The sequence below is a fragment of the Dermacentor andersoni genome, chromosome 3, assembly GCF_023375885.2.
Source record: "Dermacentor andersoni chromosome 3, qqDerAnde1_hic_scaffold, whole genome shotgun sequence".
Lineage (NCBI taxonomy): Eukaryota > Metazoa > Arthropoda > Arachnida > Ixodida > Ixodidae > Dermacentor > Dermacentor andersoni.
Window position 1 is genome coordinate 41417148 of NC_092816.1, and position 55425 is coordinate 41472572.

At 42.8% G+C, this 55425-nt stretch overlaps 2 protein-coding genes across 4 annotated transcripts; one reads left to right on the forward strand and one right to left on the reverse strand.

Moving 5' to 3' along the window:
• Positions 1-4144: 4144 nt before the first annotated feature.
• On the reverse strand, positions 4145-20671 carry LOC126517136 (uncharacterized). Of its 2 annotated transcripts, XR_011893358.1 has the most exons (8): positions 20331-20671; positions 19400-19527; positions 18070-18211; positions 15887-16008; positions 14329-14439; positions 10854-11048; positions 8733-10047; positions 4145-8693 (listed from the first exon to the last, which is right to left on the reverse strand). XR_011893358.1 is itself a non-coding variant. In XM_050167047.3 (7 exons), the coding sequence occupies exons 1-7, from the start codon at positions 20437-20439 to the stop codon at positions 9931-9933; spliced, it is 924 nt and encodes a 307-aa protein (XP_050023004.2). In that variant the 5' UTR covers positions 20440-20671; the 3' UTR covers positions 4145-9930. The 2 variants fall into 2 exon arrangements, 1 of the variants encoding a protein (XP_050023004.2); XM_050167047.3 differs by having other exon boundaries at positions 4145-10047.
• Positions 20672-20911: 240 nt separating this feature from the next.
• LOC126517152 (serine/threonine-protein phosphatase PGAM5, mitochondrial-like) lies at positions 20912-49943 on the forward strand. 2 transcript variants are annotated; one of them, XM_050167049.3, is made up of 5 exons: positions 20912-21201; positions 22038-22216; positions 41306-41520; positions 44411-44541; positions 49567-49943. In XM_050167049.3, the coding sequence occupies exons 1-5, from the start codon at positions 21050-21052 to the stop codon at positions 49715-49717; spliced, it is 828 nt and encodes a 275-aa protein (XP_050023006.2). In that variant the 5' UTR covers positions 20912-21049; the 3' UTR covers positions 49718-49943. The 2 variants fall into 2 exon arrangements, with proteins under 2 accessions (XP_050023006.2, XP_050023005.2); XM_050167048.3 differs by having other exon boundaries at positions 20913-21201; positions 41306-41523.
• Positions 49944-55425: the final 5482 nt, after the last annotated feature.

The following is a 55425-nucleotide window of genomic DNA, read 5'->3' on the forward strand; positions in this document are numbered from 1 at the left end:
GCGGCAGCACACCCTGGTAAATGCTACGCTCATTTATATGCGGAATGTTTGGGAGCACTGCAATCACCATGCTCAAGCGAGCATATCATACTTTTTGTATTTCGTGGGCAACTGCACTAGGCGGAAAAGAACTAACACTTAATAGCTAGAAATTAGAAACTGTTTAATTGGATGTTTTGCTAACTGCTTCACAGCTTTCTAATTGGAACTTTTTGCACAACCTCATTGCTTCAGTAGTTGGTCAGTTAATCTTGGCTAATTATGCAATTAAGAAGAATACAAAAAATAGTGTGACTTACTCCATACAAAAGTCAGCAACTTGCATTTGGTCACGTCGTCTTGGAGCGCATCGGCATATTTTTAAACTCTGGCTAAAGTTAGCTGGGAAACCCTGCATATGACTTCTACATTTACCTTAATTTTACCCCCTAAAACTTTTCTCACGATGAGTGGTAAAATATGGTGAGTGGTAAATGTGGATGAGTGGTAAATTTCATGGTAAAATACAAAATTTTTGCACTTATTCACAGAAACGTTTGGCAGTAGTATGAGGACTAAACAATACTGCAGTCTAGATTCTGCCGGTACCGTTTGCTTATTGAACTGCTTCTCAAAATTAAGCAGTCTTTCATGGGTAATCTTAAGCGGCAGATTAACTTGATGTAAAGCTAATTGAGGCTTCAAGTTGTTTGCCGCTCACAGAAAAGCATGGACCAATATTTATTCCCCTTTCGAGTGCTACACGCTCTACTCAGTTCTGAAATTTTCAGGTGCTTGTTGCTTGGGGAACTGATGTCGGGGATCTGCTGGGCGAAACCGACACAGATGCTCGGAGCAACCTTTTGGCCGGAATGTGCCTTTTAGACTCGAGAAGCTAAAGCTTCATTCGTTAGTGGTATGGGACACACTGAAGATATCAGCATTCACCGAAGAAGACAAAAATCAAGTGAATTCATATGAGGCTTGCATATAGTGTATTCCTTATTAGGCAGTATGCAAGCTGGTCTTTTATGGACTGACCAAGTGAATAGTTCTCAGCTTATATAATTAAATACCAGTGTAGTTCAAGACATCGTGATGCAGACTGTAGTTAAATTTTCCTCTTCCAGGCAGCCTAAGCAGCTCTCTAGTGCCTGTTCCAATTGGTGATGTAAAAAATTGCTCATGCTTTCAATTCGATGTTGTAGCGAACAAATAAGTTTCACCAACAATGCCTACCTCGCCATAACAACCGTTTGTTGCTTCCATTGCAGGAGGTATCTGCCATAATGTTGATAAAGGCAGCAGCAGACTACTGAAACATTCCATCGCTTGTAATGGCTTAGCTCTTTTCTTTTAGGTGATTGCTATGTCACACATGACGTGCAGTCGTGTTAACCGCCATGAACAATGCTTTTTCTGGACGGCTGTTTCGAACACTGAAAGTAGCAACAAAATTTTTATACAAAATATGCGCCTAGCTTTTCCTTTTATGCATTAGTACAGTGCCCACATTTGAGTAGAACAACTCACCAGAGCAATACGAAGTATGAGGAAAGCTTCGCGGCCAGTATCCTATTCTAACATACTTAATATAAAGTTGACACCAAACACCAAGATTGCTGTTCCATTTAAAACGGAATGCCTGCCATAACTAAATACCATATAAATATGTTTCGAGCAAAGCATCATGCAACATTTCTCACGCAGAACTTGAAGACATCCTTTTTATGCAAAATTTATGGACAGACACGGCACACCTTAATGCATTGCAAAAGCACTAGACCCCTGTAACTCTACATAACTTACAATATCCTAGCAGCAAATTTTCACGATTCACACAGTTAAAAAAAAATAATAAAGAAAAAGCTGCAGACAGCAGAAAGCAGCCAAACTACCCTTGAGGAAGTATGGCTGATGTGCCTAATACTCCAAGCATGCATGAAGCGAACGAGCGCGCATGGCAGTTGAGTAAACCGGAGAGAGCGGTGTCCTGGCCACGACATCCCTCACGGGAGGGCGCCACTCAATTTCTCAATAGGTTATGCAAGCTGCCAAGATATCGGTCTGAAGCTTCCACTCGCCAGTTTTCTCGTGCTGCTTGATACTCGCAGTCCCTAATAGGATCATCTGAATCTACCATGTTGCAAAGTAGCTCACATTTTCATGTCTGGTTACAACATTATGTATACAAGTGCCTTCGCTTGTATACATAATTAGTCATGTTCAAAATGAGTAGAAACACGCTTTCGAAGTTGAAATGCACAACCTTCAGACCTCTCAAGCCGTGCACATGAAGTTTGAGCCAATGTTGATCTCGTTTAGCAAAGGTTGGGTTAGGCCTAACCCTGTCGAGTTCGTGCACCAGCCACTGGTGGACCTGAACTTAAAACCAAGCAGTTAGGATGAAGTACTCTTCAGTTGTGACCCTATAGTGATTTGATATCTACTACTCTTCAAAGTCGCATGGCAAATACGTAATAAGTGGCAAGCAGCGACATGTACCAAACGTATGTACTACATCACCGTTCCTGTAGGTTGCCGGTCGCATTCGCTACATAGATGGGCTGGTCATTACATGTTTTTATGCTGACAGCACTGTCTACCACTGCACCAAATGGAAGACAAGAGACAGTGCATTCGGTACAGCAGCATAAACCACCGCCTTGCTCAGTTAGCAACGGAGTCAGCGATGGCATCCGTGTTTTTGGGAAAGAATTACACGGCCTGTATGTGAGCCCTGATGCCGAGCACAGTTTTCTGTAACAATACCTAATGGCACGCGCAATCTTTAAGTACGATGAAGTTAAAGAAAAGCGAGACTCAGCAATAACAGCCCATAATATGTGTGTCTAGATCCACAGTTGCCGTTGTTTAAGTGGCTCAGCCGCTCATATTGACTTGTCTAAAGATAGAACAACGCAGCTCATGTGTGCAGATAGTATGTGCGTTTTGCTATGTTTTGACATTATTTCAGATTAGCGATGCATCGTTTCCACAATATCCAAACAACAATCTGTGGCTGTAGATGTCGATGAAAACTAATGCACCGCTTTGGCTCATCTGATTTGGAAGGCTGCACTCGAACACTTCTTGAATATGCAAAATGTCTAATGAATGTGTAGAAGGAATACAGAACAGACATCGGCGACAACAAACTCTAAGGTAACCGCTTCAGCAGACGGAACTCAGCATGCTTTTATCAGCTGCACTGTTAGCACAAGAGTGTGCTCAGGCCTACTCACCCAGTAGTTGGTGGGTGCTACATGGCTCCCAGGAATGATATGCTGCCCCAGTGAAGCCATTAATAATTCATCATGATGCATGAAACGCACAACCAATGCACACTCAATCTGAGCGCAGGTACACAGATCAACTGGCCAAAGCCCCGGCACCCTTCCAAGACGTTCCCAGCAGCATGCGGCAGAGGAACACGAATAAGGCGGTTTACGTATTAATGGTTCATAGTTATTGTGCGTGAGTGTGGCTTAGAGGCATGGGCATGTAGTGACAGTGTTTTCCCAGCCGTTTAAGACGTTCCAGTGTTAAATAACAAGGTGTGTTTCAAGTTCAGAATGTGGCACAGGAGATAACACATGTTGGGTGCACCAAGGTTGATATTTATTTTCACAGTGATAGGTAAATTGATCAAAATATTGGAGGACTAGAAGTTTCCTTTGACGATAACTGTTGTATCCACCCTCATGCTGGCCAGACTACGTCGGAGAGCCAGAGAACCGCGAAGTAAACATCCCTAACACTTCTACATGAAAGCCGTTTATTATTAGTCCACGAAGGGTATGTATACAGGTGCATATGGCGGTTAATCCTGCTGGATGGATGGATGTTATGCACATCCCCTTTGGAACGGGGCGGTGGGTTGCGCCACCAAGCTCTTGTTATTATACTGCCTAATGTCCTACCTAGGTTAAACGATTAAAAAAAAAAAAAAAAAAAAAAAAACACTAAGAACTCCCACAACCAAATTTTCTGATCCCCTATTGTGAACTGTGCTTTTGTACGTCTCCGTTTTTTTTGTCGTTTCCCTACTTTTCTTCCACCAATCCTCCAATCGCCTCTTACTAATCCCTAGTATGCTAAGGCGCACGCCTAGCGCCATCTAGTTTTGCACAAAATAAGTACTAAATACCACAACAAGCAAACGTCTAGCAAATTCAACACATCCAGTTTATTAGCTCCTCTTGACACAGACAGTACGTTTGTTTATATGCGAGGATAAATATGACAAATTCAACAACATAAAACAGATTGCACCAGCACGCCAGCACATTATTCTACTAGTGCTTGCCGACTATTTTCTAGACAATGCATGCAATATCACATTGCTAAACTTGGATAGCTATGCCGTGTTATGCTGCAATGGCGCATTAAGATAAAAGGCACTAGAAAAAGGCAAATGATGGCACAGCATCTTAAAATTGAAGTAGACGCCCTTCATGCTACACAAAATGCACAGTTGCCAGAAAAGTTTATGGACCACAATAGCTGCAAGACACAGCACGCATACAAAGAGATAACAGCATATTGCTGTCACGGACAAAGAAGACGTGAACACAATTGCCTGACTGGAACACACTATTTAATTTCTGCATTTCATCACTTTGCATTGCGCTGTCATGATTTCAAAATGTAGTCTTAGTATGAACCTCCTACTATTTTTGGCAACAGGATAATAACAGTACGAGATCACACTCGTGTTAGCACTTGTAAGAAGTGCTCTATTTTACAGTTTCCTGTTTGTGCGTCATTTGTCCATGGTAGTACATAGTACCTGTGCCTACAGCAGGGCAGCTCACAGTTCAGCGATTTGCATTCCCTTTACATAGGTCCTTTAGCCCATGAACTTGCTGGCAATATTTTGAATGGGAACATTATTGAAATGAAAGCACAGCAGTAAGAGTCAATGGCAGTAATGCTGCGTGCTCCAGCTTGCAAAGAAATTCAGTTGCCAGGTGTGACTGTGAAAGGGAACACTTCAGCAGCACTGAAACAATCATTGCTGTAGGGCTTTGTCTTCACACCTCTTCACTTGCCAACACCAAGTACCTATGCTGTCAAAGAATCTTGATAATTTATGGATTTCAGGAGAGAGATAACAGTCTTGTACAGAAGTAGAGTGTTCCCTTTCATGTTTTCCCTGCTTGCTGAAAGGCTTGACTAATGTCAGAGCTAAAGTTAACACCACACATCGGTTATATTTTACAGCATAGCTTCATACACCAGTTAAAACTACACATCGGACATTTGATGTTCAATGTGGTTTGCTGTAGAAGAGATGTTGCAATATATCTCGGAGCTTGCAGAAGCTGTTGCACAATTTTTCTTAAAGGGACTGACTACCGAGTTTTAAGGACTTAGTTTTTTATGGTGCAATGCAAATGTCAAACTTGGTAATGTTTACACCTGCAGCGATTACTTCCAAAAGCGTGTGGATGTTTTGCCAGCAAAATTTTTCCATCTGAGCAGCCTCTAAAACAGTAAGAGTTTCCTCTAGCAATGCTGAGAAGTGAGAGCGATGGCGATAGCCCGCCTCGTAAATTGTGAAAGCCTACCATCTTTCTGCTTTCACAGGAGTGAGTGTAACTGTGGTTAACCGCCTAAATTTCAACCTTTTCAACCACTTTCGAAAATAAAGAAGCTGGTACAATAAGGTTATGTTGCTGTAAAGACCTTTCTTATATTTGTATAGCAATTTTCCCCACGTATACGCCTACATCATGGCTGGCTAGACCCCGTCGTCGTTCTGTCAATAGATGAGCCAAGCCAACTCATCGAAAATGAAGGCAAAGGCAGCTCCACTTTTCTGCTCACTACAAACAAAGGCCTATCTGCACTTTGTAAATGAGAAAAAAATTTATAACAGAAAAAAGTGTACTGCATTTCAATACTATAAAAAAGACTAGGAACTGCTTACACTAATAGAAGGTCACAGGATAGGCCTCTTATACATCTTCATGTTATTACCACGTGGGGTGCCAAAGGTCATTTTAGCCTCTAAGTTGGACAATCTCTTCATCAGTGTCTGTGGTGAAGTGTGGCAAAGAAAAAACTCTAGAATATGTTGAACAAAGTGAGAAAGCTTGGTTGATAATATAGTGAAGGGAAAGCATGGTTATGTGGTTAGCATCATTTGTGCCTTTTAGTTAAAGCAAACCTTTACAGTGAAGCTGAACACTTGTGCATGACACTCCCCAATCTTTTTTGCTTTGCAAAGACATATTACAGTCAAGGTTTTGAAACTGGCCTGTGAAGTTTGTTAAAGGGGCCCTGAACCACTCCTCGGGCTTGGTGAAATAACGTAGTCTGCAGGTAGCATATGCTGCTGTGAACATCTCAGCCAAATTTTGCTGTCATATGCGGTAAGTGGAGCTTGCAAGCAGAGTGCGAAGTCACCTTTCTCTCAAACGCTCTCTTTTCAACAGAAGGCCCTGTGCTCATTCTTTTCTAGACGCACTATTTTGTCATCCTGTTAGACGGATGCTATAGGCCGGTAGTTGACATCAAGCTGCACTCAGCTCCATGGCGTAGATGCTGTGGCCGCCACAGGGTGCCGCCATGAGTCCACTGTCTAAAGGCACTGTGGCTCGCTGAGGACAACCGCATTTGGCTTATGCTTAGCGTGTCGTAGCCACCAAAAGCAGAAGTCGTGGCGTCTACATTAACATCAAAAATGAAATTTGAACTGTGCGCCACGGTGACATTTATAAGGTGGAGCGTTGTGGGCATGCCCCTCTACGCTTTAGCCTTCGTAGTGCAAGGCATTGAAGAAGGAACAGGAGCACAATGGAGGCTGTGTTTGATTGCCAATAACTCTGCTTCTGCTTAACGCATTGAAGTAATTTTTGTGGCAAAGTATTTGATATAGCCTATTTTCACTTCAAATGCCTTTCGCCACTTCGATAAAATGTGGTTCAGGGCCCCTTTGAGCTAAGGTTGCAGTTCTTGCAGTATACAAGAGTAACAGAAATTTGTAAATGGAAAGATAAGTGACTGAAGAAGTCTTGAGGCAACTTCATGAACTGCTACAGCTCATAATAATAAGGGGCAGTGTCATGACACTGCTGGTACCTACTCTGAATAATTTGCTAGTGGTATGAGAGCATTGAAAAATTAACACAGATGCGAATGCTGCCTTTCTGGCGACAATGTGCTGGCACAGATGATAGGGCTCATGAAGATAGCTGGATAAAATCTAAGTCAGGTCAATTTTCAGATGTCTGTATTGCTGATCCTGAACATAGCACATGCTCTCTTTGTAAAGACAGTCTTCATTTAAAGTTAACATGGCTAACTTATTTTTGTGGTGACAGCCATTTGAGTACACTCAGCATGTGTCGAAAATATATTGTAAGCTAAGAAAAAACATACAAGATTGCCCCTGAGCAGAGTTGGCCATATAGTACTTTCAGTAGTCACGAGTACTGCAATTACTTTGGAATGTGCATGGAATGAAAACATGAGAATAGTTGCGAACTGGGCGAGTTGGTTCACTTTAGAAAGGGCACCTAGAACGAGAGACAAGGAAAAGAAGGTCGGCAGGACAGGAGCGTGAAAGCATACTTGACTAATAAAACTGCTGCAACTTTCTTCTCTTTAAGTTTCTAGATGTTAATTTTTCAAAGCCACCAATAGAAAATCACACAATATGCTCGTCCCTACTTCAAGTGTGGTTGCAAAGAGGTCTTCACCAGCCAGCTTTAAGAAAAACAACTCGGACCCATTTATATTTATATTGTGAGAAGATGGTTAATCCATGCACAACAAACTTAATGAAACTGGTACACTATTCAGTAAGCACTGATGCTTTCTTCCAATCCATTAGTGCTTTACGGTAACTTGTCAGCCGTGGCTTGACAATTAAAAAATTTGCTTCAGGTCAATTGTCAAGTGCTGCCAAACAATGCACTCATAAATTTCAGCCCAGGTTTTCTCTTTTGCTTTTTCTGATGATCAAATTTAAAAAGGTTCTGCAACAGTGGGAAAGAATACAACAGCACAGTAAACACAGGAGGATTCACAGTGTACAGATTACAGTCGAACCACATAATGAAGTCTCATCTAACACAAAATAGCTTTGTTATAACCAACATTCATAACAACATATATTCATTACATGCCCATACCAACAATAAACATTTTAGATTTACTTTGTTATAATTGATAATTTGTTAGGTCTGTGTTCTGTTGCGACTCACATCAACTTGTATATAAAAGAATTCTTATGCAAACAGCCGTGAAGTGTGCAAAAGGTAAGAACAACATCTAGTCCCCACATACACGCAGTATCGAAAATACCAATTTACTGAAGAGTAATAATATCATGAAATTGAGGCACTATCTGTATGCAAGTTTTGTTCTCTCTGAGTCAGCAACACAAAAAGAGACTAGAAAACATAATTCACAGGTTTACATCACTGCTAGGCTTGTTGGTCACCTCGTACACAGTGTTTGGACCACTTCATTTTCCAGTGCAGTCATGGTCTAAGTTCAACAAAGGGTGTGCATGCTACAATATTTTTCATTGCGTACCTCGGAGGAAAGAGAGATTTACCCCCGTATTCTAGCACAAGATAGCTGATCCTTGGCCAAGATGGTACTTGCTGAAAGACATATTTGCCGCAAGAAGAGTACACAAGAGATAAGGAAGACACATTGATGAAACAAAGGCAGCCAGTGCATCATCAACATGCCACCTTTTAAGTGCGAAGGATTTCTTGGCGAAAATTTGCCACCTTAAGTGTACCTATCTAGCCGCCTACATCGTGGTGCTCTCATGGTGGTTTCGTTAACTTGGTATGTACTGAAATTGCCATAGTATGACAAGTGTGCATGACGAACATAAATGATAGGTCACGACGTGCGTGTCATAAAGGTCATGAAACAGCCGCCTACGTCCTGGTATGTACCAAAATTGGCATAGTATAGCAGGAGTATATGACGAACATAAATGATAGGTCACGGCATGAATGTCATGACATGCGTGTCAGGTCATGAAACAGCTGCCTACGTCTTGGTGCTCTCATGATCATTTCGTTAACTTGGTAGGCTCCCCACACACTGCTTTGCATGACATCGATTCCCACAGGGCGTGGGATACACTGTTTTTTGTGTGTGCTCTTTTTGTGGTAGATATGTCTTTCAGTATGCTAGCGTGTTACTCTACACAACACTTTACCTTGACGGAATTAGGTGGATGGTAGCCGAAGCGGTCGCTGTGCTTCATTTGAGTAAAACATTAAATTCTGGGGTTTTACATGCCAAACCCACTGTCTGATTATGAGGCACACCGTAGCGGGGGACTTCAAATTAATTTTGACCACCTGGGGATCTTTAATGTGCCCCCACTGCATGGGACATGGGCCTTTTTGAATTTTGCCCCCACTGAAGTGCAACAGCTGCGGCCGGGATTTAATCCTGCGACCTCGTGCTCAACAGTGCAACACCATAGTTGCTATGCCACCATGGCGGGTCTCTACTGCGCTTCAGTGACATTCCTTGATGATTCCTGAGCAAGAATTTCACAACCAAGTCATCTCGGCCTCCACTAAAATACAAGGAGTGAGAGTGGGTGTCACAGAAACAAATTACATAGGCGTGTCAAAGAAACAGACTGCACAATAGAATTAAGCAGGCTACCGTTACTGAATGAAACAGCAAATGTCACTCAGCCCATTGAGGAAACAACTATGAAGTTTCATTAAAAACAAATAATGTAGCACAAAGGGGAATGTAACTGCACAATACAGTGCCAGGAGCAGTCTCACTGCAAGTTTTCGGTGCTCCTGATACTGTGGGAATCGCAGTTTTGCAGCTATGAGCCAACTGGTGCAATGCAAAACGGAGTTTAATTTCAAATGCATCTAACAGACTGATAAAAAGCTACGCAAGACTTCACCGAGTAACCACTGTCAGAAAGACACAGTAAGTGCATCACAGAACGTCGTAGCTGCAGAGTTCAGACAGCTCCTCGTGATCCATGACATAGCTGTAGGCCAGGGGATCGGTGACGTAACGCTGTTTGACCCACTCCGATATGACTATTCCAGTCTGCAAAGACAAAGGTAGCATAGCATGACATTACGATTAGTTTTCACTAAGCTGACGTATGAAGCAAGTTGAAATGTCTGATTATGTAAAGGTTAATAATTCAACATTTCTGTTTTAAATCTAATGAAACTTCTAGGTACTGGTGCATGAAGTACATCTGTGAGGATGTTGCTTCTGTACAATCATACAGTATATGGCAACACACAGCTTAAGAAGAATGTGCAGCGGACAGCACTGAAGTATGGTCCACTCATAATAGGAACATCTAACCTGTAATAAAGCAAATATGACCGAAACAAAGAGCGATAATCGATGGCAGAATAATAACTGTGAGCTCCGTTAAAAGTGAGTTTCATACAGCTGAACACAAAAGTTGACAGGACAAGAGATTTGCGAAGAAGCTCAAATCCTGCGAAGTGTTAGAATACAGTAGCCTCAAATTTCAAAGTTTCAATCTGTAGTAGATTTTTCTAGCCTACACAGTAATCCACTAAATCGGAAGCCTTAAAAGAGCGAGGGCACTGGTTCCACCTGTGTCCCGTAAATCTTTGTGGATGACTGTACACACAGCTGCCAAGGCTAGCACAACCAACTACTGTAGTACTTAGTAATTGATAGCAGAGAAGCTGCACTAAAGAATACTAATGGCGGGGCAGCAGTTGCCCCGGATGGTATCGGCATGGCAGCACAACTAGAAGTACAGAGGGCCTCTTCTAAATTATGTTTCAGCTATGACACACATCATTTGTGAGGAGCTACCAGTTTCTCATGCCAAGAATGCACTGTGCTGGCTGGTACGCACGAACCTGGAGATTCTTGAGAGAGTCCTCAAGGCTGGGAACGGTGACAAGAATGGCCCCCTTCTTGATGGTACGCCTCAGAAATTGCCACAAGGCCACCTGTTCTGGCTCGGGTGTAAAGAACTCAAACACATTGTTGAGGATCACAACATCGGAGCTGGAGACGAGCTCAGGTACTGTGATGACGTTCGCATTGATGACCTGCATGAGAGGAATGGACATTGAGACCCACGTGTCTACCTACTATCCAAGAAATCGTCACAAAGTATGTGACTATATTATGAGCAAGATGAGTAAGGGGAACTGAGGGGCTTGCTGGCTAGTAACAACTGAGTGAAGCCAACAGACAATGAAGTCACTGAGGAAATCAAGTGTCTTATCTCAATTGAAATGTAGAAGTAATAAGAAAACGGGGAATAAAAGTCGTACAAAATTTGCGGTATTTCATGTCCTGAGACTGCAGAGTGGGTTCATGAGGGACACCGTAGTGAAAGGCTCCAAATTATTTAGGCCATCTGGGGTTCTTTAAAAAGGCTAACTGCAACAAAATTTCATTTTGGATAAATTAGTTATAAATGAGTAGCATATACAATTGAAAAAATTTTGGCAAAGCTCCAGGTTCTTCCATTTCATTCCATCTCCAGGTTGTTCCATCAAGCCCAGTCCCATGCCCTAACGCTCCAGGGCTAGTAATCGTCCAATTTTCTTATTACAGTTGCAACTCGATTTAACGAAGTGATGACCACGCTCGAATTATTTAGTTAAATCTGGAAAATTGTAAAACCGAGAAAGGAATTTTTTGTTTCTTTGAAATCTAAAATTGTAACGTAGTGACACGATAAAGCTACTACTGTGGCATCGTATTTGTCGCTAATCCAGCCCTCTGTTGCATAAACCGTTAAATAACGAAAGCAACCACTGCCGCCCTTACTGAGGCGGTGTTTAGTCCTCAGTTCTGTGCATGGGCGTGAAGTGCAGCCTCGTCAAAATAAAGCTAGGGCCGTGACTAGGGCACCTAGATGTTTCAACGCCTTGGCTTTAAAGCACACGCTCGAATAAAAAATTGTGTCAAAATTTGAAAGAAATCACCGCTTTTTTCACTCATTTATTTTAGGGAAAACATTGTTAAATCAAGTTTGGCCAAGTTAGTTTTGTTAATTCAGTTTGATGACAACACTGAACCCTATGGGTACCTGCCGAGGAATGGAAATTTCTTCATTAAGTTGGGAACTTCATAAAATCGGGCTTCATTAGATCGAGTTTTAACTGTAACAGCATTGAAATTGCACCCAAGCACACATTGCATGCGCTTGGTGGTTAACAGATGTGACGCAAATCAGAACATGTTGTCTCCAAAATATTACACACTGCGGGTGCCACCTAATCATTAAGAGCTCACACTAGGAAGCGACCCCAGTTTGCAGTATTTCAGGTACTATGTTGTTTCTGGCGAGGAGTGAAGGCTGTGTCTTTTTCAGTTTCGTAAATGTCTACTTTAGCAAGTTTCTTATGATGTGTCCACTTGTATTTCAAGACGTGAAACTTTGCACAGAGGCTACTTGACGTCTACACTATCTGAAGCTTTTTACATGGTCCAAAATTTAATCGCAGTTGGCCTTTAATGTGCACTTACATCTAAGTACACAAGTGCACTTTTGCATTATTCCCACACGAGTTGAAATAGTGAGTAGAATGCGCAGAGGTCGGTTCAGCTCCCACTAGTAGCAAGTAGTAATTTCCTCCATTCATTTCCGTTTTCCTCACTACTACTCTTCGGCTAAAAAAAAAGGCACAGTTAAATTCCCCTATACTTTTGTTAGCTTCACTGTAAGCTTCATGTGGTTTGACTACGATAGTCATTTACGAAAGATAACAATCAGACCAACTTAACCCATAACAAAGCCATGTACGACCATGGGTGGACACTCGAGGTACATTCATGCCATAGCTGTTATGCTGTGCCCTGCTATCGACGGCGCATGTACAGCTGCACGCAGAGAAATGGTCAGAAAGTCTCAAAAGACACGATGTGCATTAGGTTGCAAAAACAACAAAGTGAAGTGGGCGCACCGTCATGCACCGTCCAATCGCCTCAGTGGCGGAGAAAGGGCAGCGTTCTGCCTTCCGCTGCTGGCATGAGCGTTGTGTGTCAGCACACTAGTGTTACTAGTGAGCTGCTGTGTGGATGCATGGAACGTAAAGCTAGCATTATCTAGTTTTTATGGGCAGCTGACTAACGCCGATGGTTTCCCATCAGTCTCATTGTGTGCACTGCCGAGGTGCGACACCTGTGATGCCGCTGCTAGTGTTGTGAGATGCCTCATAGCTGCCAGGTTGTGTGCACGCACACTATAAGCACACTAAGGTTACTGCTGAGCTTCTGCGTGTATGCACTTGTCTAACTGGAGCGAGTGTAAATGTAAAGCTAACATTATCCAATTTTCACTGGGTTTCACTAACGCCGACAGTTTCTTGTCAGTCTCATCTTGTGTGCCATCGAGGTGCACCACTTGTGACGCCGCTGTCAGCGTTGTGAGATGCCTCGTAGCTGCCAGGGCACTTTTTTTTCCCAGCAGCAGTTGCCTTGCGTGCCGAGTTGTGCCTTCGTGTAAATCCGAGGAGACCAAGTGCAGTGCTAAACCTTATGCAAGCACCGACTTTGTTACCCCTGTCAATGCTTCACCCTTCAAGGGAAACTGGCTTACTTTTTGTTGTTCCGAAACTTGATTGTTGTTGCAATAAGCCAACCTCTTGATCTTAAAAGATTACAAGATTTAGTTACTTTGAATGAACAAACATAGCCGTGGTGCTGAATCTGGTAGCAAGGCAAAATGAATTTTCAAAGTGAGAGCCTTAGATCTCTGTTTCAAGTTCGGGTTGTGAGGTACAGAAAATATCACGTGACCCAAGGAAGGCCATAAGCGAACCAAAGCATGTACAGCCATGTATAAGAGATGATTAATAATTAGCAAAGTTAATAAATAATGAATTAGTGATTGGATTAAGGAGGATTAGGGTGAATTATGATGTATGAAGTATGATTAAGGTGAATTAGCAAGGACTAGGGCGGATTAAGGAGCATGAAGGTAAATTAGAGTATGCTTTACAAGGCTCTCGCCTTCGCGTCTCTTAAGCGAAAGCTAAGGACACCCGAGATTTATTTCTTAAATTATAAAGTAGTAAAAATGAAAGCTCTCCGACACTTGCACAATCCTCCTTGGGCAGTGCAAGTAGTGTCAACTTTACTTTTGTGACACCCAAACATTCTGTGTGCAATGTCAGTGTACTGGTTGAATAAATGAAGTTACACTCCATTAGGGCGATATGGGCCGCTCTTGAGGTGAAAAGCACCACCGAAATGCTCCATAAATGCACAAAGGGAAATAATGCTCTTGCAATAGAGATCAACACACTACACACATTTACTTTAAACGGAATATGAGTACAACAACCAGAAGGACAAAGTTGAGCTTATGTTCACCTTGATTCTGTCTTCCATGCGAAAATGCTTGACGGCAGCTTCTTGAATTTGGCACAGGTCAGGATTCATCTCAACACCAATAATTGGATTAGCTGGTGTAAATGCATGGGCCTAGAATTACAGAAAAATATTAACTGCGTGCAAATTGCATGTGCAGGTTTAATGCACACACATGCAGACGCAGCACTTGCGCTCAAAAAGAAGAAAGAAAAAGAGAGAAAGAAAGAAAAAGAAAGAAAGGAAGAAGTTGAGACCCTCCGTTAAAAGAGTTCTGATGCATAACTTCAAAGTTGGGGGTGCGCTATCACACACTTCCTGCATGTAAAAGGGTGACACTTAGCAACTCTAAATGTGGATTTGGTGTCATTGACATTATTGTGACATCGTAACACACAGAAAAATTTGCTGACATTATGTAGCAATAAGACCCCCTCCTTCCCCAACAATAAATTATAAAAACAATATAGAAGAATCAAGCTTTAGTTCCCATTTAACTATACAGAAGAGTAAAGAACATCCACAAAGAAACGGCTCGAAAAACCCTCAACCCCTTCACAACATACCGTACGACAGCAAGACAGCGCAGAAAAACATACACACTCAATAAAATAATGAAAAAAAAAAGTTAGAGTAAAGGCGTGACATGTCACTGCACAAAGATACACACTGCAGAAACTTGTACTCAGCAAATATATTATCTTTTAAGGTATACTGTGCGTATTTATCAACAAGAACCAAGCAATGTCAACCACAAGATAAGATTATAAGTTTGGCAAATGCTTTAACATTTCAAAGTAAACAATTCAGAGGATGTCATCACAAAGTATGTAGAATATGTACTTAGATATATCGCTATAAGCATAAGAGAATTAATAAATGCTTCCTGATAAAAAATAATAAATAAACAAGAGTGCTTCACATCTTTCTCCTGGCTACGCTCGAGAACATAGAGAAACTTAGGTTGCATCAAAGCTTAATAAAAAGCGCTTGTCTTCGTCTGTCATTTCTTCTTGTGTCCGTGTTTTGCTGCGCTATCCAGATACCATTCCATGATGACCGACCAATAAGCTCATATTGCCACCCTCATTTTCATAAAAGGTTCAGTGGCACACAATGTGCGAGCCCCCCCCCCCCCCCCCCCCCCCCCCCCCCCCCCCCTCAATTCATAGAACACACAACTGGCTCTTGTAAATTTAGCACGGTCGTCTCTCGTAGATTGACCAATCGTCAACGTTTACCCTGGTGACACCATGTGCAGCGCGCCCTGCTGGTGTCACGTAGTATGAAGGGACTGGGAAACGCCAGCATGGAGTTGGTGAGAGTAAAAGTTTAACAGAAAGGAGCGCAAGTATAAAAAGGCTTTTTGTACTCCTGGTTTCCCCGTGGCTCGTAGTGCTGCCATTTCCTTGAAAGATGATCGGCATGGTACACTGTATGCAATGCGCACTTTCACTTAGAATGAGTAAAAAAAGTATCAGAGGTGCTTTAGAGGCCTTAGGGCAAGCATAGAAGTACATGAAATGAAAGTGGGTTGTCAGAAATGCCACGTGAAACTCACAGCATAGAGCATGACACCCAGCCTGGAGCCCACATCAAGTACGGACTTGTCTTTCAAGTATGGCAAGATCTCTCTGAAAATGAATGCTGCTCTGCGAGCTGAGGCAGAGTGCGAAATGAACGCTGCAAAAGAGAAAAAGAAAGCAAGGGATTTTAGAACTGAGGCTCAAGCTCCGCCATAATTTTTTCAGAGACCTGCCAACCTTAACAGCTGAGAAATACTGCGGTCGAAGCCAAACAATACTAGATATTGCTGAAAAATACTGTAATTGTTTCAATATTGAACTTATATTAACTGCAAGTTTAAGGGACAAAACAACAGAATTTGTTTTCTAGGGATGATGTGAACAGGAAAACTGCTTGAGTCACAGGAAAATGAAGAGTCCATGAAGTTTCTTCTGAAGCATTCGCGAAACGGAGGCTGAAATGTTAGTTGCTGCTATGCAGTGGTTCTATCAGAGAATGGCACTGCTGCTGATAGGTCAGAATAGATGAAGGCATATGAAAATTAGCCTCTGAAATATCGCTGGGCAACTGCATTTGTATGTAAAATGAACATTCCCCTAAACTGTCCACAACTGAAAAACAAATTACTGCTGTCAATACAACCATCGTAAGCAAGATAAAATCATTTTACAATCGTCGCAGAAGTTGTCAGGTATGCTTTCAGGTAAAAGTCTCACCTTGCCCTCTTTTGACATGCAATTGTGGCGGTCTGGTATGCTAAGACAAAACATTGGATGCCAATAAATGCTGGGTGCTTCAGTGATATTTAAAAACAATGTAGTAGAGATAAAAATGTTACTTCTTTTGTAACATGTTATTTGTGTCTACGGATGTAACAAATTATGTGGTAACCACTAAATGACCATTTAATTAACCAGGAGTTGCCAAATAACTTTTAAATTAAACGTATTCAGAGTATATGCCGCAATTGCTGAATTGAACCAAGTTAGCACTTAAGACAGGCCCATTTAGCTGGTATCCTGTTTTTAACACATCTGCTAAGTTGTGGTGAAACGCACTGTAATTCCGGTAGCTTCCACACACTGTAGGACAAAACTGTATCCCAGGTCACTTTCTCCCAGGTTTAATATAGCTTGTCACTTGTAACCCAGGTTACATTCATAATATTGTATCGAAAGAAACTAGGGTCCTTTTGTTTTTGTGTTTTAGATTTGTTTAAAATTAGATGTTATTTCTAAAAAGTTAAATCCAGGAGAAATTGGGATTTTTGTTGGCTGGTAGCCCAAAGTTCCGGATTTCCCTGGTAACTTTCACAAACAATAACGCAGGCAATAGTCTCCTTTTGGATACAAATATTTTATTTAAACAAGCACAATCGCTCACGGGAACATATATGCTGACCTAGAGCTGCTTGCAAGTCATAAGGTGAACTTACTTATGCAAATTTTCATTCGCAGGCATTATTAGCACTTTTTAAACAAACCACAAAAGATAAAAAAGTATAGAAGCATGCTTGGCGACCTATTCCTTCATTCCTTTCACTGCCCTATCTTAACAAAGGAAAAAAAAAAAAGAAGCACACCTAGTGATTCTTATGGAGATGCTTCGCAAGAAGGTTTGATGGCTGTAATTAGAAGCCCTTATTGGCGTACATTATTATTTGCATTTTAGTAATTGTTGTGTCCATCCCAGACTATCAGGGCTTTAAATGTACCTTAATCGGGAAAATGCCCTGCCAACATTACAACTACCCTTTGCAATGCAGAGAAACATTAGTGCTGTGTTCATTAGGTTGAGGTAGCGGGTAGTGGCACTTCTCAGGGCATCGTTCTTAGCTCATCCTTTTAAGAGTGCACTTTGGCATGAACATAGAGGAGAAATAGGTTTAACTCAATTTTCATAAAACTTTTTCAAGGTGCAAAAACAGGGAATTATAGCGTTTTACCTGAAAGCGAAGGACACTGAAAATAACCTGTATTTTATTCTATATTCCATTTTCTAGAAAATGGCACATCAAGACATAAAAGCAGTGTTAAATTGTCGCATCTACTGTTAACAGATTCGTTGGACTTTACTCGCTTCAACAAACACAGCTTTCATATCATGATTAACAATTCCATATTTTTTGTTTAGACTTCACAAAATAATGTGGAAATAAATAAAAGAAAAAGGCTATATATAACGTGACCATGTATCACTCACTGTTATGTCACTTACTGAGGGGTGCTGTCTCATGAGAACCACAAGCTTTACAGTAGTTCCGGCTGAGTTTTCCTTCTTCAACCAACTCATCAATGGCTCGGTCATCATAAAGGAATGCATCAACGTGTACAGTCGTTGCAGGGTCACAGTCTGCATTCTAGAAGATAAAGTCATGTGGTGCCGATTCAGTGGGTAAGAAAATGAGTCTTTCAGTGGGATAACTTGCAAGTGAACTTGTGAAGTGCATGTCCAAGTGAATTACCAGTACCGTGGTGTTTTCTTTCGAGAGATATATTATGCCAACCTACACTGATAGCTTACACTTGTGTTGCCAATAGATCGAGCTTACCATGAGAAAAAGTTTGTAAGACAGAAAAAAAAAAATTATAGGTAGTTGCGGACACATTGAAATGTTAATTTTGAGAGCATGTTGATTTGAAAGCGCAACAACAACAGAGGCAAACACACAAGTAGACAGGATTAGTCCTGTATACTTGTGCTTCTGCCTCTGTTATTCATGTTGTGCTTTCAAGTCAGTGGGCTCTCAAAATAAACATGAAGCAACTAGCTTCATTCACTGCCACAGGCCACCTCCTCATGATGGCATTAATATGCCAATATATGCTTGGTGCCAGTCAAGTGTCTGCCGATAAAGGTTATATTCCATACAAAAGAAGCAAATTACTCCGGTACCCTTCGTGGACCTTTCCTGCATAAAAGAGTCCAGATACTCGAAAAATCATGTGCGCTGATGTCATATGTGCCACTGATGTCACATGAGCAACAGTTTGCATAAAAAATCTGAAATGAAAGTATCTGCCTCGATGATATGAGCGAAGAATAGAATCGAAGCACCATTACAGAACACAGCGGCACATGGCTTTTTTAGAACTTCTTACCAATTGCACTCAGAATTTGTGCCTTTATCTGCATTTTTTTTATTATCGCACTCTTTTTTGTTTAGCTTTTCTTGCCTCATGCATAGTTTTCTTTGTCTGGCCTTTTTTGCTTGCAGTATGACTTTCTGTCAATTTGTACAAATCAGAGCATTTTACAATAAACCTCAGCTGGAAATCTGTGCTTCTCCTTGTCTGGTGTCATCTTGTTTTCTCACGCCGCGCTATGTGCCCATGCAAAAAACAAAAAAATGATGGAATGCCAACCTAGCCATATCTGCCACCCTTCTAAATTGCACAAATCTTGCACTATTCTCACATTGCATGGGGTTTGCCATAGTGGAATAAATGCTGCTGCATTTAACAGGCGAGGCTACAAGCATAAAGAACATTACTGTACATATACAGATACACAAAATAAAAATAAATATGTAATTCAAATACCTTACCTCTCCCTTTTTTGGCACAATTATGCTTTCAGAAGGAAGAACTGCATTTCCTGGTACAACGGTCCTGAGGTACTCAGAGATTTGGCTCAGCTTGTGATGAGCTTCGGCCACCTGGTGGCCTGCACAGTCTAAATTTTGAGAGGAAGTTAGTCCCCGATACACAAGTCAAGCTGCAAACACTCAACAGTGACTTCTAACTGTAGCAAAACCAAAGGAAGGCGAGAGGGTGCACGCAAGGCTACCTATAAACCTTACGAATGTAATAGGCACAGCCAGCTTAGTGGAGGAAATGGAGAGGCTTGCCAAGTTCTGCTTTCAACGCAACATTTGCTCGCCAAATTTTATGAAAGATTGATTTATGACGGCAGGACGTATATCCGCGCTCTTCTTAGAGACATCGCCATTAACGTAATTTATTCTTCACGGGGTTTAACGTCCCAAAGCAACTCTGGAGCTCTGAGAGACGCCAAAATGGAGGGATCTGGATTAATTTTGACCACCTGTGGTTCTTTAACAATCACTGAAATCTAGGTTCACGACCGTTTTTTTTTTCCTTTTTTTTTTCGAATTTCGCCTCCGTTGAAATGCATCCGCCGAGGCCTGAAATCGAATCAGCGACCTCGTGCTCAGCAGCAGAAGGCCAAAGCAACTACATCATCATTCACGAAGTGACTAATGCTGACAAGACACATTCGCTCTTCTGCACATGGGATTGTACGGCTGTCGTTCACATTATGCACACGAATGTACAGCGGGACAGACGCGCACAATTAGAACTACTTGCTCTGAATTATTCACAGTGGGTTAACAAACAGTTACGAGCCCAATAAACGTGGCGCGCTCATTTGGCACTAGTAAAACTGAACTCTGCTAGCGCCTCATTTCTCGACATTAGAAAGTCAGATATTTGCCAGTCTATTTGACGACTTACTTGCCGTCAGGTATCTCCTCTGTATCCAAAGTATGAACTCTGCCGAGTTTGCAGGATCGATTTGGTCGAGGAGCTGATCAAATTTATCTTGCGCCTGCTCGAGATTCATATTGCTAGTCAGCAGAACTGCCCCACCCACGACACCACCGATTTACTTAATCGCAATGCGTGCAAGTCACCGGAGTCACGTTCGCTTGTGTTTCCTGTGTTCGGCTATTTATGTCGATTAGCGATGTGTAGCACCATATCGTCATAGGCCAACAGGATGTTTTGTCAGACAGATATCCTGCGCAGTTCTGTGACCCGCAGCCTTTCACTATAAATTACCGCTATCTCCTTACTGCCTGCCTGTCGCGTGCACCTAGGACCAGGTCACGTGAATGATTTTTGTGCGACCATTGTACGCTCTAAGAGAAACCTCCTCCGTAGTGCCTAGGCAGTCATTCATAAAGTCATTCAAGGAGCAAAAGCCCCCAGATTTTCTCTCACGCGCCCGCTCTCACTCGCGCCTGCGCACAAACGATTGGCGATCCCTCAAATGAATGTCTCGTTTTCTTCTCGTTTAATGTAATCACGTGGTACAACCGGTGGCTTCGGTGGTTTTTAGTGCTGTACAGGCGCTGCTGGCTAGTGTACACTGTACTGCTAGCATATGTATTTTTTTTGTCGGTGTGCTGTAGATTCGGGCTGCGCTGCTTCGATGCTCTGTATCCAGTGAAATGTTCCGGCGTGTTGTCACAGGCGTGAGCATTTTCGGTGGCGGTGTGGCAGCTTTTGTGGTTTGCAGCGAGCAAGCGAAGAAGCATACTGTGCAAGCCTCTTGGACTACGAACTTCGAGCCGACCGTTCAGTGGGACAGCAACTGGGACAGGTAAGCGCGGACTTGTTGAGGCACGCGGTTCATTTTAATCATGATTTCAATACTTCACGCTTCGTCCCACCACGTGTCCGTCTAGTTTGCATCTGCTCGAAGATCGTAGCGTTACAAATACTATTACGAGTGAAATGGATCTCAACCTGCGTAGTGTTCGTTTACTATCCTGGTGCATATTGCTGTTTCCGCAGCAAACCTCCCGTGCTAGTGCGATTGCATGAATTTGTGCGGTTAGTTGAAAAATGCAGTGCTTATCTGTAGTATATTTGATTCAAGATTCTTTTGTCGTTGTTCCCGCTCATTTCAACGATCAAGATTTGTCGAAACAAACAACCCGCCAGGGCTGTTGGACAATCGACAATTACTCATGTTGGGACAAGCTGTCATCTCTGCTGCACTGTCACACCTTTTTGAAAATTTTATTTCCGTCGAGCATTGTTCGAACGTGTAGCTGCGTTTTTTTGTCTCAGTGTATGGGGCTGTCGCGTACGTGCACTGTTTTACTATAAATTTGCTAATGAGAAAGAAGCAACTTCATTTCATTAAGTTCCGTGTAATGTTTAGTAATTGATGAAATAGTTTTACAAGACCAAGTTTTGCTGCATAATAGTGCTGTCGTACGTCAGTGAACACTGTTGTGCTCACGCCGAATGCTGACAAATGTTTGTCACCGCGTTAATCATAATAAAATTAAGAAATTCAGTTAGAGTAAAGTAATATTCATTAGGCATGTGCTGTATCATAGAGAATAGGATGTTTTGTTTTTAAAAGAATAATAAACTGAAAAGCATTTTGAAGTGCCTTAATACGACCTTTTTTTTTTTTGGCTGCAGGAGGGAGCCCGAGTGTTGCACAAAACCTCCCAAGAATACATCAGAAAAAGAACAGAATCGTTATAATGAAGAACTACATAATGCAAAGCCCACAGCAACACGGTACCTTTACATAATTCGACATGGCCAATACAATATGAAAGGGGAGTCAGATAAAGACTTCACTCTGACGGAATTGGGTAAGCATGTTTGTCACGGTATTTCTGCATGCTGTCATAGGCATGAAAGGAGGAGAGAGGCATTGTGTATAACATTTCACGAATTTGCATTTATTGTTGACATATTAATTATGTGAATTAATGGCACATCATTAGCATAAATAGGTGATATTGCTTAGCTGACATATAAGGATGGGTAAGCTAAAAACTGCAGAGAAATGTCACATTGCACAGCCACTGTCAAGTTTTTGGGTCATGTTGATGATAAACATTTTAATTGTTGTTTATACTGTCCTTGACTAGCCTATAAGTAATATTTTCAGAACATAAGTAAACAGTAAAATTTGCATTTAGTTCACAAATGCACCAAAGGACACATTTTGGTGAATACATGTTACTTTGTCTAGGACCTAGCAAAATGTAAAATCAGAACTTGCATGTTCATATAGATAACTATGCACCATGAGCTGTGCTCTTCAAGCAGAAAGCTGAAATATGCAGTTCTGTGACCACCGTTTTCTGCGACAAGAACAAGATTTGCTTAGCTGTAGTTCTAATCAGGAGGCACTTGACAGTGAGTTGCGAGAAATTTCAAAGGCTAGCAGTGTTATATCTTCTCAAAGTATTCGAGGACAGACTTCAAACCTTTGACATCGATCATAGGCACACATTATTAACAGAAAAGGATCTATAAAGCTCTTTCCAGTATTACACGGATAAAGAAAGATTAATAAAGATCAATTCCTACAAGCCTCTTGAGAGGGGTGCTTATAGCGTCAGCTACAATTACCTAAGTTATTCAGCACATCAGTCAAAACAAAACATTTATGCACTCTCCTTCCCAATCTAATTACGTTACCCACCGCACTATCTTAGTGGCTATGGCATTGCACTATTGAGGTCGAGGTCGCGGGTCTAATCCTGGCCAATGCGGCCACATTTCAATGGGGGTGAAATGTAAGATTGCTTGTATACTTAGACATAGGTGTACGTTAAAGAACCCCAGGAGGTCAAGATTAATCCACTGCAATGTCCCTTATAATCAGGTCCTGGTTTCAGCACATAAAACAACAGAATTTGTTTACTACTGGTTAGTTTAGTCTGTCCATATCCTGCACCACTGCTAATCACTTTCTTCAGTGCAACCTTCAGTGCAACCTTCAGTGCAACACAGGCGCAGCAGATGGTGAGCATTTGCTGCAGACACTAGGGCAAAGCACTTTGGGCAGTTTGCAGGGTCTTCAGTTGCTGGGACCCAGGCACACATTATGAAAGATGTAAGCCCAATCTGCTGTTATAATAATAGTAATCAATCAAGCAATGAGTCAATAAATAAATCAATAATGTATTTAATGTGCCTGGGGACGACACTGAAATATAAGTGCTAGTGGACAGAAAAAAAAAAGGTAAAAGTGTAAAACAACTACTACTAAAAGTTATGGGATAGAAAAATTTAATGAAAAACCAAAAACAAAAAGCTCATAGCTGCCAACTCTCCTGATTTGTCTGGGAGACTTCCGAATCATGACCAATTCTCCGATTGTATGGACACGGGCATAAATCTCCTGAAAAGCTGCCCCAGCCCTGCCTGGGAAAAAAAAGAAACTGTCCTGCTGCACAGCCGTATCATAATTGCCATTAGACACTACATAGTCAGATGCTGTCTAGTTTAAAGCCAAGCCACTGATGGTTGTAGGCAGTGCAGGCCTAACTCAATTCGCTTCATGTCGAGCTGTGCGATGAGGATTACATGTGAGGATTACGTGTCTGATATGCATTTCATAATGGCTGGTTTCCTTAGGTCAGCTTCTCTGCAGTCAAAAATTGTGGTGAATTATATCGAGTGGAAAGGTCCCGCTGTCACGAGCATAGAACCTGTTGCTTAATTGTACACCTGCTCACGCGCCATCTCCGGTCACAGTACGAGCACTGAGGCATCTAATAACTGCACTGGAAGTCATGGAAGTCACTCAGCGCAGTTTCTGTCATTTTTGGGTCCCATAATAAAAAAAGATTATTTTCTTGTCTCCCCCCCTCCTGTCCAGGCAAATATCCTGAATTTCGCGATCCTCAGGTTGGCAGGTATGAAGAACTGGATAAACAGCTACATGATGAACAACAATACAGGAGTAACACAATATTGAGATGCAGAACATGTATAGAAAGATAGGGAAACTACGGGAAGTCAAGTGAGGGTTGCAGCGAGAAAGGGGTGAGGGGTGCGAGAGGCCATGTACCCTGGTAGTGTTCTGCGGAACCTGCAGTGGAACAGAAGCTAGTTGAACCGAACATGTGGTAATTTCACGAATGATTTTGTACAAAATGAGGACGTCGGTACGAATGCATCTGCAGCTAAGTGATTGAAGTGTAGGATGATTATTCAGATTTGAAAGGTTGTTGGTGCATGAGGTCAGAAAACAATGTTTATGTATACTCGTGAACGTCTTGTGCCTGTGCTCACTTAAGATGCTATTTGAAATGCTTGGGCCATTCCACACCACTGAGGCATGCAAACAATTTGAGGAACAGAAGTGAGCTACAGAAATAACTTGTAAGTCTGCAGATAGAATTGTGCGCACGCAGGCCTCGTGATGCTACATGCTTAGACAAGGGGCAGGGAAGCTTAATGTACAGTCAAAAAGCACACAGAGATCGCTTATTTCAACAATCCTTGTCAACACTACATGATCGATAGAACAAGGAAGTCATGATAATAATAAAAATAATAAAGTCGCTTCTGTGAAATGTTTTAACTTAGGTATTCATCCGCATGTCATCCTGGACGTTATAAATTTGCACGGTGTTCCTTCTGAGACGTGATGGCGGTAGTGCTCTTCATTTCATGCACTCGTGATTTGGCATCCAGAGTGTTGTTATTTTACCCACTGGTGTTTGCTTAGTGGCTATAGTGTAAGGCTGCTAAGCACGAGGTCGTGGGATCAAATCCCGGCCACGGCGGCCGCATTTTGATGGGGACGAAATGTGAAAACACCAGTGTACTTAGATTTAGGGGCACGTCAAAGAACCCCAGGGGGTCAAAATTTCCGGAGTCCCCCACTACGACAGGCCTCATAATCAGAAAGTGGTTTTGGCACGTAAAACCCCATAATTTATTAAGTGTTGTTAATTTTGTTTCCTGTCACGTATGTGGCTCCTACCCTCCATGGGGGATTGGCAAAGAAATGGATATGCAGCTCGCAGCTGTGCCATTTTGTATTGATGGATTGTTAGTGTGAGGTAGAAGACGATCACAACAGTGACCCGCACGCTGACAAAAGTGTTGCCTGAGGTTTTTTATATAGGGAAGGCACTATGCCGGGTTGTGTAAGGCACTGAGAAAGGCGTTTGCATCACCAGGCATTTGGTGTGTTGCGACACCATGTACCCGAGCACATGAGGGTTGGACCCTCCCACTTGTAGCCGTGCTTGGCTTCGTCATGTCTGGAAAAAGGGGGATCCTGGGGGTTGAACTGATGCCGGGTGTTCGAACCTTTAAGGCAACCCGGCGGAGGCAACACACCTTTTTGGCCTCTGCTTCACATAGACGGCACGTCCAGACTGACCCACCTGGAGAAAATCGGCAGTCGCCTTTTCCTGTCCTCCTCTCCAATCTTCGTCTTTCTCTCTTGCCTTTCGCCTTTACTGTCTTCTTTTTGCTTCTTATCACTTCTTGTCACTTCCAAATTTCCTGGTGGCAAGGGTTAACTGTGTCTAATATATCGTCTTGGGTATATATATTAGGTTACAGCGTTGATGCATGGCTGGCGTTTGCAGGCATTAAAGGGAAACTGAAGAGTCTGTTGAATTCAATAAGACACTCATATACGGATGCGGGAACCTTGTAAACCATGCAGGTAAAATTTTGGGGGGGATTTTTCACTTATGAGCGATGTAATTGGTTAAAACTGCGCTGTTGCTCCGCCCCCCGTCGAGCGCCATGCGCTGCTGCTGACGCTGACGATGCGAGCGGAGACCGAAAATCGCGGCCTAGTGACGTCAGCACTCGTGCTCCGCTCCTTCGCAGTCTCCGCGACCGTGCTTGACCGTGCTTGTTTCTGCGTACGTGCCGTCATAATCTGCTTCGCTTGGCCTTGCATTCCTTTGTTCGTGTGTATGTAGAGTGGTAGTTGATGTGCGCAGCATTAATTGAAGTGGTGGGCCGATCATGCTGGCGTTCTGTGCAGCCTACGGTTGCACGAACACCAGCGGCCGCGACGATGTTCCGATGTTCCATTACTTCCCGCAAGACAAGAAGCTTTCAGCTAAGTGGGAGGCTGCTGTGAATTGAATTTCAAGCGCTCAATCACAACAGTGCTGTGCTCTAACCACTTTTGTGACGACGATTACTGCCAGAGTTCATCAATAATGCGCGAATGAGTGAGAGTAGGACTTGCTGCTAGCAGGCTTTCTAAACGCAGTGCAACAAGGTCGGGGCAACGAACACATAAAAATCAAGAAAAAGAAATGGGCATGGGCAGGACATGTAATGAGGAGGGAAGATAACCGATGGTCATTAAGGGTTACGGACTGGATTCCGAGGGAAGGGAAGCGTAGCAGGGGGCAACAGAAAGTTAGGTGGGCAGATGAGATTAGGAAGTTTGGAGGATCAACATGGCCACAATTAGTACATGACCGGGGTAGTTGGGAGAAGTATGGGAGAGGCCTTTGCCCTGCAGTGGGCGTAACCAGGCTGATGATGATGATGATGAACGAACACACAAAGACGGGACGGGTGCGGGCGGACGAATGGTAACTGGTCTTGGAAGACCTCATGAATACGCGAACTCGTCCAAACCTGGATTTTGATTTACTGCTACTTCCTTCGTGTTAGCACACTGAAAGGAAGGTGCATGTTAATCTCCCAGCCTTGATGCAGGTTTCGTCGCATACCACTGTTAATTTTCTATTCGCACATATGTTGTGAAACAGCCTACGTGCAGCTACCATAACCCAGAGCAAGTGTAAAATTCGCATATGTTTGAAAGCCAGCACACGCCAGGACGCTGCGCTCCCCCTTCTCTTGTGCACACCTTGCAGGGGCGTCTGCGTCAGCAGGCGTTTGGTGCGTTGCGGCACCACGTACCCGAGCACACGAGGGTTGGACCCTCCCGCGTGTAGCCGTGCACAGCTTAGCCGTGTCCGGGGAAAGGGGGATCCTGGCGGTTGAGCCGATGCCGTGTGTTCGGACCTTTAAGGCCCCCCGGCAGAGGCAGCACACCTCTTTGGCCTTTGCTTCACCTAGACGGCACCCCCGGACTGACCCACCCGAGGGAAATCGGCAGTCGCGTCTTCCTGTCTCTCTCTTCTCAAACCTTCGTCTTTATCTCTCACTTTTTGATCTTTCCTGTCTTGTTCTCTCTTCCATTTACTTCCTTTCTCCACGGCGGCAAGGGTTAACCTTGTGTGGCTATCCTACCTTGGGTACACCATATTTGGTTATAGTGACGGCGTACGGCTGGTGTCGTGCAGGCTTGAACACACGCTCTGCTGTGTCCCCTCATTGGGCTCCGTGGTGGGCAGTCGGTGCTGTTGCCGAACATACACATTTTCCTATGGCAGTGCAGGCCTCTGTTGTTTATGATCGGCGTCTGAAAAAGATGCGGCACCGAAGTACCATTCCAATTTTCCTTTCGAAGCAATGCTCCATCTTTCCCCAAGTACTATGTAGTCCACAGCGAAACCAACATGCCAGTAAGAAAGCTATCTCCATTCCTTATAGCCAAATGCCTGAAAGATAAAATCGGACCGACATACAAAGTCTCCAAAATGTCTAGCAGGGACCTCCTCCTAGAACTAAATGATAAAGATCAAGCAGAGAAGCTCTCTGAACTTACCAGTATTGGCGATGCGACAGTGTCCGTTTCAGCTCACAGAACACTTAATACAAGCAGGGGAGTAATATCTGAAGAAGACTTTATTAGCTTAAGCGATGAGGAACTGCTGGAAGGTTTCCAGGAACAAAATGTTACTAAGGTACAAAGAATAGTAATCCGCAGAAACGACCAAGAAATCCCCACCAAACATGTTATACTCACCTTCCGAACAAGCGTAATGCCTACTTCACCCGATGCAGTTTATGTTAAAGTCAATGTGAGACCATATATCCCGAACCCCAGACAATGTTTCAAGTGCCAAAGGTTTGGACATGCTTCACATGCATGCCGAGGACAAACAACTTGTGCTAAATGCAGCTCCAACGATCACCAATCTGAGAAGTGCACCTGTTCCCCACATTGTGTTACTTGCAAAGGAGATCATCGTGCTTACTCGCGGTCTTGCCCTTGCTGGAAAAAAGAAAGAGAAGTAATTGCACTAACTGTAAAATAAAAATCTCATTCTATGAAGCCAGAAAGCGGCTATCCTACCTTCCGCGAAGAAGTTACGCCGATGTGACGCAGATGGGGGCAGCGTCACAGAGGTCTCAGGAGTCCTCCGAGACCACGCATAGTGGTCCCGCAGTGACCCCTCCCGCCCCCGTGGTGGAAGCAGCCGGCGCTGTTCTATACTCTTCAAAGGCCCTGCAGACACCAGTCCCGAGGCAGGGCCCTAAGATCAAGTGAACTCCAAGGCCCAAGACACGTGTCTCGGCGCCAAACTCTCGGTCCTCCAGCGCCTCAGAGAGAGCGATGGAGGTCGACACAAAAACCCCAGTGTCATTGACACCGAAGGACAAGCGCTCGCTCGAGCGCGGTAAGAGGGACAAAATCCCAATAGCCACTCAAAATAAGAAAGCGATAACTTGAAGGTTATTGCTCATTTGTATTAGCTTTTTTAAATCCATGTCACCTAACATCCCACCTCTTAGTTTTTTCATAGTGCCATTTCTGACCTTTCAATTTCAAGATGGCTTTTATTATCCATTGGAATTGTAGAGGGCTTTTACACAACTTAGGTGACATCAAAGACATGTTAAGTAACTTCTCTCCTGTGGCCTTGTGCTTACAAGAAACAAACTTAGGCGAAAAGCACAAGAACATTTTAAAAGGCTTCACTGTTGTACGGCGCGACCATACTCAGGCAAACCGGCTTTCAGGTGGTGTAGCTATTGTTCTACAGAGCGGCATTGCAGCTAAAGAAGTTGCCATTAATACTCGCTTAGAAGCCGTTGCTGTCACGGTTTTAGCACATAAAACCATTACCATTTGTTCAATGTACATTCCACCACATTCACATTTTACTGTAAGAGATCTGGAGTTAATTTTAAACCAGCTACCTAAACCTTTTTAATAGCAGGTGATTTTAACGCTCGTAACATATTATGGTGTAGCAAAACAACTGACACCAGGGGACAAACACTTGAAGATTTTATCCTGACAAACGAAATATGCCTTTTAGACACTGGTGCGGCAACCTACTGCTCCCCAAGCACAGGAGCTATGAGCTGTCAAGATCTGGCGCTGTGCACTCCATTTCTCTTGATCGATTTTAAATGGAGTGTTATTAACAATCCTTATGGTAGTGATCATATGCCTGGCATTATTAGAAAATCATCTCCTTTCCCTACAGTACCATTAAGATCACCCCGTTGGAAACGCCATCTAGCAGACTGGCCTCTCTTCAGCGAGAAGGCCAGTCTGGATGACATATCAGATGATAAAACGATAGACGAAATGAATGAAAAGATTATTGTCTCCATACTTGCTGTAGCAGAACAGACGATCCCGCAATCCTCCGGCTTCTTAAGGAAAAAACTAAAACCCTGGTGGACGAACGAATGTACTCAAACTAAAAGAAGCACAAAACAAAGCGTGCGGTATCTTTCGGCGATACCCAACACAAGATAACCTCCTGTATTTCAAGAAAGCAAAGTCGAAAGCCAGGTACATGCATAGGCAAGCCGAAAGACAGTCTTGGCAAACGTATGTATCCTCCATGAATAGCTCATTAACATCCAAAAGCATGTGGGATCAGCTTCGTAAGTTTAGAAGCGAGTACGCTCCTTATACGATCCCCATACTCTCACCTCCAGGTACACAAACGAATTTAAAAGAACAAGCAGACATATTAAGGCAGCATTTCCGTGACATATCAAGCTCAATGAACTATTCCACTGAATTTCAAAAATTTAAACAATCAGCAGAAAAACAAAAGCTTCCGACAAGGGGAAGTTCCGAGAGATCATATAATGCCCCCGTAACACTTCCGGAAATCAACAGAGTACTCACTACGGGCAAAAAAACAGCACCAGGTCTGGACAGAGTACATTACACAATGCTCGCATGCCTATCTCTAAAAGCAGTTATAACATTGCTCTGCTTTTTCAACATAATCTGGGAAACAGGAAAAATGCCAAATGAGTGGAAAAAAGCCATTATAATCCCTTTCTTGAAAGCTGGAAAGCATCCTACAACAGCTACCAGCTACCGACCTATAGCACTCACAAGCTGTCTTGCCAAGTCCTATGAATCCATTATAAACATCAGATTGGCAGACATCCTCGAAACTGAGAACCTGCTCGATAATCATCAGTGTGGGTACAAGAAAGGCTGCTCTACAAAAGATCGTCTAGTTCGGTTAGAACACGAGATACGTGCGGCCTTTCTACACATGCAATATTGTCTCACATGTTATCTTTGATCTAGAAAAGGCGTATGACTCAACATGGAGGTTTGGTATTTTAAGGGACCTAGCAGATTTAGGGATCCGCGGCAGAATGCTTAAATGTCTAGCTGATTTCATGTCCGATCGAATATTCCAAGTGCGCTTAGGAACTGTGCTGTCCCGCGTATTTATTCAAGAAAACGGAGTACCTCAGGGATGCGTATTAAGCGCAACATTGTGGTGAAAATGAAATTTCTCAATAATGTAGTTCACAATCATGCAGAGGAAAAGAAACATGCATGAAGTGTACTGCCAATGGCCATCCATCTTGCAATGCTCCTGCATAATGTCTGAATTGCAAGGGCGATCACCTAGCTTACTGATAGAGCTGCCTTTGCTGGAAAAGAGGACAAAATCATTGCAATCACTGTAAAGGAAAATATCTCATTCTATGAAGCGAGGAAAAGGCTAGGGCACTTACCTCAAGTAAGCTATGCCAGTGTGGTGGGGGCAGCGCTACACCAGCTTTCGGAGTCTACAGGGTCCACACAAGGTGTGCCTGTAGAAACCTCATCTGCCCCCTTGGTAGTGGCAGCCAGTGCTGCCCCACCGCTTCCAAAGGCTCCGGAGACCACGGTCTTGCAGGGCTCTAAGACAACTCGAACATCAAGGTCTGAGGCACGTGCCTCAGCGTCAATCTTTCAGTCCTCCAGTGCCTCCTGACAGAGCAGTAGAGGTCAGTACCAATACACCAGTGTCATTGACACCAAAAGACCAGCGCTCTCTCAAGCACGCAAAGAGGCATAAACTTCCAATATCTGCTCCAAAAAGTACAGGTAAACTAACAGTTACCATTTTTATCCACAGTCCCTTTTTAAACATAAGTTACCTATAATATGTATTTGACTAATTTATGCTTGTATATTCTTGAGTCTGTTCCATCATGGCTTCTATTATACAGTGGAACTGCAGAGGTCTACACATAACTTAGGTGACATAAAAGACATCATAAATATTTTCTTCCCAGTTGTCTTTTGTTTACAGGAAACAAACCTATGCCCCAAAAACTGGAATTTTTAAGAGGTTCTTTTCTCTTTAAAGAAGACAGAAAACACCAGCCGACTGTCTGGAGGAGTTGCCATTGTTGTGAAAGGCGGCGTTCCTACCCTAGAAATTAAACTGAATACTCCTTTCGAAGCGGTTGCTATCACTATTCCCTCTTTTAATACTATAACAGACTGTTCTTTGTACTTACTACCCCACGACAGTGTAAATGTGAAAGATCTTGAAAAGCTGGTTGAACAGCTACTGGGCCCTTTTACACTCATAGGTGATTTTAATGCCCATCGTACTCTTTGGGGAACTGAGAAAACTGACCAGAGAGGACAACTCAGAAAATTTTGTTCTAACAATATCTGTCTTAAACTCAGGAGTGCCTATAATTTTAGCTGTCTTGATTTAGCTTTCTGTTCACCTTCTCTTTTTATTGATTTTAGCTGCGAAGTGTTGGACCATCCATCAGCAGTGACCACTTACCTGCCGTAATCAGTCATCAGCTTTACTCATCATCACTTGCAAACTATGCCATTGGAAGTTCCAACTGGCAGACTGGCTGCTTTTCACAGAAATTGCCAAACTTGAACGTTTTTTAGCTGACCTAGGTGTCGATGAGATTAGTGAAACTTTTACTAATTGCATAATCACGGTAGCCGAAAGAGCCATACCCCAGTCTTCTGAGCAACATTAAAAAAAAGAACAACTAAACCCGTGGTGGACAAAGGAATGTACGGAAGTCAAAAAAGAACAATACGGCCTGGGGCAATCTTCGTAGAAACCCAACATACAACAAACCTAGTGAACTTCAAACAGAAAAAAGCCCATGCACGATACATTCGTAGACAAGCCGAAAAACACTGTTGGCAGAAAAACGTCTCCTCAATTAATAGTTCAGTCACCTCCAAGTGCATGAGGGAACAGGTAAAGAAATTTGAAGAGGATTACTCATTCTACACAATTTCTTTACTCTCAAGTCCTCGTATACAAACAACACTCTAAGAACAAGCAAACATTCTGGGAGAATAATTCTACAGTGTATCAAGTTCTGCCAACTGCACACACACATTTGATACAAAAACTCTGTTAAAGAACAATTACCAACAACAGGTGCAGCCGATGAACCGTACAATGCTCCCCTCACATTCACGGAATTAAATAGTGTACTTTCAGCTGCAAAGAAAACTGCAGTTGGTATGGGCTGCATTTGCTGCACCATGTTTGCCCACTTGTCAGAAACATCCGTAAAAGCATTACTAAAATCCTTTAACAAGATCTGGGAAACTGGAAAAGTGCCGAAAGCATGAAAAAATGCTGTAATTATACTTTCAGTAAAATCTGAAGAACTCCCAACATCCCCCAGCGGCTACCACCCGATTTCTCTCGCCAGTTGTTTGGAAAAGTCATACGAATGTGTTGTGAACACCAGGCTAACGTTTATCCTCAAAACGGAAAAGTCCTTAAGAGGAAGCTTTAGCTCGGGTGCTCCTATCTAAATACATGTAAAAGGAGAATTCGTTTTTCTTGGCAACCACTGCACCAAATTTGACGAGGTTTGTTGCATTTAAAAGAAAAACATAAATTCTAGTGACTGTTGGTTTCGAATTTTTGAGTTAGGTCATCAATTTTTTATTATAGATTGGCAAAAATTAAAATTTAAAAAAAACGAAACTATGAAGTTTACAACTCTAACTCAACAACGAAAAACGATAATACAATTCTGTGAATTGCATCTAATAGTACATCTAAAGCGGACAAAATTGGTATGCTGCACATGAATATGAAAAATTTTAGTAATATGGAAATACAGCTTTTGCAGAACCCTTGTAACCAACGTAACAAATTCACGTAAGATGTAAAATGACATATTTCTCCGCTTTGAATGATCTAATGGATGCCGTTTACAGAACCGTAATATCTGTTCTTGATGCAGAGCTATGAATTTGTAAACTTTGTGCTTCTATTTTTTTCAGACGGTCGAATATTTGAAAATCTTTTTAACAAAGTTCAAGCCCTAAATCGAAATTCCGCTTCCAACAGTCACTAGAATTTACCTTTCTCTCTCAAATGCAACAAATTTCTTTAAAATCGGTCAAGGGTTTATCTCAGAAAAACGTTTTTGCGTTTTACATGTCTTTGAAAAGGCCGCGTCGCAGTTGGGCCCGAGCTAAAGCTTCCTCTTAAATATGGGTCTACCCAAGAAAACGGTGTGCCTCAGGGCTGTGTTTTAAGTGCAGTTTTGTTTCTGGTTAAAATGAACTCTGTTAACAAGGTCATACCATATACCCTTATGCATTCTCTTTACGTTGATGATCTCCAAATTGATTTCTGCGCATCTAGCACAACAGCATGTGAACAGCAGATCCAAATCACTCTATACAAATTGACACAATGGGCTGATACAAACTGCTTCCATTTTTCATTGGAAAAAACTTTTGCTGTGTTCTCTCAAAAGAGGGGCTTACAACCGGACCCCTTCCTGAAACTAAATCAAATAGTACTGCCAGTTAAACAAGAAGACAAGATTTTAGGGGTCATATTCGATAAAAGCTAAATTTTTTTTTACACACATTAATAACCTAAAGGTTCAAACAAATAAGACCCTCAATGTCCTAAAAGTCCTGTCGTGGAAGCACTGGGGTTCTGACCATAAACGTCTCCTACATATTTATCCTTCTTTGTTACGTAGCAAACTGGACTATGCATGCATAGCATATGGTTCAGCCAGACAATTGTACCTTAAGCGGTTATATCCCATGCATAATAAAGGACTACGCTTAGCAACCGGTGCCTGTAGGACCTCACCCATTCCCAGTTTGTATTCCGAGAGTAATGAACCGTCTTTAGATCACAGAAGAACGCAACTCGGGTTGACATACATTCTAAGAGTTCGCTTATCACCAGACCATATTTGCCATAACATTATCACGCACAGTGACAAATGACTATGCTACCCAAACAAACCAAATACTATAAGACCACTCATACTTAGATAAGAAAAATGCCATGACTACAGTGTTTCTGCTGAAGCACTTTCTGTCACTCAAAGGCCAACTAGAATAGCTCCTTGGAATGAGTTCATGAAATTTCTAAATTTTTTATTGACGCATTAAAAAAAAGATGCCTCGTGAACACATATTACAGAAATTTCGCACAGTGCAACACATGTACGAAACTACAAAGAATTTTACACCAATGGCTTGAGGATGCCCATTTATGTCAGAAGCAGCGTAATTGAAGATACGTGGGAACACATAGTCAGACTACCACAGTTTGTATCAGTTTTCACTGCTTAATGTTATGCCTTGTGGATGGCAGTACAAAAGATTATCAATGCCAAATGCAAGAAATCTATAATTTATACAGATTCTTTAAGTGCACTTAAGGCTCTGAATACACAATCGCAGTACGAACCCATCATAGGCGATGTCCTACATATACTAACACACCTAAGTAAAAGCCAGACCATTCATTGCTTCTGGGTCCCAAACCACGTTGGGATACCCAGAAATGAAAAAAACAAATCAATGTGCAACAAGGACAAGAATTCTAAATGTTTGAGGAGTTAACATACCTGTTAGGGATGGGATTCAAGCTGTTCGTAAGGGACTACTCTAACTGGCAATGCAAATGGAAATTGAAAGAGAACAATAAACGTCAGCTCATTAAACCTCTCCTTGGGGAGTGGAAAACATGCTACCATCAAGAAAGCGTCATCAAAGTAACTCTTTGTCGACTTCGCATAGGCCACACGCAAATCACACATAATTACTTATCGAGAGAGGAGGAACAGCCAACATGTGACAAATGCCATGAACCGTTAACAGTAATGCACATTGTAATCGCATGTCCAAATCTTGCACTGTGTAGACAAAAGTACATCCGCACATTGCACAAGTCACACACCCCATTTCACTCAATGCTGATGTTAGGAGATGATGCACTGATCCTCTGACTGATGTGACTGGATTTTTAGACGAAACAGATTTTTAAAGTAAGCTTTAATTACTGCAGGATATGCTGCATTTACTAACAAAATTTTATCGCCCTATGTCTGGTGCAGCATAGCCTTAGTCGCTTTTGTTCCAATAAACCCAATTGAACTAACTAATCGAGAAATTTGATGTCAATTTGAGCATTTCTTCATGTGTTTTTACTCTGCACCTTCGTCCATTTTTGGTACCATGTTTCAGTCACGCCACCACCAGGTTTTCGTGAAATGGCATTAATAATCATAATATATAATGGCATAATGTATAATGCCAGGGTAGGCAAGAAGCAGGTTGGAGACAAGTCAGTCGGGGAATATGGCATAGGCTCTAGGAATAGCAGGGGAGAGTTATTAGTAGAGTTTGCAGAACAAAATAATATGCGGATAATGAATACCTTCTTCCACAAGCGGGATAGCCGAAAGTGGACGTGAAGAAGCCTGAATGGCGAGACTAGAAATGAAATAGACTTTATACTCTGTGCTAACCCTGGCATCATACAAGATGTGGACGTGCTCGGCAAGGTGCGCTGCAGTGACCATAGGATGGTAAGAACTCGACTTAGCCTAGACTTGAGGAGAGAACGGAAGAAACTGGTACATAAGAAGCCGATCAATGAGTTAGCGGTAAGAGGGAAAATAGAGGAATTTCGGATCAAGCTACAGAACAGGTATTTGGCCTTAACTCAGGAAGAGGACCTTGGTGTTGAAGATATGAATGACAATCTTATGGGCATGATTAAGGAATGTGCAATAGAAGTCGGTGGTAACTCCGTTAGACAGAATGCCAGTAAGCTATCGCAGGAGACTAAAGATCTGATCAAGAATCGCCAATGTATGAAAGCCTCTAACCCTACAGCTAGAATAGAACTGGCAGAACTCTCAAAGTTAATCAACAAGCGTAAGACAGCTGACATAAGGAACTATAATATGGATAGAATTGAACATGCTCTTAGGAACGGACGAAGCCTAAAAGCAGTGAAGAAACTAGGAATAGGCAAGAATCAGATGTATACGTTAAGAGACAAAGCCGGCAATATCATTACTATAATGGATGAGATCATTCAAGTGGCTGAGGAGTTCTATAGAGATTTATACATGGCACCCACGACGATAATGAAAGAGAGAATAGTCTAGAGGAATTTGAAATCCCACAAGTAACGGCAGAAGAAGTAAAGAAGCTTTCTTTACGAGCAGGCAGCTGGGGAGGATCAGGTAACATTAGATTTGTTTAAGGATGGCGGGCAGATTGTTCTAGAAAATACTGGCCACCCTGTATACGCAATGCCTCATGACTTCGAGTGTACCGGAAACTTGAAAGAACGCTAACATAATCCTAATCCATAAGAAAGGTGATGTCAAAGACTTGAAAAATTATAAACTGGCCAGCTTACTGTCAGTTGCCTACGAAGTATTTACTAAGGTAATTGCCAATAGAATCAGGAACACCTTAGACTTCCGTCAACCGAAAGACCAGGCAGGATTCCGTAAAGGCTACTCAACAATAGACCATATTCACACTATCAATCAGGTGATAGAGAAATGTGCGGAATATAACCAACCTTTATATATAGCTTTCATTGATTACGAGAAAGCGTTTGATTCATTCGAAACCTCAGCTGTCATGGAGGCATTACAGAATCAGGGTGTAGACGAGCCGTATGTAAAAATACTGAGAGATATCTATAGCGGCTCCACAGCCACCGTAGTCCTCCATAAAGAAAGCAACAAAATCCCAATAAAGAAAGGCGTCAGGCAGAAAGATACGATTTCTCCAATGCTATTCACAGCGTGTTTACAGGAGGTATTCAGAGACCTGGATTGGGAAGAATTAAGGATAAAAGTTAATGGAGAATACCTGGAGAGTAACTTGCGATTCGCTGATGATATTGCCTTGCTTAGCAACTCAGGCGACCAATTGCAATGCATGCTCACTGACCTGGAGAGGCAAAGCAGAAGAGTAGGTCTAAAAATTAATCTGCAGAAAACAAAAGTAATGTTTAACAGTTTCGGAAGAGAACAGCAATTTACAATAGGTAGCGAGGCACTGGAAGTGGTAAGGGAATACATCTACTTAGGGCAGGTAGTGATGGCGAATCCAGATCATGAGACTCATGAGACGGAAATAATCAGAAGAATAAGAATGGGCTGGGGTGCATTTGGCAGGCATTTTCAGATCATGAGCAGCAGGTTGCCATTATCCCTCAAGAGAAACGTGTATAATAGCTGTGTCTTACCAGTACTCACCTACGGGGCAGAAACCTGGAGGCTTACGAAAAGGGTTCTACTTAAATTGAGGACGACGCAACGAGCTATGGAAAAAAGAATGATGGGTGTAACATTAAGGGATAAGAGAAGAGCAGATTGGGTGAGGGAACAAACGCGTGTTAATGACATCTTAGTTGAAATCAAGAAAAAGAAATGGGCATGGGCAGGACATGTAATGTGGAGGGAAGCTAACCGATGGTCATTAAGGGTTACGGACTGGATTCCAAAGGAAGGGAAGCGTAGCAGGGGGTGGCAGAAAGTTAGGTGGGCGGATGATATTAAGAAGTTTGCAGGGACGACATGGCCACAATTAGTACGTGACCGGGTTTGTTGGAGAAGTATGGGAGAGGCCTTTGCCCTGCAGTGGGCGTAACCAGGCTGCTGCTGATAATGATAATGACTTTATTTCCATCTAGGAGAGAAAAGAAAGAGAAAAAGTCTGACATGGCTGGTCTTCTCCCCGGTGATGAAATGTATACTTTTTAATTCTTTTTAAGCAGGTGAACATTGGTTAGTCGACCTGACATTGGTATTGAAATAAGCAAGAGTAGTTAAAATTATTATAAACAGGTGGCACAGAAACGAAACGCCAGTTAGAGTAGTCAGCATACAGCATCTCACACAGTTCAGTTTGATCAGTACATATCGTTATGCTGCGCGGCAGAACCAAAGAGAAGAAGAAATGCCTGACTGCCTGCGATCTCTTCTCTGTACCCCCTCGATCCCCTTTTGTAAGTAAACCCATCTCATCTATAACAATTTTATACACTGAGATCACTGCAAAAAGTAAGAATAACTAAATGGCATACACAAAATCTGAGGACAGCTAAGCACTTTATATCAATTATGAATGCAAAATAATTGTCTGATTGAATGCTGCTGAACAGTCCTTCAAGGTATGAGCTCCTCATGGGCAAGTAGGTGCATTGAGACACTTGGCCAACGCCTCCTTGATAGCACAAGGCTGGTGCACTTCGATCCGGGATGTCATGCTACCTTGCCCGACTGCCATAGGATCTAAGGGCGACGCTCCCAATCAAGCGGCAGTGATTTTGACATCACCGCTTTTGTCAAGCCGGGCTTGGCAATAGAAATTTTGGTCCAAGTAGCACGATGTCATAAAGAAGAGTGCACAGGCCTGCTATCTAGGAGGCGCTGATTTAGCCCATTGGGTAAGACACTCGGCTCCTGAGCGTTGGGTCGTAGGTTCGAAACTCACTACCGGCAATGTTTTTTTATTTTGAATTTATTCTTTTGTTATACATTAATTTCTTTATAGCCATTACTGAGGTGAAATTGGAACGCGGGCGAGAGCTTGCGCAGACAAGGAATGTGTAGATAACACAGGCATTTGGAGAAAGAGGGTGATGTGGCATCGCAGCGATGCCCTCTTCCCTCCTGCAACACCTGGCACGCCAGTGCAGCAGCAGGTGTTTCCTTTTGCCCGCTTTGCCCCGTTGAGGTGTGCACATGAGGTAGCATCGCAGCCAATGGGAATTTAGGTGCCGTTTTGCTGCTACAGACGCCGGCTTTTTCACTTAATGGGCCATTTGGTGCTTTCGCATCAACCGTCTATTAGAAATTAAGCAATACAAGGTAAACATTTTGATTAACTTGAGAGACAAATTTTTGTATTTCTTTTTTAGGCGTTGTTGGGTCCGTATCATGCCCATGGAAGTTAAGAATTTTTGGTGGTGTGTGGTTTAACATGTATTTGCCAGAAGTTGTTCTGTGTCAATGTACTTGCCAAATGTCTCAACTTCCTGTCACATATTTAACCTTATTTTTTAAAATCAATAATGGTATATACAAAAGTTGGGAAATGTTCGTTTTTAGTTCCATTTTACTGTCAGATTGAATGGTAATTATATATGTCATGCACTGGGCATTACATCTCCTTCTTTAAAAATTGGTGCTGAGGGATGGTCATCTGTAAAGGAGATATTTGTAGAACATTTTGCTGCAATCATTTAACTACCATAAGTGCTTAGCATAGTGCACACTGCTGAATCCATGGGTAACTGTTTAAACTGATTTCAGTTAGAATTGGCCTCCTCTTAATGCTCCACCATTGCGTGTAACAGCTGTCCTCCGTACACTTTCTTGGGCATTTGTGTATGTGTGTACTATATCTAGCCCTGTGAGCATTTGCTGATGCCACTCATGGTCATGGCAGTGGATGTGGAACATCTTTTCACCTGCAGGCACCGCATAGTACGTAAACTTATGTTTAAACTTTTAACACGAAAGTGTTTTATGTCGGGGTCCACGATCAGTTTCCTGCAACGGACATGACGTCAGGAGTGAACACACAAAATATGAATTCTTGACAGGGATGGTGCCGCCATCTAGGAGTGGTGGAGTGAAGTATCGCATCATGACACTAACGAGCTTCGATAGTGAGCGCTTTGGCAGTCTCAGTGCAGCAGAGGCTCCAATGCAGCACTATTCTCCTGAAGTGACGACAGTCTTTGCTTACGGTTTGTCATTCACATTGGGTTAGCCTGTGACCCCTCGTTATCTGTGGAGTTCAGCTTCAACATGCATCAGCAGTGCTTACATGTCACCTACTGCTTTGCTTGTGGTGACACCAACTAAGAAAACTGCTGTGCTAAGCAGTACATAAAGGCAACGACATCGATGGGTGAATCTCGCTTTGGTCCATCAAGAGACATGCTGGCATGAAGCAGAACGCCTTTGTGCATTCACAGCATACGCTATGAACTCTGCCACTTGCATTCCTGAAGCTGAGAGTGTCGCAACTCGGCTGGCTGCCAAAGACACTATGGAGCTGGGCCAAAATGCTTGTACCTTCGCCAGTGTGACTTGGCAGCAGAACGCCGCGCACCAAGCAACATGGTTGCCGGCCCGCAAATCATGTGCCTTTCGCTTCAGTGGATCGTGAGTTCGCGAAGCGATTTACTAACCACCCGATCAGTTTGGTTGTGCAGTTTGCAAATGCCTGTGGTTTATGGCGGATATGCACTGTGCTCTGGCATGTGCAATGCAGTGTCTTCAGGGGATGTTTCCAGCTCGCAAGTCGTTTGACAACTTTCACTGGTTTGGCAATTGTGGCCCCCTGAGTGGTAGGGTTCCACTGATGGCTACTTGCAACTGAATTCTTCACATGCAATAAACATGCGACAGCTTCTGTGAAGACACATTTTACTTTCATGTTCTACCGATTCCTATGAAAGAGGGATGAACCATATTTCGCTTCCTCACATTTTTGTCTTTTTTTTTTTAATTGTGTGTTACAGGCCGCAAGCAGGCAGATCTGACAGGCCAGCGGCTGAAACACTTGGGAGTCCCTTTCTCGCGACTTGTTCACTCAAGCATGACACGAGCCATTGAAACGGCCGAGATCATTCACAAGCACTTGGAAGCGCTTCCCATGGAATCGTGCGAGTTAATTCGGGAAGGGGCACCTGTGCCTCCCGAACCTCCATTTGGAACCTGGAAGCCTGAAGCCAAGGTGGTTGCAGGAGTTCTCAATATGTGTTAGTACAAGGGTGTGAAAGTCGACTAGTTAACTTGTGAATAACCCAGCAAATAGGGCAGACAACAGGACAAGGAAAACTTAACATATAGGCTTGTTATACACATACAGCAAGAAAAATTTATATCATTCCCTTTGTATACTCTAGTTTATTGCTCTCGCATATCTTGCGAGTCTCCCAAATTTTTCGTAATGTGTGCAATTTGAGCTCACTTTAAGATTTTACAACTGTGGCATCAATTCAATATTTATGAAAAATAAGTTCGCTTCTCAAAAAGTTTCGTCAATGGTATTCGAACCTTAGTCAATAGTGAAAGTCTTCTGATAGTGAAAGGACACAAAAGGGTTACCTGCTTCAAGCAAGTCTATACAGACAAGCTCCTGAACAATGCAAAATTGGCAATACCAAAGTAGCTGAAAAGTCGCTGTGATCTAACAACAGTGTGTTGCTTGCCAATCCTTGTTCCAAGTTTGGTGCTGCTTGTGTACTGCCTGTTGTGACTCACTGTTAACCCTTTAAAGATGAGGCATATAAATACCTGAAAAAATGGTTTATTTTCTTCTAAATCTGCAAAACACATTGAGAATAAACATAATCAATGAAAAGAAAAACAATGTTTTATAGAAACTTTTTCACCAATAGAAGGGAGATCTTGCATCGGTCTGCTGCCTCAGACCATGCTTTCAAAAGAATTCAAGCCACATGTCGAACTTCTTCCTTGTCCTGTGTTCGTGCTCTAAACCAACAAATGACACTTGTTGCCTGTCGTTCAGTGTTGGCCGATGACATGTAGCAACAAACTTGCTACTCAACACTGAAACTTGGCTAGGAAATAAATTTTTTCTGCTATATTGCCTGTAGGCTATACTCGTCCGTAAAGGGTTAATAAAGTGTGGGTATATTCCTAAAAAAAAATGAAAAGGCATGTGCCCAGGGAAAGCTATAAAAAAATGCATGTTATTCGCTCATCCCCTCCTACTTCTCTCTGGTTCTAGGTCTGCCTGATTTTTCTAATATTAAGGTTCATAGCTTGGCAGGTTTACTACCACATTTACGAAGTTTATTAGTGGATCATTATCAATGAATCATTTTGCTTTTTGTTATTTTTTTCTTTCAGTTTTGGTGTGTTTCCAAAAAAGTTTTCCGAATTCCATTTTTTCAATACTGTGGGTGCCCCTCACTTATGCATTCCTAAGAAAAATGGAAGCATTGCTGTTAACTGCTTCTTTGCTGGCCTTGCAGCTGTAGTATGATAAAGCCTATATGAATCAATTGCTTCTTTAAGCATTTGATTAAAGTATGCAGCATATTTTCCTGATACATTTTGTATGCAATGATTGCGTTCAGTCTTTCTTTCTTGTCCTCTATGTGCTGTTTGCCATGCTATTCATTAGCCCCCATGCAGTGGGCCTCCATTTTGCCTGCCTGGGGGCTAAGCTAAAGTAGTTGCTTCATGCTTGAGAAGATTGAGGTCACATTCCAAGTTACAATTTTGCGAGCCAAAGCGGAAATGGAACTGGTTGAAAAAGTCCTTTAGCCTGCTGTTGAAATCTTGTAGCAGTAGTTCAAGTGGCAGTAGTGGTAGCAATTAGTAAACACATGGTACTTTTGGCTTACTGATTTCAGGCCCAAAGTGCTATAACAAAACATGCAAAAGTTTGTGCTGACTACAATAACTCACAACCAACCTCAGAAGAGCCTTGTCATAGAAATATTTAGCAAAAATACTAAAGAGCCTCTTGCTCTGCTAGTATTCCAAAAAGCAGTCGCCATTTTCATCTTTCAGAAGTTTTGTTCAATGGGTGGTGGGAGATATTTTTATGGTACCTTCAGTGTCACAATATCAGTCCACTGAGCAGAAAATGTTGAGCTGTATGTATATTTTCGTAAATAGTGCATTTCAGCTACATTAACCTAGATATGTCTTTATTCCGCTAGAGTTTGTGTGACCCTGTACCATTTGTATCGAGATTTTACTGTTATTGTGACCTGAAAATTTTTAAACTCTGAAGCTTTCCTTCTTGAGAAACTTGCATGAGTTTTCATGGTAGCTTTGTGCTAGCTCTGTGCTACTTTTAGGCGGATGACAATTTTTCCCTTTCATGAAGTATTCTGTCTTATGGATTCCTGCAGAGTTGGGCCAATATGATGTAATGAGTACTTTTGCTTAATTCTGTTCCTTTCTTATCATCTTCCATTCAAGGCTGGCTGATCTTTGCTTTAATGTGGGTGCAGGGTGGCTCAGACCCATGGCAGAGTGTAACAAGCAATGGCATTGAATTATACTTGCTACATTATCCAGATCCCGATTTGTCATGTAATGCAAAACATGTGAGATTCCAGATTTCCCCCCAAGCAATCTACCGTACAAGGTTGGCAAAGGATTCCCTGCCATTTTTCTCTACAATTGTGCATGCGGAGGTTGTGCTGGTTTGTCGTTTCCACTGTGATGGCCACCACTGTAACCTGTGCTCCATAGTTGTAGCCTCACAAACTGCCACAATACTTGGAGGATTGTGCACAATGCCAGCAAAAGGCTGTTTGACTACTGGCCTGAGTAGGTACACCTGCATTTATTCTATCATGGCTGGATCAGCCCATTGGCACAATGACATGTCCTTCACAAATGTGGAGATAGTCCTCTTTGGTTTTTGGTTCTGAGATAAAAAAAAGGGCCTGATTTGCTCTTTCTTTGTGCTGTTCATTGTGCACGTCATTCAGATATATTTTTCGTGACACTACTGCAGTCCTTTATTGCATCTCAACCTTGTGCACTTAGCTCTTCTCATCCCATGTCTCCCCTTTTTGCATAAAAACATGTTGGAGCTACTGGAGCTGACTAAGGGGGTTGACCTTTGTTACCAGTTTTTTACAGATGGTGCCCGGATAGAAGCCGGCTTTCGCAAGTATTTCTACCGTGCAGCTCCCAGTCAAAAGGAGGACTCTCACGAGATCATCGTTTGCCATGCCAATGTCATTCGATATTGGATGTGCAGGTGTGTGTGTGTTTGCGTGTGTGTGTGTGATGCTTCCCTGAAGCATGTGATTGTTTAGCGTCCGCTTTCAGATATATTTTGGTTACCTGTAACCCCATGCAGTGACTCAAGGGCTGTAGCAGTCTGTTGCTGACCACAGCCTCTTTATTTATGTGGAGCCATAAATCCAGTCACTCAATGAGCCGTTCACTGGTAGCTGTGCGCTTAAGACTGCTTGTAATGATCCCAGATATAACCATCTGCTAATTACAATGACCGGTCTTTATTACCCTACACTAGGGGTTCTCCTCAAGCATGTTGGTCCCAGCAAACCCTGCTAAGCTCCATGAAGTGCCAGGGAAACCTTCCGCTTCCAAGGGCGCTTTTTACATTAGTTCGTGTTACACTTACATGCAATAAATTCGGAAGCAAGGGCATTAAACAAATGTATGTTCACCGACGTGATAAATTTGTTTCAAAATGCAACTGAACTCACTTTGCTTCCATGAATAAATCGATGTGAGGCTCAGTCTCACACTCTAGGCCAGCCTCACATCAGCTGCTAGATTTTTGCCGATTCCTATGCTTATTTTTCAGATAAGTTAGTATTGAGAATGCCTGTTCACAGGCATATGTTGTTGTAAATGGCAGGAGCATGTCCACTGCCTTACCAAACAGATGTGGGAACAAAGGAACAGCCTACATCCAAAAGGCAACACTGGTAGCCAAATTTATCTTTAAGGGGTGGACCTGGGTCCAGGATAAAAACAGTTTTAGAGACGTGAAATTTTCAGGACATCTTCAATCTTGTGTGCTGATTCCAAATGCTATGCAATTAGATTTTTCTAAGTCGATCTAAAGAAAGTTGCAATTATTTTTTGTGTTATAAATATGGGATGTGACATGCAAAAAATTGTGCTCAGCCAATAGAGCTAAAATTAAGCATGTATCTTCCTGAATGTTCAAAGAGTGCAAGTTTGCATTTTAATGTTTATATGTGTACTTTAGCTGAAGTTATGAAATCCCAAAGTTGCAACTTTGCAAATGTGAATTTTAATTGGTGATTTCTACAAGGTTTTCAAAGTGTTGCAATGTCCTAAAACACTATATCGTAGCTTTTATGCACTCTCTGATTCTCTAGCATTAATGAAAAAAAGAAATCAAAAGGGAAAGGCAGGGAGGTTAACCAGAGGGGAAGATCCGGTTTGCTACCCTATGCTGAGGAAAAGAATCAAGAGGTTTGAATGAGTAGCAGGGACACAGTGCTACTCCCAAAATTTTAAGACTTGGAAAAATAATTTTTGAGAAACATGCAAGAATGGGTCTGCGAATATCTGAAAGTTTCGAATAACCAAATGAATAGTGTCGTATTCGATACGGTCTTCGAATCGAATAGTCACTATTCGTAAACGCAAATATTTTTCAAATACTTTTCGAATATTTCAAAGCGTAACATAACCTAACATTGAACATAAAATTGGAGCAAAAGCAAAAAAAATTTTCAACCCTGCGGGGAAAGTATAGACATAAAACATGAGAACTTGTGAAGTGGGGCTGGCTTATGTCCCTTAGGCAGCCATATGCGAAAGGCTATAAAGTAATTATTCACACTCTCTCGAGAGTCATGTGCATGTGAAGAAACTACTTGTTTGCTCTTTATTCTCCATTTCTGTTTAATGCCTTGCTTTAATTTTTGTTTTTTAGTTCTTTGGCGAGCACCCCAGCAAAAGCTGGCTGTCATGTGAAAAGTTTAATGCTTTGTATTTGCACAAAAATGCGTAATTTGTGAAGTTAGGATATCTAATCGTTATAGTAGTTTAAATGTGTGTAATTGGTACCTGCATGAGCAATAAGGAAGAATTGAAACTGAGAAAAAAAATCTCGCATAGACTCCTCTGGGAGTTTTCTAAGTAAGCGTAAGCATTGTGCCATTTGTTCATCTCCACGTAGCCCAGTGTCATTATCAGTTTTATGAAACTTGATCCGACCAGTATAAACGACAGCGTTGCAGCAATACCAACCGATGCGGACAGCAGCGCAATGTGCACTGATGACTTTCCGATCATTATAAGCCGTTATCGCTCTTTAGCGCCTTGCCCATCCGCATCGAACCATTATCAACCGTGGCAAACCGTACTCCGGCACTGGCTGCGTATAGCGCAGCGGCGCGGGCCCCCATCTTGAAAGCGATCTGCGATGCTGACAAAGAGTGCTGACTGCTGACAGCTTCCCACGCTGTGTTTTCGCCGCTTACCTAGCCTTGAAGAGAGGCGTGTGCACCTATATCTTGAAAGCGATCTGCAGAAGTGGCAGAGTGAGGCGTGTGCTGAGAGCTCCGCGAGTGCTGTCTTCTCGCCACTTTGTTGGCGTTGAAGCAAGAGGCTGCACGAAGGTGAATCCGCTTGCTGCTGCCGTCGCTAGCTCGAAAGCGATTCTCTTAGGGACTGACGGAGGGATGGTTTTCTTGTTGGGTAAGCACAGAAATGCTTACGCATTTAAGAAACTGATCAGATGGAATTTCGTTCGCAAATCATGTCTGTAGTGTGAACAGCGTGACACGTTACCCATAGGGATACGTAGGCCTCCATACAAGATGCATAGTGGGCAAACGACGCTTCATAACATACTATGTAATGACAGAAACTTGCTAACATTAAGAATACTAGGATGTGAACAGCATTTTATAATTACTGTGATAACAGCAGTTCATTATCCGAAAACTATTCGGTATTTGATTCAATTCTGTTTTGGCACTATTCAATTCGTATTCGGTTCGGTCTCAAAAATCACTGTTCACACACCCCTAAATGTCCTTAAATAATCGGAAGAATAAGAATGGGCTGGGGTGCGTTTGGCAGGAATTCTCAGATCGTGAACAGCAGGTTGCCATTATCCCTCAAAAGAAAAGTGTATAACAGGTGTCTCTTACCAGTACTCGCCTACAGGGCAGAAACCTGGAGGCTTACGAAAAGGGTTCTACATAAATTGAGGATGATGCAACGAACTATGGAAAGAAGAATGATGGGTGTAACGTTAAGAGATAAGAAAAGAGCAGATTGGGTGAGGGAACAAACGCAAGTTAATGACATCTTAGTTGAAATCAAGAAAAAGAAATGGGCATGGGCAGGACATGTAATGAGGAGGGAAGATAACCGATGGTCGTTAAGGGTTACGGACTGGATTCCAAGAGAAGGGAAGTGTAGCAGGGGGCGGCAGAAAGTTAGGTGGGTGGATGAGACCAAGAAGTTTGCAGGGTCAACATGGCCACAATTAGCACCGGGGTAGTTTGGGAGAGGCCTTTGCCCTGCATTGGGCGTAGCCAGGCTGATGATGGTGATGATGAAATATTATTGAGTGGAATATGGAGAGTGGTCTGAATTTGAGGCTTTGAAGATTCTTTGCTTTTCAAGTTTAAAATGCACCATTTTCATCCTTATTGTTAACACTTTTCTCTCATTCCAGCTTAAGAATTGTGCAACATGTTTATGGTACAGAAATGATGGACAGGGTCATGTCTGTGTTATAGGACCTTTCCTGTCCATCATGCTTGTGCTATAAATTTTTTGCATCATTCTTAAGCTCGAATGATGTACCGAATAGCCAAGCAGTGAGTTTTCTTTCTCTTCTTACTCCCATTTCTCTTAGCCAGTGTGGTGGCATAGTGGCTGTGGCATTGCGCTACGAAGCCAGAACGTGCAGGAGCAAATCCTTTCTACGGCGGCTACATTTTGATGGAGGTGAAATGCGAAAACAACCGTGTACAGCACATTGGGCACACATTAAGGATCCCCAGGTGGTCAGAAGTAATCCGGATTTCCTCACTACGGCATGCCTCACAATCAGATCGTGGTTTTGGCGTGTACAACCCCAGAAATCAATTTCTCTTCCCCAGTGTTAAGGCTGTTTCACTTGCCGCAATTTTCAGTCAGGGACACAGCGAATTCCGTCGCTCAGCGACCGCCGCGACGTCGTGGGCTCTCCGCGACTGGATTCCAACAAGTTGGTCGCGCCGTCGCTCAGTCGCAGCGATCGGCACGATGTGGGAGGGGCGACGTGTGTTTCACCGCGCGTTGGTAGCTCTGTGGAGCAATGTCGTGCGTCAGTTCTAGCTATGTTTAGGGCGTACCCACCAGCGTTTGCGGCTTAGGAGCTTCATACATTTTTTTCTTTCGCTTACACAATTCGTTTGAAAGGAGAAGCTGCACGCTATCCAGGTCGGGAGAAGGACGCTGCTCAACATGAGGCACGTACCCACTTGATTGCCGCCGTCGTCAACCTCTTCATCCCTACAAATTGCGCCAGCTGCTTATATGCATGCACACTCAACAGTAGTTTGTTCTTCTGCAAAAGCAAATACTCATCCAGTAAAAAAAGTTGCGGCTTCCATAGTAACAATGAAACTAGAGTGTACTAAACGGAACCACCCCACCGACGCCGCGCAAGCCGCACGCCATACTTGCTGTGTTGTGCAGCGCCTCACTCACCATATCTTCAAGCTGTGGTAAAGTCTCAACGCTTTTAAACGTTAAAAAATGGTGTACCTATTCTATTATCGAATAAAAATAGGAAAATTCGAATATTTGACTAGTTTCCATGTAGATTTTATTTAACGATGCAGGCATGGATACTTTGTGAGCAGGAGGCAACCTTGCGCATCGCTGCGACGGATATCGCGCTGCCGCAAACGCATGTGAAAGCTGTGAGCGAAAATCGCTCTGCGACGTGCACGGCAGAACGATTTTTTTCGCCCCAATCGCGCCATGCGAGAAAGCCTTTAGTCAGATGTTTCATTCAGGCTGACGTCTAATACAGGTGTTACACGATGCACTTTTGATCGTGATGAAGCCTGACCTGGATCAAATTTCTCGGTCGCAGCTCGTTCCTTTCTGCAGCTGTGCAAGGGAGGCAATCGCGACCAAGAAATTTGATCCGGATCGGGCTTGCTCACGATCAATAGCGCGCCGTGTGACACCGTTATAAGCTTTCTCTCTCTCTCACTATGACCACCAATGCCAAAGATATGTGCGTCTTTGCTTTTGTGCGCAGGGCACTGCAGTTTCCTCCTGAGGCATGGTCACGCATCTCTCTGGCCAACTGCAGCATCTCTGTTGTGAGGATACCTCCCTCTGGGCGAGTGTCCGTGCGGTCACTTGGCGACACAGGCCACTTCCCTAGGGAAATGATTACGACCAGCTAGCCTCTTGGCCAGTTAGGACCATAGTTGTTTGCGCTTATGTTTTCAGGCTCCGGTGGTATTGCACCTGATATATATGTATACAAAGCGGACCTTAGTTTTTATACATTATAATTTTTTTCGGACCGCCAAATCGCTATTGCAATTTACGCACATCTTAGTGATGACGCTTGGCTGTATAATTGTGTGGAAAATGCATTTTCCACAATAAAATAGAGTCGAATACGAAGGAGTAGTCTTGTGATTTTTGATGACATTGCCCGTTTCCTGATGGATGTGCAGATACTGTCAATAGAGCTTGAAAAGATTTACTAGAGTGAAAGCTCTACTACATCATGTCTCACAAGGTCACATTCACCGCTTCGCAATGACCTTGAGTCGCCGGAGCACATGTGTGGCAGGTCTGACTAAAGGTGCATTTATAGCCCAACATTATTGGCGCGTGGGCGAGCATCACTCGACGCCAGGCGCGTCGGAGCGCATTGGCCGTGTGCAGTTACGTTGGCTGCACCAGTGCATTGAACCATTGGTCGAACTATAGACGCTGTTTTTCTCGCCATCGTGAAATAACGTGTGGGCACGCTCACACCACGTAGGACTATACTGGCCCTTTAATGGCTGATTCGCCAGCGCTTGGTCTCTCAGTCTCACCATGGATGAAGTGCCAGCTGGGCGGTCTGTGTGCGCTTCAGCGCAAGTGACAGGATGAATCCAATCATCCAGTAGATATAGCCAGACAGCATGCTGCACAATCTCAAGCAAAGGCGAAGTTGCCTGCTGAAACACCGGGGCAAAGGCAGGCCAGATTAACACGTTATAGAGAAGCTTACCAAGCGCTGAAGCATGCGAATATTGAAGCTAGGGCAACTGCCGCTGTCGTTCAGTAACACGAACTACAAGGAGGAGGAGACGAAGCCGTGGATACCAGCAACAGCACCCACAACGAACATTTCACGAACCACACCCTTTGGTTTATGGCAACCTCGACTGCGATGGCTTGGTTTCACCACGACTTCACGGACGACCAATTCAGCAATGTGTGTAACATGCGTGAAATAATGAAACACTGTGTTCATAGTCTTTGCAAAACTAAGTCAAGGAGACTTTCGCTCGTTATAACTAGGTTTACGAGAGTTAAACCCTGGCCAATTTTTTTTTCCATAGGTCACCTAGGACAAGTACCAGAATGTGCAAATATGGTTTTATAAAAAAAAGAGTTGCATGCTTTGCTTACAACTTGTCTTTAAAACAGCATTCCTCATATAAATGTCAGTGAATGCTTGGCTTAAACCAATTCACAAATTGCACAAAACCAGAATTTTTAAAATGTAAATTGAAGAAGTTATTATTTGCTGTGTCATGCATTCATGGAAGTGTGTGCATCCAGTCTTATCGGACTTGAAAATTAGTGACGTCCTTGGGCTGTCTTCGAGATTGAGGTTAAAGGAAGCAGAGGTGATGCGACAAACATGTCTTGGCAAAAAATCGGACAACAGCCCGCATTTATACTTAAAAACCATCTAGAGGCACATCGGTCTTCAGTCAGAGCCAAAGATGCAAGGTGACCATGTTGTAAAGTGTACAGAAAAAGGGTTGCTGCTTCATGCACGATGCCTCAAGACGTTTTTACAATGGCAGGTAAATCAAGCTTCACATTTCAGAATTTATGTAGCTGGTCATTTGTAAGCACGACCGTGCCACTGCGGTGATCAGAGCACTGGAGAAAGAAAAACAAAAATAAGGCAAGCTGCTGATGCATGGTACGTAGAATAGTGCCACGTGTGCAATTGGTGCAATCAGCACTTGTCGAGCAGATCAAGAGACCCGAAGACTGCTCAGCGACGTTATTGCTTTTCAAGTCTGTTCTTAATAGCAACTGGTATGTTACGAATGTTAAAAGTGCAGTTTCTGTTTTACATCTCTGTGCAAGTGGACAAAGTAACCTTCTCCTCATGTTACTTGTAAAAACTATTTTAGACTTTTGGCTACAAGCATTGTGTGGGCTGCGTGGCCCTCCATTTCAATTAGAGCACAGCTCCTAGGCGCCTGTTCCTGCATTGAGCATCGGTGTCCTCGGCGTAACCGAGCGAACGAACGCAGCGAAGTTTAGACTGCGATAGCGAAGAGAGCACGAGGAGGAAAGTGGAGGAGGGTGCAGCAGAACCATGAGGTAGAAAGCAGAGGAGGATGTGGCAAAAGCGTGGGAGAAAAAGTGGTGTCACACAAGAAGCGAATGAGCATAGCAAAGGATGAAAAAGCAAATGCGGCGTGCAGCTGGGATGAAAGACTGCTTTAGTGAAGAGAGCATGAGGAGGAGGGTGGAGCAGGAGGGTGCAGCGGAACCATGAGGTGGAAAGCAGAGGAGGAGGGCATGGCGAAAGCGTGAGAAGTGCAGCGTCGTGCAAGAAGTGAACAAGCAAAGTGAAGGATAAAAAAGCAAATGCAGCGTGCAGTGGGAATGAAAGACCGATAGCGAAGAGAGCGCGAGGAGGAAAGCAGGAGAGGGGGGTGCAGCGGAACTATGAGGTGGAAAGCGGAAGAGGAGGGTGTGGTGAAAGCATGAGAAGTGTAATGTCATGCAAGGAGCGAACGAGCACAGCGAAGGATAAAAACGCAAATGTGCTGTGCAGCGGGGATGCAAGACTGCGATAGCGAAGAGAGCACGAGGAGGAAAGCGGGGCAGGAGGGTGTGGCAAAAGCGTGAGAAGTGTAGTGTCACACAAGACGGGCTGTGCGGTGGTGACTGCTACAAGATGGCGTCAGAGTAGCGCGCCATCGTCTGTTCACCAATGACACCTTCAATAAGGCATGCGGCGAGCACCGATACATTATATGGAAACAAAACACCGCATGAGTGGAGGTCTGTGCGATGGCTACTGTGAATCGCATCCACGTGTCGCCTCTCACGATCTCCCGATTAGCAAGGCAATCGCGCCACACTTCGCTTCGTTTGTAATGTGCTGTACAAGACAGATTGTCTAAGCCAGCCATTCTATGCGCAGCGTTCTCTTCCTAATATACACCATGTACCTATATAATCATAATACAAAATATTGACACACATACTTCTTTCACTTATAGAGTTGTGCTAAAATTTCAAATTATAGAGTGTCATAATCGTCGGGTAAATTTTTTACTTGTACAGGTGCTATGGAAAATTACGCTCTCAGGTTCATGAAGTAATGCTCTACAGTGATAAACTTTGTGAGAAAATACGAACAGATAAGTTTCATTCATGATATGCAGCATCACTTTTCAACAATTGTCAGTCACAGATTCATTTCTGTGTGACATATGGAGGGCAGTGCCACGCTTTTCACACACCCACCTGCGGTCGCTTTATTTTTTTTCCTGGTTACACTGCGCACTTGAACTGTTCCGATTAGCTTTGTCCTCCAGGTTTGGTGGAATCTGATGCAGTATAGATATGCTTAGTGTACTGCTTTGAGGCAAATAGGTGTCTGATGTGGACATCTAGAGCCATCTATTGATGTTTCTCAACATGTCCAGTGTATATTGGCTGTTGCACGATCTGAGAATAGCTTTTTAAGCCTACAAAACCTTGCGCCTGATCAATCTGGCCACTGTTCTTATCCCCGGCGTTTTGGTGGCTCTGGCAGCCATATGGTTAGTTAACCTAACCATACAAATGGGGGCGATATTTTAATTGGTGTTTTGCATGGTATGCAATTCTGAATCCTGAATTTTGGCTTATCTAAACAGAAGTCCGGGTTGCTTTCCTTGTCTGCAACAATGCAACGATTTCGATAAATTGGTGGAAATTTTCACAAGAGCGGATGGCAATAGTGCACATAAATCCTTTCCCTGCAGTTGCCAAGAATTTAACTTGATGTGCAGGATGAATTTTCTTACTTGTTTCAGAGTTAATGTGCATATTAAGTGTGAAAAACATGATAGCTCTTCCACTTTGTCCTGGAGATATAGTACACAAATGAAGAGAAAGGAATTTGAGGATAGAGAGATTAGCAGCACATAACCTCATGCTCGATGGGCAACAACCTGTATAATGGAGTGAAAAGTGGTGGGTCTCCAGTCTCGACCATAACCATGGCACGATTCAAAACATTGCAGTTCATTTTGAGAGAAATTAAGTGAATCCACAAGCCGAACATCTTGCACATGTTTTATTGTTAAATTAGTAAAAAAGGAGCATGAACAGCAGAACCTGCAAGTCAAATGCTAACTGTACACTTGTTTGCTGCATACTGCTCTTCTGTAATGGTAGAAACTGTTTTAAGGGGCACTGAATGACCCCTGGATCTTGGTGAAATAACATAGTCCGCGGGTAGTATATGCTGGTGTAAACACTTCGGCCAAGTTTTTCTGTCGTACACAGTGCGTAGAGCTCGCAAGCGGATCGCGAAGTTGCCTTCCTCTCAAATGCTCTCCTTTCAATAGAATACCCTGTCGTTGCACTTTTCTAGATGCACTATTCCTTCATCGGATGCACTAGTTCATCATTCCCTTAGATGGCTGCTACTGGCCGATAGCTGACATCAAGCTGTGGTCGGCTACATGGTGTAGATACCGCAGCCGCCAGGGGTTGACTGGCTAAGCGCACTACGGCTCGGTGAGGACAACTGCGTTTGGCTTATGTTTGACGCGTTGTAGGCACCAAAGGCGGAAGTCTGGGTGTCTACGTTAACATCCAAAATGAAATTTTAACTGTGGCCACAGTGACATTTATAAGGCAGAGCATTGTGGGCATGCCCCACTACGCTGCAGTCTTTGCAGTGCAAGGCATTGAAGGAGGAACGGGGGCACAGTGGACGCCTTGTTTGATTTCCATTAACTCTGCTTCTGCTGAACGCACTGAAGTACTTTTTGTGGCAAAGCATTTCTGAAATAGCCTATTTTCACTTGAGATGCCTTTCTCCGCTTTGATAAAAAGTGTTTCAAGGCCCTTTTAAATACCACCATTTGACATGGACTACAAGGATTACTTAAATTTCACGCACTTGTCCATACACATCTCTGCAATTGCTGCAGGGCTTCAAAGCAGCAAGGACTAATACCTTGTGGGGTTAAACGAAACTATTTTACACATCTCTGCAATTGCTGCAGGGCTTCAAAGCAGCAAGGACTAATACCTTGTGGGGTTAAACAAAACCTTTCTCGGCAACCACTGCACTTAATTTAATGAGGTTTGTTGCATTTAAAAGAAAAAGTTAAAATCTAGTAACTTCAGGAAGTGGATTTTTTATTTAGGCCATAGGTTTTTATTAAATATAGTCATAAAAATTCCAAAATTTCAGAAATTGGAAACGAAACTCATGCTTACAATGCTGCAATTGAGCAGTAAAAAGTAATAATGTTCTGTAAATTTCACATGCTAATACTTCATCCAAAGCAGTAAAAGCTCAAGCTGTAAAATATATTAATTTTGTGTGCATTAAATGCTCAAACAGATGCAGTTTACAGAACTGCGATATTTGTTCTTGGTGCAGTGTTACAGAATTGCTAACTTCATGTTTTTTTTTTTCAGATACCCATTTTTGGCAATTCATGCTAGAAATTCAAATTCATAAATAAGACTTTTATGGTTTTAAGACTGCCTATGGTCGCTGGACTTTATCTTTCTCTTCTTAAGGCGCACACTGGGGCAGAGGGGAGTCCTCCAAGTGCATGCATACAAGACTGCACTGAACAAATTAGAAGCTTTTTGACTTTTTAGGTCACTCCCGTTTTCA

What these genes read in the sequence shown, in the direction of transcription:
- LOC126517136 (XM_050167047.3), bottom strand. Translation starts at nt 20,439, where the DNA reads ATGAATCTCGAGCAGGCGCAAGATAAATTTGATCAGCTCCTCGACCAA. An exon ending in TCATGAGACAGCACCCCTCA is followed by an intron (nt 16,009 to 18,069) that starts GTAAGTGACATA and finishes TCTCTTTTGCAG; the next exon opens with CGTTCATTTCGCACTCTGCC. An exon ending in GCATGGAAGACAGAATCAAG is followed by an intron (nt 11,049 to 14,328) that starts GTGAACATAAGC and finishes CCTCTCATGCAG; the next exon opens with GTCATCAATGCGAACGTCAT.
- LOC126517152 (XM_050167048.3), top strand. Translation starts at nt 21,050, where the DNA reads ATGTTCCGGCGTGTTGTCACAGGCGTGAGCATTTTCGGTGGCGGTGTG. An exon ending in CTTCACTCTGACGGAATTGG is followed by an intron (nt 22,217 to 41,305) that starts GTAAGCATGTTT and finishes TGTGTGTTACAG; the next exon opens with GCCGCAAGCAGGCAGATCTG. An exon ending in ATTCGATATTGGATGTGCAG is followed by an intron (nt 44,542 to 49,566) that starts GTGTGTGTGTGT and finishes TTTTGTGCGCAG; the next exon opens with GGCACTGCAGTTTCCTCCTG.